This window comes from Caloenas nicobarica, chromosome 4 (assembly GCF_036013445.1).
Source record: "Caloenas nicobarica isolate bCalNic1 chromosome 4, bCalNic1.hap1, whole genome shotgun sequence".
NCBI lineage: Eukaryota > Metazoa > Chordata > Aves > Columbiformes > Columbidae > Caloenas > Caloenas nicobarica.
In genome coordinates, this window is record NC_088248.1 from 21,440,377 (window position 1) to 21,502,310 (window position 61,934).

The 61,934-nt window shown below is 38.7% G+C and overlaps 1 protein-coding gene across 5 annotated transcripts; it reads right to left on the reverse strand.

The window, feature by feature from the left end:
- Positions 1–888: 888 nt before the first annotated feature.
- On the reverse strand, positions 889–32,864 carry OTUD4 (OTU deubiquitinase 4). Of its 5 annotated transcripts, XM_065634725.1 has the most exons (23): positions 32,662–32,864; positions 29,612–30,157; positions 28,025–28,108; positions 24,936–24,986; positions 22,981–23,027; positions 21,396–21,468; positions 20,826–20,907; positions 19,912–20,056; positions 17,890–17,947; positions 17,392–17,509; positions 17,093–17,157; positions 15,032–15,132; positions 13,573–13,697; positions 13,278–13,458; positions 11,899–12,064; positions 10,650–10,770; positions 8,650–8,705; positions 8,007–8,090; positions 7,224–7,362; positions 6,083–6,162; positions 5,893–6,007; positions 5,103–5,143; positions 890–3,704 (listed from the first exon to the last, which is right to left on the reverse strand). In XM_065634725.1, exons 2-23 carry the CDS (start codon positions 29,774–29,776, stop codon positions 2,457–2,459), a joined length of 3,345 nt encoding a protein of 1,114 aa, XP_065490797.1. In that variant the 5' UTR covers positions 29,777–30,157; positions 32,662–32,864; the 3' UTR covers positions 890–2,456. The 5 variants fall into 5 exon arrangements, with proteins under 5 accessions (XP_065490794.1, XP_065490797.1, XP_065490796.1 ...); XM_065634722.1 differs by having other exon boundaries at positions 889–3,704; positions 5,893–6,162; positions 7,932–8,090; XM_065634724.1 differs by having other exon boundaries at positions 5,893–6,162; positions 8,007–8,087.
- Positions 32,865–61,934: the final 29,070 nt, after the last annotated feature.

A 61,934-nucleotide genomic window follows, 5' to 3' on the forward strand; every position in this document is an offset into this window, starting at 1 on the left:
ATAGACAAAAATAAATAAAAAATAGCTTGCTAAAAATCAATAGCCATATAAAGTAAGGTCCTTCAGGCACACAGAGGGAAGCATGCCTATATTTAGGGAGATTCCTACACAGGTAAGTTTTGCAGAAATGTAAAAATGACTTTCGGCTGTGTATCTTAAAAGGAAGGACATTGTCCTTGCAACAATTGCCTATCCTGCCTTCATTGGCATGTGAGAACTGTTACAACAGGTGAAAAAACACAGCTTTGTCCTTTATGTACATCTTTGCCACATAAGTTACCGGAGAAGACAGTGTTTTGGGGTTTTCTTAAGCCATTATGTGTGTTAGTAACTTGGATATTTCATAACCTTGGCAGTCTCAGATGTTCTATACTTTCCACCTGGCTACGTTTAAGTGACAACATAAACCCATCTATATTATACTGAAAATATTACATCTGCACAGCTGTCCTCAAGCAGCAAGGCAGGGCACCAGCCCAGCTTAAATACTTTAAATCACCTTTTACAAGTAAATTCTAAAAGCGCAGCCCTACCAGTCACTGCCATGCCTGTATTCTCCATTCTTTCTCAAGTTTCTGTAGGAAACGCAGTGCCGTTGTTCTTGCACCACAGCTCAGGATTAAATGCCCACTGCAGTACTGAATGATTATTTGAGTGACTGCTGGACAGACAGGGGCTACAACTGGAGTTATATTTTAGAACTTTCCAGGAAAGATGACAAGAAGCTCCTCTTCAGTCTTGTAAGCAGTAAACAGAGGACTGCAATGGTTTCAAATGTGAAATCCTTCAGTGCTTGCTTAGTTCTCAACCTGAAAAAAAAACCTGAAGATTGCCTCTTTTGAAATCCTGAATGGAAAATTATAAAACAAGAACCCCACAGCACAGTCCCTATTGCTACCATTTTGGACAAGAACTAGAAACGCAGTTTACGTACCTTTTTATTTTGCAGATTGCCTACATATTAACTTCTTGTTTGTAGTTCTGGTGCTGTCTACAAGTGGCTCTGTCAGAACCAAAACCATACATTTAATGCCATTGCAGCAGTTTCAGATATATAAATTAATTTAGAAAGAAAGTGAAAAGACAAACAGTTATTTTAATTACGGTTTTATACATGACATGCATCCGAAAAGAAATTCATCATGTAGCTATCACTCAAGTTTCCTGATCAAGGGTGTACAATCTCAAACATCAACAAAAAGGTACCATCACCTACACTAGTATTTACAGAGATATAAAAATATACACAACAGATAATTTTACAGAGCAACAGAGCTGAGTGAACACTGTGCACACTGCACTCTCTGAGTTCGGACAGCTGAACGTCCAAACTGCAAAGGCAACAGGAACGCTGCAGAGATCATTGCCAGGGTCAGAAGAAACACCATCAGAACTCTGACGCAGTGTAAAAATATAAGGCAGAAGCCACTTTCTTCTGAATTGTAGGGAAGAGCAGAGCATGTGGAGACTCTCCATCTTGCTTTTAAAAGTGGTTCCAGCAAGAAGCTGTACATGCAAAACATAAATTTGCATCAACAGTGCAACAACAAAAGGAATACTGAACAGTAGCTCAATCATACAAACTTAAAAAACCGTAACATGTACTTTATGCTTCTCTCCTCACAAAATAGCTAGGATTTGTCAGTGCATTAGTGTTAAAGTGGCATTAAAAAAATTTCTGCTATTATAACAGATGCAGAATTATTTTGGAAATGCATAGCATCTACATTTTTATTGTCTTTGTAATTATTCAGTTGGCATAGGCACCATTCTAGTCACACCAGCATGAAGAACTCTTGGTGGAAACAGCCATCCTTATCAATTCATACACAGCTGTTCTTGACTGCTTGTCTTGATTTTGATTTCAACAATTAAATGCTTTTTAAAATTCAAAAATATACCCTATGAATATTAAAAGAACTATATACAACATACCTAAGACACAGGGTTAGCTGGCTGCCATACGTGTAACACACTGAAGAGAAACATTCAAGTTTGACAGATTTTTTTTTTTTTTTTTTGAGATGAAAGGCCTTTGGGTTGGAAGCATATCAAAGACAACAGTGCAGTAGGCTGAGAATTCCTTTAGCTCAGTTCAGAACTAAGGCATTGTATGATAAAATATACATTTATATTTGGTGCAATGTTACCATCACATCAAATGCTATATTTGTCACTAGTAAATGTATATACCCATCTTCACAAACTCAAACCCTTGTGGGGAAAAAACCCAAATTATCAAACACTAAACCTATTTTTTTCTTCTAATTTGACATTGAGGAAAAAATGCTAAGCCAAAAAAACTATAATCCCCACAAAAACATGTGGTAGGAGTTCACATCCTCCTAGTCTTTACTCGCCAAAAGTTAAACATATCCTTGAACTTCACTAAAAAGACTTTAAACTGCTACTTCAAATTACGTTTTGCATTTTAAAATGTTCATTATCCAGTCATTCTATGTTTGATGCCCCCTCTGATTATCTCCCAGCGTTGCCCTTCTCCTGTCACTCCTGTACGGCCTCCCTCGGAAGTTCCGCTGACTCTGGTAGCCATCATCTCTGCCTCTGCTGGGTGGTCCTTTCCAGGCTTCCTCATTTCTCTGGAACTGGTATCCTCCCCTGCTAGAATAACCCCACTCCAGTCTGGGCCTTCTCCCTCCTCCGTAAGTCTGGTTATAAAACTGCTTGGACCTCCCGCTTCTTAGCATATCGGAAACTTCGCTCTCGTCTTCGGAGCTCTCTTCCCTCGCTCTCTGTGCCCGGCTTTCTGTCTGGAGATTACCAGTGCCCTTGGAATCTCTAACCTTATCAGGCTTCTCCCTACGACCGGGAATAGTATTTTTCAGTTCATTTTGTGGTGGTTCTGCCAACGGCGGGGGAGCGTTGGGCACCACCGTCTGCCTTTCAGTCCCCTGTATTTGCAGAGAACGATTTTGCTGCCCAGCTGTTTTTTGCTTAGCAGGAGAGGCCGAAGGACAAGTTTGCTCCAACTGAGGTGCCCTCGCTGAAGTTTCTTTTGGGACACAGCCGTCACAGCTTGCACCAGCCACGGGGAATGCCACGGCATTCGAGCCACTGCTGCTGGTGCTCTTCTGAAGCTGTTCCGCACAGTTTACAACAGGAACCGGAGGGCCGCATTCCTTAGCCACATACATGTTTGCAGATGTGCCAGCTGTTGCCTCCTTGTCCTCAGGTGACAGGACAATGTTAGGTCTTGCCACTGAATTTTCAATGAAACCCTGCACTGGGTAGCCATACCAAAAGTGAGGAAAGAAAGGAGGTGCTATTGGAACAGCTCCTAGGAAGTGATTGTGTCCAAAGGCTGGTTGTGGGAACATATTTTTCCCTCTCAGAGACTCCTCATAATTCGCATGAAGAGCTTGCACTGGATTCTCTGATTCCACACAGACCTGTCCTTGACTTTCTGACACCTGAGCTGTCGGTAGAATCAGAGGAGGCAGCGATGGCGACCGACTATCAACCTGTGGAATTTGACCATTGGGTCTGGCCTCGCTCGGAACAGGAAAGTGCCTGGTTGTTCGTGCAGTTTCATTTTCGTTCTGAGCTGGTGGAGCCTCCTGGAACCAGGGGTTGTGCGGATACACGGGGAGGGACACATTTGGGTACATTCTACAAGCAGCTAAATAAGCCTGGTGCAGGGGGTACAAGTAAGAATGGGGTGCCCACATGGGACAGCTGTATGCCTGCAAGACAGGGGAAAAAATAAAAAGGGCATTTGGTCTTTTGAATTTTCAGACATAGGAGCACACAGTTAATTTACCATTTTGAAACAGTAAATTACAGGAAGTTAAGGCAGTGTTATTTACAGTGACTGCCCTTAGAACCGAAACAATAAAAAGTCCTACCTATTTTCACTTTAAAAAAAAAGAAAAAGACTACTATTTACCAAGCATACATATTTCAGGCCATACAGAACAACCAAGGCAGTAGACAGGGTAATGCAGAAAGCAGTTCCCAGGTCTCCCACACTATTTGGTCACCAGCTGAGCAGCACAACCACCAGAACATGGGACTCTGACCAGCAGATGGTGCTGAAGCACCAAAATCACAGCCTACATCCTAAATAACAAAGTACTAGTAGGAAAGTCCCATACATACATAGGTTTATGCAAGAAATGCTGTTTAAATATATTGCAGCAGCACTTGCTAATGACTTCTGGATTTTCTATTAAGCAAAGAGTCTTTTATTGGGTAAACAGTTACCCAATCTAAATTTACTTTGTAAGTTGTGCTGAGCATTCCCTCTTTCCATGTACAAACACCAAAGGAAAGTCATTACTTATGGCCAAAGTTATGTGGAATAAGCCTGAAAGCTCTCAGCACCTTTTCCAAGGTAGTTTGCCGGACAAAAGGACTACTAGAAGGTAGGAACATTTTTATGTGCAAAAGGGAGAAACTAAGCAAACAACTAGTTCTACAGATTGGACTAGATGATCTTTTGAGGTCTCTTCCAATCCTTAACATTCTGTAATTCTGTGATTCTTACCAAGAAATGGAAAATTTTGCCTCTTTGGATAAGTCTCTTCCCCAACCACTTACACAGATTCGCATCACACAAACATCAACCGCTACTATAATTACTTAGAAGGTCAAAAGTAAAATACTGTTGTCCTTAACCTGAGCAGAAAGGACAGAGTCGCAGGTTACTTAAGGGAATGTCCAGAGAGAAAGACATGCTAGGTATTTATATTGCAACAGCCTTGCCAGTAACAGAGACATGATCAAAGCTGGGGGGCTTTTTCTCTGTTACTATAGACCACTTCTGAAAGAACGCGTCTCCAAACTCACAGTGATTTACCTGTGAATTTGTAAAGCACAATTTCTGTTCACTGCATATAGTCAGAGTTGGAAACCAACAGTTCTCACTATCACAGATGAAATTCATTTCTGTTGACTTGGACTGCAATGTGGACCAGTGTTGGGATCCCAGTTAATAGAAGACAAAATAAGTAAGTATTTCAAGTTTAAAGATGAAATTGAAGTGTACAGCTGCAGCAACCAAACTTCTGCGCGCTAAGTACTACCAAATACAAGCAAACTTTATAACAAACAGAAAAACGTAAGTAAGTTTGAAGAGTTACCTTCACACCAAGATTGAAGAAAAATCTGAGAATATTCTTATCTAGGAAAAAAAACACAGAAAAATATCTATGAAGACCTAAAATATTACACTGCGTCTGATCCAAAAGTTAGTCCCTGCAGTAGTTTCAGTAGAGAAACACAAGTTATTAAGCTGTTGCCTGCATATCTTCAATTCATTTGCTTGGAGTTGAGGGGGGGGCTGTGTTGTGTTGTTTGGGGGGTTTTTTGTGGGTGTTTTTTTGTTTTCAGAGTAAGATATCTAAAACACAACAGCAGTTTAAATTTCAGTTTTAACAGTTTGTGGAACTGAATTTCTAGTTTTTAACGAAAGAATTCAGCAAACCAACAATGTGCAGTTAGACATGACAGGTTCTTTATGAGCATATTCCACATTTGTAGTGTGCCAAGCTATATTTTCCCAGACCAGTACGGAAATATTCAACAACTTTCAAAGTTTTTTGACTGTAAGAGAAAACCTGTTACTGAAAGATGAAGCAGTTCTCCACAGCAAATCCTTTACAGCTGCAAAACCTCACATTGTGGTGGGTCACACTAAGAACCACAAAATGATTATATCAGATTTCCAGGCGTAACCATTTAAAATAATCACACTGTTAGCAACGCACACTAAAGCATTACGATTCTATTCAATATTCCTCCCTTACCTTAAATCATGGAAAGACAACAATTAGATCTTTTGCTGCGGACTAACAACAGGACCAAAGGAGAAGAAAAGAAAACCCACTAGGAAAAATGGTATAAAATCCAGACCTTCTTCTAGCTTCTCACCTTTAGGCAAGTCTTCCCCAGTATTGCACAGGGAGTAAGAGGGTGCAACAGCTCTTTCTCCCTTTTCACTGAAAGGGAATCCAGGGTATAGCGGATCCTGATAAGGATTCAGAGTCTGAGGCAAAGGCAGTAAGGGCTGGTTAACAGCTTGTATCGACACAGGAACTCCAGCAACTGAAGCAGATGTTACCTGAGCCTGTGATACAACAGAGTCAGGTCCTGTTGCTGGGGCTGGCATCAATGAAGAAGCAGGTATTTGGGCTGGAATACCTAAGGGGAAAAAAAACCCCACATATTATCGCTCAACTATATACAATCACAAAAGAAAATGACAGGGGGAAAGTAAGTTTCAAAAGAGAAGAAAAAAAATGTTACTCAGGAAGACATAGGAGGAAATTCTTGAGACTTGTGAAGTTACAAACAAAAGAAGATTTGGCTAAACGCAGGGAATAGTTTTCAGAAAGAGTGAAACAGTTAAACTTTCCAGGAATAGCTAAATCCTTTCCACATTTATTTTTAAAATTTTCAATACCAGAAAGCAATAGGAAGCAGGAAAAAAAAGGGGGAGGAGAGAACAAACTTAAGACAAATCTCTCCAGTTCTCATTCTAACTAGTCATTTACAGTCAACTTTCAATCTGAGCTCAGATTATCTGGGCTATGTATCTTCTGTCACAGATGCAGTCAAGTATGACAGGATTATTACCATAACTAAAGTATCATGTGAACATAGTACGCTGACTTGAAAGCTAGCTCTTGTACAAAAAAACCCCAAAACAGTGGGATAAAATACAGCACCTGATCTAATGAGCAATATGGAACATAAGTTAATACCATGTAACGGAAGACAGGTACAGTGCAGAAAAACCATTACACTGGTTTTGCAGCTCAGGTCCAAACGGATCTCAATAATTCCAGACATACCAGACCCAAGCTGAGTCTTTGGTGAATCAATGAGCTTATTACATGGGACACAGAGCACAAACACATATCAAGCTTCAATATGCTGGCAATGTGTTTTACCTTAAGCAGATATTCAGAAATAACCCCCTCAAAACTCAAAGCTCTCCCTCTCAGGAGAACAACAGAGAGTTGAGTACACACCCCTCTTCCACCTCCTGGCAGGGAGTAAAGAAAACTGAACGTATGAGCAAAGATCTTCTAGAACTCTCACTAGCTTTCAGCAGTGAGAAACTACATTCCTATAAATTACTGCCTTAGGAATGTGAAGTTACATGAAACTGTGTCTCCTGGAGGCATCTTCAGTTTGGCAAGACTGTTAAAGTATTTTGCAGGGTTACTAGTTTGATTTGCATTAATATTTCTTCAAACCTGCTGGTCCATAGGTTGTTGGCTCGCTTGGCCAAGCTGGCACAATGGCTGGTACAGAAGGCACTGTTGGAGATAAATGCACCTCAGAAAAGACTGGTGAAGGTGTTGGAGTTATGCTTGGTAAGCATTCTGTCAGGTTCTGTAAAAACAAAGAGATCACGTAAAATTATTCTACATCACCACTGTCAGTGACCCCTAACATGTTTGATTTCTGCCAAAGTGGGCCTGAATGACTCAGTACTGTCCAGACTACCATCGCAGCAAAATAGCAACTAGTAAGACATCAGGCTGTGTACGTAAGTGAAGTCTGAGATATATCACATCACTGGGTGAAGAACTCTGCACTGAGCTCTACCCAGAATGTGCCTGTACCCCAAACAGCCATCAGTGTTACAACCACCTCCACAAGCATCAAATTTAGTTTCTCCCACCCAAAAGAAAAGCCACCCTCACAAATGACTACAAATAACCTCAGAGAAGCCTGAAAAAGCAAAGGTAAAGAATTTAAAGTTAAAAGCATGGTTACCTTAGAAGTAAGATATGAAATAACACCTCCCTCAAAAGAGAAAACATATACATTTCTATCAAGGGTTGTCCTTTTACATTCTTTATTTTGGACATAACAGATTCTTAACTATAAGTACGAAATTCTACCATTATCACCATTGAAATGACTATATAATTTAAAGCCAGTACTATAATACATACGTGGCTGTGAAGAAGCTCCCCTTTGTCTGAAATCTCCTGACTGGAAAGCTTTGAAATCAAACAAACATTTCTTACTTGCTCAGCAAGAACTGGAGAATCTGTTTTCACTTGTTCCAAAGGAGATGAAGCTTTTGGATAACTCTCATCTTGACTATTCTTCTAAAGCAAAGTCAGAAACAACAGACACAGCTAGGCTAGTAGTGTGATTTACTTTTCAAAGAGGCATTCACAGATAGTAAACCGCACTACATACAAAGTGGGCTAAGCACCCAACCACTGTTAGACTAGTGTAACATTTTGCTCATTGAAAGAACAGCAATCGTTAAGAGGCAATGAGAGGCCACAAATCTTCACTGAACTTCAGAGATCACTGTCTGTTAGCACAGTCACTATTAGCAAACAGCAAATCTGTGGTCCCATTATAATTAAAGTACAGACTGTACTAAGCAATTACAAATTCAGATTCGTAAGTGCTCTTGACAGCTCAGATTTGAGAACTCAGGTTGCAGAGAAAGACTATAAAAGTATGGGTTACAGGAGCTCAGGAAAGCTGACAGCAATACAAGCCTCCAATCTTAGAAGTATTCCACTAAAAGCTGTAAAGCAGCAGTAGCAATAATCACAGCTCTAAAAGCAGCTATTGCTCTGCTAACCATGTATCAGAGAAGCAATAACATTTAAAAAAAAAAAATAAAATTGGTCTTTTCTTTAAAATTACCTCAGATGAATTTGGCTCAAGCTTCTGACTTGAGTGGATCTGCCTGGAATTTGACTCTGTAACACCAAGACATAACATAGTAAATGAACTCTTATACCATTTATAGCTATCGCAATTTAAGCCAGTTAAATCTTCAAAACAAAACCTACCTCAGCACATACTACTACACAAAACTTTTTTTTTTTAATCAAAGATCAAAGCATCCTAAAATAAGCAGTTGTTAGGGCAGTAACAGAGCAGCTACTTCAACCTGGGTTTTCAAAGCTCTACAAGAGTTCTTCACTCATGTTTGTTAACAGTTCTGGGAATGCTTGAGGGAAGCAGGAAAGAAATGTAGTTGTCTCTTTAAACACATAAATCCCCCCCTAGTGAAAAAGAAATAAGCTTGTACTTTGATTAAAGTGAAAATGTTTTGATCTGCATTTCCACATACAAGTGTTAAGATAACAGAAGCGTAAGTCTCATTTACTTTTGACTGAGTAAAAGACGGATCAGTTTAGGAGGTTTCGATGGTTCGAAAGATCTGGAAAGTTTTCAGACTGATGCAGAAAGTTTAACTTCTCAAGCACCAGCAAACACTTGGCAAGGAAAGAGGGTATTGAAAAAACAGTCACGACATAAACTTCATAGGATAAGATCCATGTAAGTTCTTCACATTCAATTTATGTTTGAATCTGGTTATCACTGCTTATCAAATTCATGCACATAAGTTTAACAGTAGCCACTAAATACACATGTACTTTTAAAAAGCTTAGGATATGCACCATCACAACTAGACAGTAATGTAAATTGAAACTATTGATTATAAGAATTACTGCCAATTCCTCAAGCACCAATAGGAATCTCAAAATACTCAGAAGGAAGCACGGCTATTCTCAGAGGATTTTTAACCTAGTTTCAGAAGTGGCAACACAATCCAGAGCGTCACCAAAACATAGAGGAAGCTGTATGTGCCATGCACTTGAGCAAAATCTATCATGACACTGTACTAAAGAGCTTTCTCTTCATGAATATTCCTTTTGCCATTGCTGATGAAACAAGTTTTCAAATGAAACAAGTTTTCAGATGTTTGGGGAACGAAAAATAGGTAACATCAGTCCTTCTGAGACCATTCAAGAAGGCATTACATGTTGTAAGAGGGACCAAGGAGGACAAATACCACAAAGACACAACAGCAATGCCTCTGATGTTGCCAGAGATAAGGGAACAAAAAAAAAAAAAATTTAAAAAAAAAAATCAAGAGAGGAAACAGCTTTCCAAGAGGAGGCTAAAGAGTCTGAATTTTCTTTAGTCAAAAAAAAAAAAAAGCCAGAAACTAAGACCGGACAGGACAAAAAATAATAATAAAAAGAAAATACTATCAGTTGTATGTCATGAAGATTTCCTAACTACCTCCTGACAGCCACAGCTTTCACTTATTACTGCCATACTCCACTTACTCACAAAAGAGGAAAAGCTTAGAGTCAATGAAGAGAAGCTAAAGAGTGTTATAACAGATTAGGAGGAGGGAAGAAAAAAAAATTTGACCACGTGACAGCTCTTTGTACTGTAAACAGGGAGAGTTTGTCAGCTCTTCTGTACACCATCTTCTCCCCTCTTTATGTACATTGTGTGCTAATTCTGAACCATGCCACACTGAATACTCTTAACTGATTCCAGTAAGCACTTTTAATACTCCTCCCACTGGCACCTTCAGCCACACTCCCTGGAATTTCAACAGGATCTAAATAAGGGTGGCTCTGACAGTCTTTTAATTCCTCTCATTCCTATTTATGACAAAAATCCCAGCAAGAAGCCTGCTCTCTCAGCCACGTTCACAAAGCAGGAAAACATGTACTTTCTTCCCCCACCTTTGCTACCTTGAGTTTAGCACTATTACTTATGATAATTTTCCCCTTGTTGCCTAAACAGATGCCCCATCTTGAACAAATTCTGAGGCTGGTAATAAACACAAGCAAACCAAAACAAACCCGCTGTGATCTAAAAGCATTTATTTTTACCTTTATCCTTCTGCTCTTCCAGCTCTGCTGTCCACTTGCTGTTTCTTCTCTCAGTATTTGAGAACTTTTTATGGTTTAAATTATCCACAGTCTGTGTAGCCGCCTGACAGACTGACTGATTCTAAAGAAGTTTAAAAGAAGCAGAAAAGTGAATATATATAAGAAGTCCGATGACACTTTGTCATCATCTGGTATGATACTATTATGCCTTCACGACATATAATGCTTATCCCCACGGCAAGCAGAAAGGCGGGGTGGGGGAAGCAGTCTTGATCAGTACCATTCAGATTCATCCACTCCTTCATTCACTGCTAAATTTTACAGTGTCCTTTAAAAGCATTCATTTAACTAGTTTGTATGACAAACCCCCCCCCCTGCTTCACTCAGACAGTATGTGCTTTAAAATCACATCCTCCTCCTGCAGGTGAGCAAATACAGCAACTGTTAACCACAGCTCAGAAGTGGAGCGAGCAACCTCTTTCCCTTCAGCTCCAGTCTTAGTCCGCTCTTTGCAGAGCAGAAGACCTGTACATTTCTTCTCGATTACACCAGTATAACTAATTACTGCTCAAGAACTGAAAGATACAGCACAAGAAGTCACTTCCATAAAGCAAGAGATTTAAGGCCCATCTTTCACCTACTCCCTCTTCCTAGCCTGGTTCTCGTTTCTGTTTGCCCTGTGATTTAAATCCAAAAAGCCCCAAGGGTCTCCAGAATAAACCTATGTAGATACCAGCTCTCTCCTCGCAGGATCTGCTCAGTCCCTGGATGTTCTGAGACCTCAATTCACTTTCTTTAAAAATTGTATCGATAGAATAATCTCTCAAAATCGAAAGGCTACATTGTTCCCTCAGACATAGACAAGTCCCCTCCTGTAAGTTTGATCCCACCATACGAGAAAAAGACAACATGCGAGTAACTGTAGGGGAGAGCAAGGCCTTCCAGAGATGGGGGAACATGAAGAAAGAAGCTCACTACTTTGGAAGCTCGTGTCCCTAGCATGTTTACATGCCTAAAGAATTGTGTATAATGGACATCAATTATTCCCAGGGGGAACTACTATGTATGTGCCTTATCTTGAACATACATAGCATTGCTGCTTCACATATTTCTACGTAGAAAGAGAGTGTGAACAAAAGATCCTTCGAGTTGTATTGTAACGCAAGGACAGCAAAGCAACAATTGCTAATTAATGGTTCACGAGCAAGTATGAAAAATGCACTACTGATTACAATGAATAAAAACACACATTGGAAAGAGCAGGAAAAGCTTGTTCATCCCTCTGCTGGATCTCATAAAGTGAACGAGACTCTTCTATAGCCTCTTTCTCCCTGCGTTCCTCAGGAGACAGGCCAAAGTAGTTACAATCTCTGCTGCCATAGTTCAGATCCTCAGTTCTCTCCCGGTCTGGCTTTCTGTAAAGGAAAAAATGAAATAGGATCGCTTTGATAAAGAAATTCAATCATCACCAGTATCAAATCTAATACAAACTCATGGTTCAGAAGGAAGAAAGATTATAAGCATATAGCACTGCTTATGTCATTCCACACATACCAGATCCCTTTCTGCCTATGGCAAGTTACCTATACACATAAAATTTAAGAAGGTGAAATAATGGATTTTGTCCATGATTTATTCAGTTCGACACGACTTTGAAAGACTTTATAATAAATGGTAATTTTAAAATCATAGTTTAAAAAACCAAATTCCTACATCAAATGATCTAATCCATTTGTGTGCCAACTGAGAACTGACCACCGTCCTATCTATGAAGATGCAAGAGAAAGTTGAGGATTTCTCTAAATACAACAACAAAAAGGAAAACATATTATAATTTCCTATTTCTGAAGCATCACTACACAAAATTAACATCACTGTTTGAGCTTTATGAATTACTTAACTAAACTTTTCAGGATACTCATGTATTTAGGTTAAAGGGGAAAGAAAAAGGCCCTTAAAATGTTGCATTTAGCAGTCTCCAAAGACACTCTGGCCCAATTTATTCCACGAGGAGTTACAATAGAGAAGATTGACAGAATAGACCATGAAGAGTTTGGGTCTGTATCCAAGTACAGAATAGTCTTTTAGATAGAACAGAAGAAGAGTGGCAATGGTGAAAACAGAAACTCTGCTGCAGCAGCACAATGAATCAAGAAATCACTAACAAATAATTCAGGCAAAATGCTGTTCTCATACTCCAAGTGATCAGCCATAACGTGAAGCAGCCCTCTAAGACAGGCTTTGCAGAAACTGAGGGAAGATCTTAGCCACGCCCAAGAAGCACTACTGGAAATACTACTTCAGCCCCAACCAGAAAAAAAAAAAAAAATACAACGCCTGCTTTCTAAGCAGAAACTGCAGTTTGTGCAGAGTGCTTCCAGGGAAGGTGCTGCCATGCAAGAAAAAAAGTGGGAGCTCATGATGGCAGCAACTTTGAAAAAGGTTTTAAAACAAACTTACTTATTTTTTTTCCTGTGCTTGTGTGTATTTTTACAGACTTGGAACCCTTCTTAAGAATCCAATGGCAACACATTTCAAAAGAGCATGCTGGAAGCATCTGAAGCAGGCATGCGGGCTCCAAGAAGCTCAGCTAGAGTTCAAGATAAGGAAGATGTTTTACCACTTTACCTTACAGTCTGGGAAGGATTCCTGCCTGGAGCTTTTTGCTCAGTTGAGGTCTGATGAGGTTGGGGTCCAGAACATAAGAGCTGATGCTGCCTGGTTCCCACAGTATGCTGAAGTCGAGGAGGTAGTGCTGACTGGGGTTTTATTGATTTGCTCTGATTCTTTGGCCCTCTGCAATCAGCATCTGTGATAAAGACGCGAAAACAGATTTTTTTTTTTTAAATTATTTTCTAAGCTCTTTGGGACAAAACATCTGACAATAAAAGATTCTGCCGCACAAAGACAGGTACAATCCTACCAGGCTGAGCATTCTGCCCCCATGTTGGGAAATACTTTTTTATCTTCTTTCCTGGCACAGTGTTCCAGCCCTCCATAGGAGAGGCCTGTGGAAGAGGTTTAAGGCTCTTCAGTGAGACAGCATGCCTACAAAACAAGGAATGACGGAGGGAAAAATATCTTAAAAACCAGACTGGGGCTTGCATTAAGTAATACCACATTACTAAGACTGATGCATCTTTCCATTTTTGAGAACATTGCATTCAAAGACCTTTGTTCTTTATGATTACACTCAAGCAGTGCGTAGAAGAACAAACCTTTTTTTTACAACAAAACAAAACTCTCTGTGATAAATCGATGCAAATTCAGCCAGTTAAAAATGATCAGCCATTTCTGAAGCATTATAATGTCTTCAGGGCAGAGATAAAAGGAGAGTGATCACAAAAAGCAATATACTCAACAGGTAAGTTTATGACAAACACTACAATAGATGTCAAGATGGAAAAACACTATATCCCAGAAGAATTACTGCATCTTAATTGAGGATGCTGTAGGATGTTCAAGCACCTGTTCACATTATTTGAAAGACAACATTAAAATCTAAAATAAACAGTTCAAATCAGGTTAAATCTCAGTTTTCAAAGGGAACAAGCTGCAGGGCAATATTGAGATCTTGCCTTCCCCACCACCACCACCACCCCGCCAGAAGAAGGCTGCATTACATTAATGGGCATCTTTCTTCTTCCTTCATTTACCTTGACTGGAAGTGTTTCCTTTTCCCAAACTGCACTCAACTGTGGGATTTTTTTACCCCAGAAGAGTTACAGAACTTACAGCAGAGCTGAAGATGATGTCTCAAAAAAACCCAACTCAAAACAAAACCCACACAGAAAAAAACCACACACACACCACCACTACCCACACATACAAGAAGTATCCATCCCCCCAAAAACAAACAACAGCCAACCAACAACACTCCGAAAAACCTGCAACCCCCAACGATAATTTTAAACAGCTAGTTTTTTTTAAACAGCGTGCACAGAGACAGAGCAAAGATGACACTGATCTAAACAGCAACTTCGCGCTCTGAGTCTAATCAGCAGAGCTACTCAACCAGAGAAGCCAGGTGCTTTGATGGGCCTTTTAGTATGAAAATCTTGTCACAAATCTAGCGTCTAATTATTAAGCACAAGAAGCGACACTTATTTGGGATGGTGTCAATTTGTTTAGGATTGAATCTTGTGCAGAAAAAAAAAATTTCTGATACCAATGTACTGCTATACTCTGCAATTAATATCCATATTATAATATATAGCGCAAGAAAAAAAAGTCTGAAGTGACAATTAATGCAGAACCCCTTTTTCCTTTTTATTATGTTGGTTTTATAACAATTTTCTAGAAATTATCTCTGAATTCAAGTAATGCTGCCACTACCAAGGTTCAGGTTGGCACTCTTTTCCAAAAGAGGCTGAAACACTTACTTTGCTCCAAGCTCTTCTACAAATACAACAACTGGCCCATTCTCTGAACAAACTTCTTGAATATGGGCATTATAAAATTTTCCATTATGGTCTAAGCGCACCTAAGGGGAAAAAAAAAAAAAAAAAAGAAGAAGAAAAAAGGTGCATTAGCTTCAAAGTAGACAATGAGAGGACGTAACTCTTTAAAATTATCAGCAATGTTAAAAATAGAACTTTTAATCTAGGCAACAGAAGACCTGAGAAATCAACACCACGTAATTCAGTAAATGTATCAAAAGCAAACTTTCAATCCATATTGCTTCTTCAGAAAGAAATAACAAAATTATTTAAAAAACACCAAATAAAAACCAAACTACAGAAAGCTTGCCAGGTCACACTACTTAATGAAACACGGCTTTCAAAACTACATGAGAAAGTTAGAAGTAATCAGTGTATCACGGCTTTTCAGCTTTACTGAAAACACCTTCTTTTAGAATAAAGCCCAAAGCTTTTCCGTGTTAAAAATCCATGTAAAGAGAAAAATTCATCACCAACTTCAGTGAAATTTCTTTTCATTAAGAACATAAAGAACACCAATTATTTGTCAAGTTATTCTTCTGAAAGTTTTTTTAAAACAACCAAAACAAGTTGTTCAGACATGATAATAGCTTTACTTGTCTGACTGACATTCTATATTCTTAAAATTCTTCTGTTAAATATAAAATAAATTTCATAACCTTCTGCTACGTTTCACTTACCAGTTGTATTAATTTGGTCAACTCCACTTTTCACTATTTATTTCATTTTCCCTTCCCATGGTTTTACCTCATATATTTACTGTCTTGCCATGTACATATAAAATTTGACCAAGAGAGTACGGTAATTACAGGAGCTTTTTCTACTAATAATACTCATACCCTGTAGTAAATAATACACAAGACAGCCTTAGGGTCTTACAAATATAAAAATTTAAGCCTGTACTATCAAGCAATAAATAAACAACTCCAAATTAGGGGGGTTTTATTTGTTGGGGGGGGCATTGGGGGGGGCGGGGCTTGGGAGGGTAGGTTTGTTTGTTGTGGGTTTTGTTGTTTGTTTTTAAAGTTTAGAGAGCAGGTTTTCCTGCAATTTATTCAATATGCTTCATTCTATTACACAACTAAAAAAGTACTAACTGAAAGAGCCCCTATGCTGCATCATAAACCTAACTGAATATTTTCACATGAACATCAATAATTAACAAATGGTCAAACGTCTTCGAAAGGTCCATATTTAGCTAAGTACCAGGAGATTAATCTAAACTTTGAGTACTATGGAATTTAATGGCAAATCTTACTTCTTCTTAAGCAGCAATACATAACCACAAATTTTAACAGAATTTAGAGAGCAACTGTGTAAACCACTTTGAATGCTTCAATAGGAAGAATCACACAAAACTTCCAGAGCTTCATGATCTGCAGTAACTAAAGTGAGCTGTATTCAATTACTTGAAAGTAACGAGATTAAAACAAAGCCAATTTACAAACAGTAATCATTGACTCCAGAGTTAAACATAAATACATGGAACTATGATGTTGGTTTTGGTCCCTCCAGAGAAAAACCTATATAACAGAAAACACTAACATTTCATTCTTCACCAACCAACGGAACCAAGTAAACTGCCCTAACTGCACCTACTTCTTACACAGAGGCGAGCGCTCTACACCAGCGAGCAAGGACTCACCAGGGAGGCAAGCCTGCACAAACTTATTTGCACACTTAAGGCCCACAGTCATCTTATTAAATATACTCTTGAAATTAACCTTGTGACTTTTCAATGCAGTATAATTGAACTGAACGTATGTTCTATTACGTGCCTCTGACCCTCCATGTACGCTGTATGTCATGAACACTGCCAGCAATTACATAACAAGCATATGCACAGTTGAAGACACAAGCAAACAATATTTAGAATAATTATACTCATATTTATTATTACTATATATTAATATTTATGATTATATATCAAAATAGCGAACAAAGAGGGAAAATTGGCATCTTGAGCAAAATGTTAACTTCCCAATAAACTATACTACTACTTACTTTACATTTATCTCCAACAGAGTATTGCATGCCGGCAGCAATAGAAAAATCTTGTTTTTGCTGATCTGTAAATACATTAACAGTAACATACTGTTAGTTTAAATACACCAGAAGAGTTACTTTCTTGATGCAGTAAAAATGCAAACCAGCAGTTCAGGCCTTAAATTTGCAGACTGACCCATACAAAGATGAGCACTGCCTAAACCCAAACTGCCATTTGCATCATGGTTTTTTTAAGAGGGCTCCACTTTCCTCATCAGCTTGCAGAAGTTGGAACTTCGCAGTATTCAGTTACTTACCCCATTTGGATTGCAGCCAAACATCATATTCAACATTTCTATATACTGATGGATTGAGTGATTTAAGAACTTTTTTAGGCAAGGCCAACAAGGTAGGATTCCCATTGCTCTTAAGGTGCTGTGTGAAACAGAAAAAAGTGCTAAATGGTCAACTACACAAAGATTTAAGATTTACAGTTTTCCATTTTTCAATCACAGTGCTCAAGATTTAAACTGAAAAATAAAGAAGCTGAAAATACATAAAGAGCTTTGACAAAATAATTATGTTATTTTAACTACACCAGAACAAAATTAATAACTAAGCAGCATTAAAAAGGACATTATCCATCTTTTGGCACATCAGAAGCAAATATTACTTTTCAAAGAAATAAGTAGTTTTTAAGATACTACATGTTAAGAAAACTAGAGACTCAAGATTCTCTTGTGAACATTAAACACTCTAAAAATATAGCAGAGTTCAAGTTATTAGGAAGAAAATAATTCTTAACATGTAAATACCTTGTTGCCAGAAAGGGACTTCAATCCATTCATATCACTAACTGTTGTAGCTTTACTTCTGCAAAAGGACAGAAGGAGCTGTGTTAATATAGTATTAAGGAGGCCTGGGAATCAGGTATGAAACATCTTTGAAGTGGATAAAAATACTGAAACTACCAGCTCGTCATATTTTTCCACATTAAGCATACCACAGAACATCATCACTTAAATGAAAAAGGTAAGTCTAAAACAACAACTACATTTCTATACCATATAAAGCTAAAAATAATATTTTTGTTTCTGAGTGCAAGTTTTAGGAAGCCTAACTTACGTGTACTGACTTAGCCATCACTTAAGAAAAAAAAAAAAAAAAACACACAGGCACAGGGGCAGGAAAATGAAAGAAAAAATTTCTCTAAAATTTGTGTGACTGCACAAGAAAAACATAGCAGAAGCAGACATTAAAAAAATCAAAACAAAACCCACTCTATTAGTTAACTGGCATCAGGCACTCTAACGTGCTCTTATTTTCTACACCTGAAATTGCTGGAAAACTACTTTCCACAGAGAAAAAACAAGTATTTTTCCCTACAGCTGTTGTAGGGAATTGTCAGCATTAACTTCTCCCAAAACAAAACAAAAATAAGCTATTAGATTTTTTAAAAAATAACTGAAAAGTTCATATTTACAAAATGAAAAAGATATTCTGGAAAATTAGGTAATGAAACAAGCTGAACTCAACTTTAAGACAAGCAAAAAATTTAAGACTTCATAAACACAGCAAAGTGCTTGTAATTTGTTTTAACTAGGTCAAGAGTCACACACACTAGCTCTTGCATCATAAGACATATGGTTTAAATCAAAACATTGAGTTTGATACTCTCAAGCAAGTAGATGACCTTCGTTTACAAAGGTGTTAGGGAGGTTAGCAGTATATTTTCTTATGACTCCCAAAGATACAGGGTAATGCTACTGCGTACGAAAACCAGGAAAGCTCCAAGAACAGAAAGGAAGAGAGGTTTCCGCTCTCTGATATTTGACTACAATAATTGTTCCCCGAGGAAGAAATACTTCTTTGTATTTTAACTGGAAAAGTTTGGAAAAAAAAATACTAGGGAACAAGAAAGGAAGCTAATCCCTTTCCCAGAACTTGGTTTTCTTTCTGTGGCAATTTTCATCTTCTTCATTTCTGTTGTTTTCAGCTTGAGGAAAAACTCAGCTCCCGACATCTCCGTGAATTTCTTCTGCTACATGCCACACAGACTACAGCAGAGCCCCCAGAAAGGACTTGGGTGACGTTCAGCAGGAAGAAGGGGCATGCTGCACTAATACAGCCTGATCTCCATGGCTTCAATGGAATTTCACAGAAGGCAGGGTTTTAAGAACAGTATTAAACAGAAGAAATTTACCAGTATGTAAATGCAAAAAACAGCACTGACCAAGACTTACTGTGCAAAAGGAATCAGTAGGCCAAAATCCCGAAGCTAGCTAGAGCATCCAGGTCCAGCAAAAGGCATGTAAGCCCACAAATATAATCCCTTCGTTAACATCAAGGAACAAAATGGAGCAAGCTGCATCTGTATTTCTCCATCAGCTACCTCTCAAGTAGGCATTTCAGCCCTTAGATGTGAAAGCAACACAAATCAGATTAGACGCCTGTAACTTGGTTGCAGGAGCAAGCCAAGTAATTAATTCTCATGGAGTCTCCCATGCCAGACTGGCACACTGCCAATCATCCCAGGGGGATTCTGCTCGTTTAAACGGGAAGAGGGACATGTTTCAATGGCAATGTTCCATTATGTCAAAAGACCCAAAGCTACACTGCAGGAAAAAAAGAGGAACCAGGACCCTGTCCTTAGGTACACCAAAGATTACATATTTCATTCTTTCATCATAGTTCTAACCTTGCCTCTTTGTGTTGCTCAGTAATTTGTAAAGCTTTTCCACTCTTAACTGTTAGATTCTACTACCCATCAGAAATTCAGAAAACTCATTTAACATGTACTGCTCACAGGCATCTTACAACTTTTAAATCCCTATTACCTGTAGTTTTCATCTTCTGAATCTGAAGCAGATACTTCACTGCTACCATTACTTTCCTCTGTCATACCAGCAGCACTAAGTTCTGCTATGATTTTCTTTACGTCTGTATCAAATACTTTCTCATACAGCAATTCATACAGCAGAGCTGAGGAAGGAGAGGAGAAAGTAGAAGGGCAAAATCAATTACAAGGTACATGAGATTTTACAACACCATTACAGATGCATTTCAAATTATTTACACCAAACCAAGCAAGCATTTTGATGTGTTAACCGAACCAGCGAAGGCATTAGAAGCAAAACCAGTTGCAGCTACAATGGCTTAATGGATATGCATGAAACTACTAGAAATCAGGTCTCTTGGTAGGTGAATTTGGCCTTAGCCTTGTTAACTTTGCAATAGGCAAAGCTTCATAAAGAATCAGGATTCTGGTAGGGACACCTCACACCTGATTAGGACCTTTGGGCATTTCTGCATTCTAGTAAAGAACACAATAATCCATGGAGACAGTTATTTTTTGCATATGCAACCCCCATGATTTCTGTGACAAGTTACACATGCAAGGATAATTTTGACATAAACAATTAGTTTGCTAACAAGGTCTGAAATACAAAATTAAAACCAGAATGCTGACCAAAGATAATGCAACAGATTATAAATTAGCACACTAACATTTTCTCTTTATATCAGACCATCCAGAGTCAAAGAGGCAGATAAGTCCTCTCCCCTTGGTATATATCATCTGCTTTGTCAAGAATCAGGACACAGGTGCTCTCATAAAATCATACAGTCATTGACAATTCAAATGGAAAACGAAGCTGCAAAGAAGCTAAAGAACCTTCTTCTGAAACCTGATGCTGATAATTAAGATTTTTGGTAAAAATATACGCTTTTGACTAAGCAACATAGTACTTACACTGGCACAGAGCAGCCTTTTCTGAATACTCTATGGGATAAACAATATCATAGTGGTTTCCATTTGAGAAGCACAGCAATACCTATCAAAAAAACCACACAGATATTTTAGGGTTTGTATTTCACTTGATTTTTCATATAAGCACTACCTTTTAAATTCAATTTAAGGTACCAATGCACTTCATTATCTCTCAAGATTTAAAAAGTCAATAAAACAATCAAAATGTTTAGTGGATGCCTTTTGAATCAAAAAGTATTTGACCAAAAGTAAAACAGAATTTAAGACAGAGATAGCTATGTAAGTTGGCACCACTTGCAAATTGATTTTTACAAAATTTTAGATTACTAGGAAGATGTATCACACTCCAAATATGGACCACTTATTTAAAAAGAAGTGCTACATATATTAACAGAACAACTTCCTTAAATATGTACAAAAGAAATTGTTAAAATTGAATTCTCAGAATATTTCATTGTGTTCAATAATAAAACTCACATCAAACTATTTGCTGTTTAGAAAGTACTCTTAATTTGGCCTTTCACAATAGTCATAAAACTTTTGGGTTTTTACCTTATCAGAAAAGCCATTTTCAGTTACATGTGAAGGAGAAGCATTTGGTTCCCGGTATATTATGAAATCTTTCCTGAGAAAAAAGTAATAATTGAGAATTCATTGAAAAATTAACATAAATAAAAATTGGAACATTCAAGTCAAGTTCAAGGAACAGACATAACCACAGAAAACACCTAGCAGAAGAGAATACTGAAGAAGATGAGTGCAACGATCACTGGTCAAAAAAAGGCTTCCTTTTATGAAAGAATATACTAGAAAAAAATGCACTGGCACAACATGCACAGAGCCAATGACAAGTAAAACAATTTCCAGACACTGCTTTCTGGAGCCGAGTCTAGAAAGATGATGGCTCCTCGGTCCTGGAGAAATTCATTAGACTTTGTCATTTGGAAATCCACCAGAACATAAAGGAGGTCGGTTTTATGAAGAGAGACAGGAAATAGAGATAAGTTTCCGGAAGGCAACGGCTTAGGCTAAATCTGTACTAAGAGCCTGATTACATGAGTGCAGGTACCCTTCTGGGCACAGAGGCCAGCTAACAGAACAGCCCATGGCTGACCTCAGAAACTCCTCTTGTCCCCTAAACCAAAGCCTCATGCTCAGAAGGGTCCAAGACAACATTTCTGCTCTCCAGCGGTGGCCCAGCTGCCACCACATGCTGAGGAGCACGCTGAAAGCCCAACAGACCATCCGCCAGCATTGCCTGAGGATCGGATATTCTGACCAAGCCTCCAGCACCCCTGAAAATAATGCCCTCCAGATGTCTCAGTTTTTACATGTGTGGTGATCCTGCATTTTAAAATAGATGACACACTGAAAAAAAAAAAAACAACACCAACAACAAACAAAAACACCAAAAAAACCCAAAAACCACCACACAAAACATGCAGAAGGCAGAGGGTCTGGTTTCCTTTTCTCTCTGGACAAAGACTCCAGCAAGAGTGGAGTTGAACGCCGTGTTGTGTTTGCTAGACTCAAATTGCTGGATTTAAAGCGGCAAAGAAATCTGTTGCCTCTTCCACTCAAAGAACGGAAACAAACTTTTTGGGAAGCTTGGACTGAACCAGTAGATAGTTTGCTGTTGCAGTGCTGGCAGATAGTCATCATCAAGGGGATAGATTCAGCACAGTTTTTCAAGCAGGTTTTGAAAATTTTTCTAGCACGCAGCCTGCAATGCTCGTACCACTAAGCTACATCACAGCATTTGCACAGGGGTAATAGAAAAATGGGTAGAGACCACAGCTTAGCAATAGGGTTAATAGTAAAGCCTTGGTGAGAAATAGGAAGAGAAGTCATTTTAACAGAAAAATTAAGATATGAAAATTAACAAACTACAAACTGTATGACTCCACCCACAACCAGTTGGGCAAACCCAGTTTCAAATCCCAGATTAGATGTCACTTTCAAAGCTCACTTCTCTGTTTTTTTTCCCCATACCTTGACATCTGCAATTTTCAAAGCATATTTGGAATTTTTTGGAGAACTACAGTACAACATTCAATTCCATCTTTGCTATTCCAACTGGTTAACTAAAAAAGCAACTGAACTGATCTCAATAAAACATATTTAAATGTTTTCTTACTTGTACATAAGAGAAAGGGCACTTATTTCTACTTGTCCAACCCATTCCTGTATTAAAAAAAAAAAAGAAAAAAAAGAAAATTAAGTTCAATCAAACACACAATTATTATACTTCCTCATGCGTGTAGATCAAGAGAAGCAAGAAGTAAGTGTCAAAAATAAATACATCACCACTGAGTCTGGAATTCATGAGAGACATTTTGTACTTGAAGGTTTTTTTAACTAGTAAGGTCAAGGGGTACAAACTAGTGGGATTTTTGCCCAAAGCAGAAACAGATCTGTATGAAAACTGAGAGAACTAAGCACAATCAAATAAATGCAGATCTATCATTAAAGAATATGATTTTGAAAGGTGATACTGCTTTTCTTTTTTCTTCTGTTAAACAACAAGTAGTCTAGCTTCTCAAAATTGATTTTTGAAAAAAGTGAGCATCGCATTTATCAAGTACTTTTAAAAAATGTTACTCTCTACCTTCAAATCTGTCTGGTTTTAGGGGCCTTTAGCTATAGATGAACCGGAAAAAGAACCTTGAGGCTCAATGCTCCTGCCTAAAATACAGATAACTTCCATACAAATATCTTGACATCATCTTGTGAAGCACTCCAACACAAAGTAGACAGACCACTTCCAAACAGCCAAAATAAACTTCCGATATTTAGTTGCATTTCTCATGCAAGCAGCTGTATGTCAATACCTGAAGAAAGACCACTGTCTGCCCTGTAAAGCTGTTAAACAGTGACATATCAGTAACACCATAAACCAGATTCAAATCATGGAAAAGTAAAAGTTGTTGCTTCCTTTACCAGCCCAGCCGCTGTACCGTGCTCCAGTTTGATGTGACTAGATCCCACTCTTGTTCTGTTTGTTTGTTTGGGGGTTTTCTTTGTTACTTCTTGGATTGGGTTTGTTTGGTTTAGGGTTTTTTGGTTTTGTTTTTAATACTTACTAAATTAAAACCAACTGAAATTAAATTTGGGGCAAGAATTTGTAACAGGCTGGGATTTTTTATATATTTTTTTTAAATTGTCATGACAATTTTAAAAGCTAGAACAACAATATTAATTTTTCTGAGCATGTAAAAGAGCTCCTGTTTTTCAGAAATATTTTTTTAAACATTAGCAGATGTACAAAAAAGACATTTTCTATACACACAGCGCAGTGTTGTAAGCCATTTATTTTGCTGTAGTTCAGAGCAGAGTAAGTTCTACTAGAAAATGGCAGGATTTACTATTTAGCACAGCATATAACCTCAAGATTTGACTCACAAAGCTTTGTGATTAAAAATCCTGGAATAAACAAAGCAAGACAGAAGCAGAATAGGCTAACATCCACTTTTTTCCACCATTAATTCTGGAAACTGAAATGAAGAATCATCTGGTTAGCCATTCTAACTAAGGATGCTGTACACATGGTGGGAGCCGAGGGGACGTGGAAAAATAGATTATGCTTTCTAGGAAGGGAAAATTTAACAAAGTTATGTACAAATAAACACTTAAAAGAATTAACAGATTTTTCAATGTTGGACTAGATTGTCCTCTTTTCCTGATTCCACTCAGTTTACACAAATTGGGGGAGATAATTATGTTTCAAATCGATGTCTTCACAAAAACCTGTGGCTACTGTCTATAATATTCCTGACATCAGTAACTGCCTTTTAATCGCCTAAACTCTTAGACCTTTATTCAAGGCTGTCTTCAAGAAAAAGCTAGCCATGGTATATCTGTCGGTGTTTGCAAAGGCTAGAAACATTTGGATAGAGTTTTGAGGAACAACATGTAAATCAAAACATGCAAAAAAATCCCCAAATAATTTTACAACATAGAGTACACACATAAAAATATTCACATAATTCAAAGACCTCTTAAGCTAAGTCAAAAACATTTGTGAGAATAACGCAATTACCCATCAACTCCAACAAAAGTACTGCTTTCTATTATAAATCAAGTTTAACATACCTGTGGATTTTCCAAACATTTTAAATACTCTTCAAATGGCCCCTCTATGAACTGTATTGAAAAAAAAAAAAAAAGTAGTAGTTATTTTTATTAGCATAGTGTATGGAATCCCCAATCTATGACCCACTGCACCAATGGGAATGTACCACTGGAAATTTAAGACTATCCTGCCCTCAAAGAGCTAACAATCCAAGCATAAAGTGATGTAGAGATGAGGGAATAAATGGCCAAATACATTGGTCTGCATTCCAGAAAATAACCACATAAACAGCTTTTGGAATCATCACAAAATCCAAACCAAACAAACAAAAGCCCAAAAAGAAATCCAGGAGCCAAACGGGGAATCTAAAGAAAGCAAAGCTGCTGGCAAGTAGATATTTATGGGCAATTCATCCCAGGCGTGCACAGCATCACTGGGGAGAGCATGTGTGGGCTTACTCAAGTATCCTGTTAAAATAGGCAGCAACGGACAATCAGAAATGGGAGTCACATTTCTGTAGTACCCAAGTAGCAATAAGATATAGCACAGGCGAATCATAAGGCACTTTCTCTTTCCTGCATCACTTCAAACTGCTTTTACTTTCAGTAAAAGGATGCAAACAATAGGGCTACACTGTAAGTGCCAGGCTAAGAAAGTGATTCTTCAGCTGCACTCCTTAACACGCAAGAAGAGACCGAAGTCACATTTGTCAACACCAGAGAAACAAGCTACAGTAATTGAGACATGTCAACTTCAAAGTGTTTCAGCCATGCCGGCCAACAGAGAATCTGTATTTTAAAAATGCTATTTAGACACCATTTGCTTCATTTAGTTAAAATAAACATCCATAGAGGTCCAAAGAAAGAAGTAGTTCCCATTATGAACTTGAGCTACAAGCAGGATGGCCTCTTTACTCATAATAATTAAGAAACACGGTAATAAGGAAAACTGTGAGGAGCAGAGAGATTAGCAGTTCTGCTTTAGCCATTTTGAACCTGGCTGGACAGTGTTGTTCACAACAAGAATCAAAACGCTGGGCCAAAATTTTCCACTTAGACAGACTCAGATAGGAAGTTAAAAGGTGGATCAGTTAAACATGATCATGGACAGCAGTTGTTTTGCATGTTAAAATTAAATGACCTAAAGATAATGCATAGAGGAAGAAAGAAAGGGCACTAGAAAGTTCTCATAGAAAATGGAAGAGCTAAAAAAGAGAATGAAGAGAGTAGCAACCAAACATAACACTTCAAGAAAGGATGAGGATGAAAATTAAGACAGTGGTCACGCAGAGTCACTTGAAACTTTGATTGCAGCAGTATCAATGGAATGAAAGAGACAGAAATCCAAGCTGAAATGGCCAGAGTACACAGAGAGAAGAGGAACTTCAATGAGTACCACCAGTAACTACTAAGACAGATGAGTAAATATTTGATCTAAGAGACTAGAGAAAGAGGCATTTGTTGTTTGGTTGTGGTTTTGTGTGGTTTTTTGTTTGTTTGGAGTTTTTTGGTTGTTATTTTGGTGGGTTTCATTAGGTTTTGTTGTTGTGGGGTTTTTTGGTTTGGTTTTTTCTTTATTTAAGAGAGATAAGTTAGCAATGCTATATTCCAGGTGCAAAATACAAAGTTAAGAGATATGGAGAGCGCAGGAGATCAGCAGAGATGAAGCAATGTACTGGAGGAAGTAGGAACACTATGAAATGAGAACAGGTATGAAACACCTCAAACTTGTAAATAAAAAACCCATTTTGAAAAATGACAAGAAACTTAAAAAAGAGAGACTTTTCAGAAGGACAGCAAAGATGGATAGAGGAGAGGTCACATCACTTAGGTCAAGTCTGATTAAAAAAAGAACAGCGAGACTGAGGAGTTTGGAGGAGAGACCAAGACAGTAAAACCAGTTGGAGTTGACAAAGCAGTTGCTCAGCTGAGAAGGTGCCAGAACTAGGCAGGGCAAACACACATTTAGAGCCAAGAAGGGCCATGGTATTTCCAAAAGCTACACAACACAACAAGAAAACAGAAGCAGAGAAGCAGATATTGGAGTGAGTGGGGTAATTCTGGAAAGAAAGGGACTTTTAAAGTCAGCAGTCAAAAAATAAAAAAGAAAGGAGAGAGAGAGATATCTAAGAGTTGGTAAGTTCTCAGATGGACTGGAAACAAATAAAGAGTCCTTGCAAATTGAAATAGTAAAGTCAGAGCTGCATTCTCCCTGAGAGATTCACTGTATTTCATGTCATTCATTCTTGACAACTTCCACATTAACAGTAGTCAGGGCACTTTGTCAGAAATTGTAGCAAATACACACACGCTTATTTCTGCTTTCCTTCTCTTCCCTATGCCAATATGCATCTAAAACAGCCTTTTTATTTTAAGTCCTGGTAAATTTAGAACAGAAAAAGAGCGCTGAGTAATAATCCTCTAATAACAAATGCTTACACATTTGTTTAGCTATCCTGAAAATCAGTTAGGTGGTATATACACTCGAACACACACAAACACGAGCAGCAACACCATTATTTATTACAGTTCTTTTAAAAGGAAGAAAAAAAGGATTTATTATGTTAACACTGATGACATTGGCCAAATATAGATGAACATAAAAATATTTTATGTCTATGGTTGACAAAGCAGAACTTCACTACAGCTGTTTAGAAAAAAACTACAGTGGCAATACATAATCAATTGTAGACCCTGAAATAAATTTCACTAATTTCAGTCAAATCTCTCATATATTGCAAAAGCAACTAAATAGCACAATAAGAACATTTTATGGCCTTCATTAAATAGGCATTATAATAAAATAAAATCCAGATTTTGGTAGCTCCACTAGAGACTATTAAAGAAAGTTTGCTTTGTTTTTTAATGAGCATTAAAAACTCTTCCCATTCTTTCCACCCCGCCAGTCCAAGCAGTGTACAGGTCCTTCTTCAGGCTTATGAAAATGAGTCACTACCAACATGTGCCAACTAATTTAAAGAGCACACACTTTGAAAAGTATCAACTAGTATATGCTAATACTCTCAGAAACAGCAGAATATACCTTAGAAAAGCGGAAGGAATAAAGTCACATTTCTTAAAATGCCCACAAAGAAAACAAAAATACTTACTGCTTCAAATTTCTCCCTATTTTTACGAAGATAGTCTACACAAGCCATCCTAACATCAATATGCCGAGACTGAGAATGTAACACCTACAAATGGAGAAAAAGAAGTGACACTGGTTCTTAAAATTTTTTATGACAGTTCATAAATAAAGACTGTTGTCTAAATACAGGCTTGGAAATACTCTAGGTTTATTTTAAGAATATTTAACAACATCTTTATGCAGGTGAAACCTCAATTACTTAATCAAAAATTAAGTAAAACTGCAGAAATCACAAACTTACTAAATTCAAATCTTCAATTTTATGAGGATTTACTAAGCAAAAGGAGAAGCATTTGTTGTCATTCTTTAACACACTCCTTTGTAAAGGATTTCAATTAATTGAAGAAGTTACTACAGGAGTGGATGAGGAAATCAAATAGCAACATGCACTTGTTCAAATGAAATCCAACCAAATATGAGAGAGTGCAGGGTTACTGTCTCTTGACTTTAAGAGGTGTAGGTCTGTTGCCCAAATACTGATTTGGAAGCCAGGAATTCAGATCCCCATCTGACACCTGCATTCTACCTCCTATTCATATCTCTACTGGGAAAACACTACTTTCATCACAGTTTCAGAGTTACCTCTAATGTGTCTTTTTCTGCACCCTCACCACAATGTAGGGAAGTTCCAGTCAACTTAAATAGCAGCCTCTCTTGCAATCCTTACACACTACCCTCAATTTAAAACACTTTCTAATTCAGATCAATTCAGATTTTCTTCATGAAGCGTACAGAGATTAGGCCAAATTTGTGGATAAACATCTATTAACTCTGAATTAAAGACCTTCCCTTTAATAAAGTAAGAATAGGATGTTAACATCTTAATTGAAAGTTGGAAAAAAGTTCTATATATACTGGAGTGTGGAAGACACCTTCTATAAATATTAATGAACAACATTAGAATATCAACGTATATTCATTGATTATTCTCTTGAAATAAACACTCACTTCAGAACAATTGTTTTTGCTTGCCTGAAGTTATAAATTCAGTGGGGAAAGTAATTAAAAATAAAAGTTAACTGTATATAATAGCACAGGAATCTGGGCTCCCAGAATCAGAAGCAGCAGAGCTCCCACTGCTGCATGTTTGCGTTTAAGACGAGATGACGCTGTCACTTTTTTCCTTTAACAGTAACACTGAAATGGGGGAGGGGAACTCAACAGGAAGAACTGAAAATAAATTACTCACTTTCTCTAACTTTATAGTAAACTAACTAAGAAAACTAAGAACAAGGCTTTTCAGCCCTTTCCACTAAATTCAGTTTCCTAGATAGTCTCATACAAAGCATTTGTGCTCGAATGTTGAAATCTTACACTGAAAAAAGCTCTGAGGCTGCAGCGGAAGGTCAAAACAGGTAACAATTTCTTGATGGCTGTACAGGGAGAACTTATCTGCCCTCCCGTGAAATTTTTTTTTTTTTTTCCCTCCCTGGCACGTGACTGCGTAACCTTAACCCACACTTGTCTGCATTTTAAACACCAATTATCGCCCGCTAATGAGATCCACTTCCCATGCTTTCACGCGAAGTTTATGTAAGCAGTTAGTTACCTGCTCGGCCACAGCCCTGAAAAGACAAGATCCATCCTTGGCAACTCTCTTCCTGTACAAGCCCTGAGATCGCAGGTAGCAGTCCATGGAATCCTCCCCGGGGGCTGCCGTGCCGCTGCCTTGATGACTCTGCTCCCCGCCGTCGGCTTTGCACGTCGACTCCATGTTTATCGCTTCAGGCCGTGGAGAATCGCTGCACCTCTCCTAGCCCCACATGGCAAAGCAAACCCAGCGAGCAGCTCCAGGGCCGGGTAAAGGAAACAGCAGCAGGTTGGGGGAGGAGAGCGCCGTGTCCTCCCCCCAACACTCGAGGTAGCAGCAGCAATAGGAAAAGCAGCCGGTCTCACGTTAGCAACTTGCATGGGGGGAGTCGCGGAGAGCAAGTGCAAAGTTTTACTCCGCGCTCTGGACTCGCAGCTCCATAAACAACGTCGCTTCTACGCTCCTCTGGCAGGGCGGGCGGCAGCTCCCGGGAACGGGAACGGCTCCGGCGGGGTCCCGGTCCCGCTGCTCCTCCGGGGCGGCGAGCCCCGGCGCGCTGCCGGCCTGCCGGGCGGAAAACAAAAGAGAAAGGACATGTGCTACCGCCGCCGGGGCACAGAGGAGGAACAACAACAACAAAAAAGCGTCACCTGGCCTCTATTTTCACTGTCAGCCCGGGCGCTGCTGGGAACGGTAGTCCCGGCGGGGGAGGAAGCGGGAGCCGGGCGGGGAGCGCAGCCCGCCAGAGCCAAGGGAGGTTTAGTTAAATTAAGAAATAAAAATTTGAAAAAACAAAAGCCATAGACGTTCAATACTTCTAATATACCACTTTTGTGTATACTGCTCTCAGTGGTAAGAAGCAAAAGGTACTTTTGTTACAACTGCATGACTAAATTGCGCTTGGCATTATAAAACAGGATTTAGAAGATTTTGGTGCACAAAAAAATAAAACTTTCCAAACCTGTAAGGCTTTTTTGCCCTTTTTTTTTTTTACTGTGGTTGTTTGACTTACCTAGGAGGGAAAGCTACAAAGCTCTCTCAGTAGGTGAAGACAGAAGGAACAAAAACCCTGATTTTTTTTACTTTCGGCCAGCAATAATAAGACCAGAGAGGGCTGTGACCTGAGCTGAGATACGTATATAATAATAATTGACTGAATAAGTGGAAGTTACAAGCCAGGCTGAGTCAGGAGAAAGTGCTCCAGCAGCTCTGTATAAGCAGTATCAAACCTTTTCCTAACAGAAGCCCAGGTTTGCCCGAAAGGATGTTGGTCTGCTGGAAACAAAAGCAAATTCCCCGGGATCTCTGTAAAGAAGGAGAATAGAAACTGAGCAAAATGAAAGTAAAGCCCTAATGGCTTGGGAAACTCCAAGATACAGAGAGCTGGGTCAGGCAGCATGGGGATGGTTGAGGCAAGGATTGCGAGGTAAAAATGCTAGCAAAGGGCTGGACAGAAAGTTCAAACTTCTCACCAGAAGACGGGAAAGGTCATCTAACAAGACTGAACTACAAACACCCGAGGCCACTGACTCAGCTACCATATTAAGAAACTAAAACCAGCAGAGTCCTGCAGGTGAGAGGTGCTTTTTCTGTAAATAAAAGTGATTTGGCAGGATGCTGTTGAGATCAACAAACTACTGTCCGGTTAGATAGTTTCTTAGGAATATCCCATTTTTCCTTACCATATTTGTCACAGTTAGAGACAGAACTATCCTCTAACATGTGCACAAATGTGTCTTCTCCCATATTTGAGTGTTTTGTCATTGTGATTCTGAAGGCCAGCTAGGGGAAAGGCAAATGCCTTTCATCACATCTGCTAGATGCAAACACACACATCATCCAGTATGTGGCAGAATGTAAGTGTAGTTCTGATAAGTGAACACAATGAGAAGATTAAAGAATTAAAGTCATGTAGTTGTCAGTTTCCTAAAAGCGCACTCTTTTTGCAACCGACTCCTGAAGTTGATCAGGCAACAGTGGCTCATCACATCTGCTAGATGCAAAAACACACATCATCCAGTATGTGGCAGAATGTAAGTGTAGTTCTGATAAGTGAACACAATGAGAAAATAAAAGAATTAAAGTCATGCAGTTGTCAGTTTCCTAAAAGCGCACTCTTTTTGCAACCGACTCCTGAAGTCGATCAGGCAACAGTGGCCCACAGATTCTTTTTTCCAAGTACCACTATACAAGAAGCAATCTATTTCCAAAAAGGTGAAGTTCTCACTGAAGAAATCTAGCCAGTACATACATAGTTTCTTAGGCACAAGGAAAAATGCATCCACTGAAAGAGACCTGAAATACCTCAACTTTAAAATAAATGCTCCACCAAGATAAGGACGGCCAAATTATAACTCGCGAGTTACTCCAGATGTTTTAATTAGTGAGTGGTTTTATTAACACTTTCAACCATCACTTCTACCACAAGCAACAGCTCCAGCCACTAGTTCCTCCTCTGCACCAGCCTCCCAATCTCTATTGCCCACACAAGCGCTTCTGCTAACCACGCACTGAAACAGATCAGGAAGCTGACTCAATCTTAAAAAAAAAAAAAAAAAAAAAAAAAAGAAATAAAAATAAAGAAATAAATGAAATTAAAACTTTATTTTTAAGCCAAGATTAGTTCTCCGACTCCGTTTTGAATTCACAGCCTGCCTGTGCCAACACCTGGGCCAGCAAAGCGGAGGGGGGCAGCCCTGCGGGGGGGGGGGGGGGGGCGGTCTGCCTTCACTCATCAAACCGCAACCTTCAAGAGAGGAGACCGGTTTTAACCCGGGCTCAAGCCCGCCCTTTCCCGCTTCACTAGGAGCCTCCTCCCAGTCCGCAAGTCCGGCCTGGGCTCCTCGGCACAGACCGGGGACGGGCACCCAGGCAGGGGCGGCCCCTCGGCCTGCAGCCCCACGGCCTCCCGGAGCAGGAGCAGCCCCAGGAGGGCGCTGCCTCCTCAGCGGCCCTGCCGGCCCGGCCACCCGAGCCGCCGCCCAGGCGGTGGGGCCGCACACCCCGCCCGGACGAGCCGCGGCGCGGCGGGGCCCGCTCCCTTCCCCCACCCGCTGACTGGCACTTACCGGCGGAGGGGCGGGCGGGCGCGTGGGCCCTTCTTCCTCTTCCTTCTCCTCCCCCCGGGCAACGGCTGCAGTGGCTGCAGTGGCGGCAGCGGCCCCAGCGGCGGCGCAGACAGTTCAATCTCCCGCGGCGGCCGCGCTGCTCGCGTCGCTCGCCGATGATGCGGCTGCTGCCAGCCCCGTCCCGGTCTCGCCCTCCCGCCTCACCGCCTCTCATCACTCTTCGCCGCACACGCGAGCGCGCGCCCGCACCGCTTCCCCCCCCCCCGCGCCCGCAGTTGGTTTGTCCCACCGGCCACACCTGTGTCGGCTGCTGCGGCTCGTACCATTTGCCGTACAGGGGCCGAAAGAGGCGGCCGACGAGAATGCCGAGGCGCCGGAGGAAGGAACGGCTTTTCGCGCGGGACTGTTCTTCTGGGCCCCGTCCCTGAGCGGCTTTAGGGAGCCGGATGGTGCCGAGGTGAGCGGCAGCCGCCTCATGTCCCCACCCGCAGGGGGCACGCAGTGGTACAGCCCGGGGAACGTCTCTCTTCCCCCTCCCCAGCGCTCGGCCCTGCCGCCGCCAAGGGCAGGTGGACAATTTGGGGACCATCCTCACACCCCGGGAGCCGCGGGGCCGGGCGGGCTCTCGCTGCCTCATGGCACCGCGTCCTCGCGTGGTTTAGCCGAATTGTGAGGTGCAACGGGAAGCGTTCTTAAGGGTTTTTCTGACAAGTGATTCTTGTGACGAGTTGCCAGCCCGCTGTGGGGCGGGAGCCGGCGATCCCATGGGCCTCGCTGCCAAAGGGAAGAATTGTTAGAACTGTGCCCTCAGGGTGCGTCGTGCGCTCACAATAGCGTGTGTTCTCGTCTTGCATCGCTCTTTGCCAGAGATGCTGTAACTGGCATGAAGAAATGTGTAAAATTTCTGTAGCTCAGTAGTGGGACGGTTGTGAGAAGAGTAAGCAAGTGGGTGACAAATTCAAACTTGATTTTTTTTTTTTTTCTTCCCAAATAAAATTCTTATTCAGGCTAGATCAAGCCAAAGTGTTTAGGGGGAATTAAGAAAGTAAATAAGTAAACAAATACTTAAAGCTAGCTAGCATACGTATTAATTGTGGTGAAAAAGCCTGATGCATAAAGACAGTAAAAAAATGTGGTCTGGTTAGAAAAAAGTCTTTCTAGGTTACCTATTTGCTTAGTAGTCCACTAGGAGACTTTTGTCTTTGAGATAACTATTTTTAGTTGAAATAGAATATGAGGTGATATAAACAACTAGGCTTGCCTGGTAATGTGTAGTTCAGTCAGCCTTTCTGAGCGTGTTAAATAGAGGTCTGCACGTGAGCAGTACAGTTGAAGATAACAGGTTAAAAAACAATGCAGTGTAAGTCACTTATCCTTCTCTGGTCTTCGGTTTCTGAAGCTGCAGAGCAGCACACGCGTGAGCTGGTAGTGGCTCCGTGTGCCTGTGTTGGTGCTGGCACAGAGGTACACAGCTGGACAGTGAAACACATGGAGAAAACTGACCTGGCTGACAGCCAAGCGTTCCTCTACAGTGTTTTTCGGTGAGACCGGGTCTACAGACCATTTTGTTGTGCACTCGCTACACAAACGCCAACACAAGAGAGGGAGAATGTGGGAAAGAGAAAATAGATGAAGAGGAGATGACAGAGTTTGGTTCTGGTGTAGTGCCAGGCGAGATCCTTGTCAGACTTCAGCCTGAGAGACCAAGAGCATTAGAGCTGTCCAAAACCCCTTGTAGCAAATCCAAAAAGTCTATTCGAAGTTTTTGTTTAATCCTTCCATGGTAAGCTTGGTTCCCCATAAAAAGTGTGCATTCTGGCAAGTCATGATTACTTGGTTTTGGAGTCTTTTCTGAATATTTACAATTTCTTATCCAGGTTGTGTTCCTACTAACAGCAACAAAACAGTTATGCCCCTTATGCAGAAGCTTTAAAAATATTTACAAAATAATTAAACAGTAAATAAGAGATACTATTACGTGTTGAAATGAAAAAATACACGTTTCCTGACATCACAGCATAAACAACTCAATCCAACATTTAACTGAGTCGGTAGGAAGATTTCTATTGCCATTAGTGGGTGATGGATCAGACTTAAATAGAGAGGGATAAGAGTGTCTTCAACATAAACCATTTTATTTATGGATCTCTGTGTGCAGATGAACTTGGGTTTGATGCTGCTGATGAAGAATAGGCCTGGATTTCATGTCTGTCTTGCAGAATGGCAGTGCAATCAGAGCAGAATATAGTAATGGTTGCATTACTCCCGCATGCTGTTTATAGCTGACTGCATGTTTGTGCTCTGTGCGTGAGTCAAACATCATATGCTCCCAGTATTATACACCTTCATTACATCTCAAGGAACTGCAGAAATGCAGTCTACTTGAGTTTTAAATTATCACCTTTCAAAAATGTAGTAATCATGTAACATTTTGCCTTCCAATTGCTTTTAATCTTGACTTACTGTTGTATTTTTTCTTAAAGACTGATTTTTCACTGACTGGTAACCATTAAAACATGCTGATTATAGTCTTTATGCATAATTTAGCATTTCTTTTTGCTAACGAAGAGGGCATGCTTTATCTACATATGAGACATTTCAGATTTAAACATAACATTTATATGGATTCTTAATTTTTACATACACTTTACTGTTTTAGAAAATGAGGATTGTTTAATTTCTTTTTTTACTAGATAATTATTATGCTTTTACTTGTGATTCATATCAAGCTCCTTGTGGATAAATATGAGAATTGAAAGAAAATAATGAGAAAAAAACTCTTATCGTTGCTTTTAGGTAATTGAGATTACTATAAATATATATTTGAATCTTCTTCTTAAGATATTCTAAGTATGCTTTGCTTTGAAAAAGGTTTTATTAAAAAATGGAAGTATACTTATAGGAAGAGAATTTAATTGCTTTAATCACTCAGTCTTTCAAGAGTGTAGAAGTAGTAGAGATCATCCTGTTCTTTCCATCTGTTTCCAGTTTATGGATGGAAATAATGGAAAAAAAGTCAGCTAGTATAATTCATTTAACTAAGCTAATTGAATAAGCAGAAATGAAGAAAACACTGCCACCTTGCCTGCAGAAAAAGATGCTTGTCAAAAACTGGTTTAACACTTCAGCAAACAACGATGAATCATTCAGCAGCTTGACTTTCCTTATAGCTTGAACAGAAAGTCCATACTGCTTAATAATACTTCTTTTGTAGTATTTGTTTTGTAAAGCAAACGTATTTAAAATTAAATTTTAAATTAACCAATCTGATAGATTTTGTTATTATTTTATTTTAGAGACGCGGAGCAGTTACCAGGGAGGAACCTTTTTTAGCCTTACACTTAAATTGAGCACAATGTCAGGAACTTCTAGAAACCAGGTACTTTCCTTTATGTTTAAGAAGGCTGCACGTGATTGGAGGAGACTGTCTTTTAGCAAAGCTTAGAAAAATATCATTCAAATATATAAATCTCTAATGTCGCTGCAGAATATTTGTTCTTTGACTTCTGATGTGTTTTGAAATAAGCAGCAGTACATACTACTAACAACTTTGCTTAAAGTAAGTGCAAGTGTAATGAAATAATATTTGTAAATAAAATCAGGATAAATCGTAATACTAATAAAGCTCTGGTGATAAGTAAATTTTTAAAAAATTATATACGAAGAGATGGACTTTGAATGACACAATCTTGCTGAGTGATTAGAACAACTCTTTTTTCCCCCATTCCAGCTAAAGCCTGGCAGTGCCTATACTATTCTAAGTAACAGAATAAGTGAAAATCTGTAGCATTTAGATGCAGTGGTTTTCCTTATGGTCATAAAGCTAGTGGCAGTATATTGTAGTTGAGCTTATTAGCCTTTAGATGGCATTAGCTCCCTGAACATTTTAGGGATTTTTAACATGTTCAAGTGTGAGCTGAGGGAACAAGGCAATAACTTCTGAACTGCTATTTTGTCAAGGGAACACAGTCAGTACACTGAATGCATGCTGCCCCCCACCCAAAACCCAAACAAAACACACAAAAAAACCCAATAAAACAAACAACAACCAAGCAAAAAAACCTCACCGGCATACAAAGGTACTTTTGACCGAAAACATGAAGGATGCAGCCCAGCTCCAGAGCACAGGGCTGAGAAATGTCCAGTTCTGAGCTCAGTCTCTCCCCAGGCATTGTGCTACAACTCCGAGATGTAAATAAAGCAGCAGGGGATTGTCAGGTTGTTTTTTGTCATCTATTCTGCCTCTGCCAGCTGTGTATGGGCACAAATACACTGTTTTGTTAGATTGATGCCATGAGAGGCTCTTTGTATGCTGAAGTGATACATGAGTGGATCCTTGTGCTGTGGTTAGGTCTAGTTCTATTGCTAGTGTGTGAAGTGACAGTATTGCAGTATGTAGCTGTGATTATGAAAAAAAAGTGTAAGTGATAGCACGCTGCTTTGCTGAAAATACCATTGTGTTCCCAGGTTTTGTGAACTACTGCAAGTAACGTTTGAAACTATAGACTTTCCATGTACTGTGTTGCATTTCAGTAGGATACTGGGCTTCTGCATGGTTTTAAGTACAAAATGCACGTGCATTCTGTGTGAAAGACAGCATTAATTCAGCTGATGATGACACAGGGGCATTTAAACTGTGTATGCCTCTACTGCAGAATGTTTTCAATGATATGCCAAGTTAACTGAAGGATGCATTAATTGAAAAGGAAAAGGATTGAGTTAGGCTGCCATAGTTAGCAAAGTGCAGTTCCTCCTTAACTTCAGACCTTTTAAGCCTTTTTTCATCTCAGTCTCAAAGTACAGAACTTCTTTAACAAGTGCTGCTCGATCCATTGTGTAGATGAGGAAAGTGGAACATCAAAATTTGACAACATGCACATGATCATCCAGGAAGCATCTGACATATCTGAAAATGGAACCTGGGTGGGTTCCTGGTCTCTGTTCTTGTGCCGTAAATGCCAGATTAATTTTCCATTTGCTGTACATCTTTATATGGTAATAGTGTTGCTGTTTTCCACAAGATGGTCTGAGCTAGTGTCCAGATTAGAACAATGGCTATGACAACTGTTTTCTCTTTGATAGAGCACTGTAAAAATGCACAGGGCTTTAAAGTAAGCACGTGTCAACAAAGAATGCAAAGTACTAATGCTGCCGATGCCTATTTCCTTGAGTTAGAAGTGTCTGTTTTGTGCGCATGATATTTAGACACCACTTCATAGGATACTACTCCATGGATTTCTGCTGTTTTTTCTGAAGTCAGTGAGATTGAAGCTATATAACTGAAATCTGAATTTTGCCTTGTGGTTTCAAAGTGAACGTTTAACAACCAAGTAGACATCAGAGAGTGCTGGCTTTTAGCTCAAGGATATACAGCATTGCACGTCCATTGCATCTGCATCTCTGTTCGGCTTAGTAAGGTTGCTAAAGGAATGTCTTGTTTTCATGCCATATTTGCCTTGCTCTTTTTTGTAATTTATTTACTTTGGAGAACTGAACTAGACTTAAGCATCTGTTTCTCAATGAGGGTTCGGGAGGGGTGGTGTTTTGACCCAGTATTACAGATGATTGCACTGAAGAACATAACAGTTAAGTGATTAGCCCAAGGTAATTCAGTGAATTTCAGCCTTCCTGAAAATGTTAAACTCTTCTGGCTCCTTGTCTTTTAAACTAGTCTAGCCACTAAATCACATTGGCTCCCAAATGAAATGAAACGTTGAGAACTGGAAGTCACTTTTCATACCGTCTAATTGCCCATCTTATGTGGGAAAATGCCTGTAAAAGTCCTGCCTGGGAACCCTACCAAAGTTTTTTTAATAATGTGAAACAAAGCTTTTTGCATCAAATAGTTTATGATCTGTTGACGTTAATTCACAGGGAGTACACATACGTAAAGTTGAGTACATGTTTTACTGGAACAAAGCAAGAGTGCGCAGCACTTGTGAGGTGAAGTCGTATGTGATCTGCCCAGGTGAAAACAGATGCTGTTCAAGAAAAAGAAGACAGTTTCTGCTATAGCCAATATAAAAACAATGGAAAAAAATTATCCCAGAAAAGCATCTTTTCTCATATAGTGATTTTTAGAAGACAAGTATTTCTAGTTACTCAATTTTTTTTGTTCCAAGTATTATTGCAAGAGTTTATTCTTGGTACCCTTTTTCCTTTCCCAATATTTTTGTTCTAGCCTGGATAGTGTTAATACGACCATGACAATATGAGGCAGTAAACAAGGAAAGGTTTGTGAGGAGAATGTGTTATTATACTGATATAGTGGTAAAAAATGGCCATAATTTAAGGCACAGGTGTGATCTGAGGAAAGGTTTGTTTGTCCAGTACCTAATCTGTATTTGTTACTGTGTCATCTGGTTTAATAATAAGAAAAAAGCCTTGGCTTTTTTTTTCCATTTGCCTGTCCAATTTCCCTCTTTTGATTGTGAAAACAATTTGTGAAAACAAAGGGAGTCAAAATATGGCAAAACTTGAAGAGAAAAGGAATGCTAAAAGGGTTTTTTTACTTATTCAAATGGTGGTTTTGTTGCTTTTTGGAGAGGGAGAGGACTTCTAATGGTAAAACATCTATTGAAAAAATCAGTATATACTACTGTATGAATAAGTTGTGCATATAAGTTGATGTAAGACAAAAATTGTTAACTGAAGATATACACCTTATTGTTTTAAAGTTTAACTTGCATCTTTGTATCTTTTTAAAATTACAATGTTATTTTGCATATCAACTTTATGAACAAAATATGTGCGTCTTTCAGTTCTGTGGCTTACAATGTAATAGGACCAACCGATGTAAAGGTATTTTATTTAAATCCTGATTTTGTATTTCTTTTAACATTCTTAAACTACGAACTATCTTATATAAATAGCCCTCTAACTAAAAATCCTTTCTGATTTGCTAATAAGATGAAGCTGAAGATATATATGCCTAGCTAAAGAGTAACCTGAACCAAATTCTAAAAGCTATAAATACTCCTGATCTGGGACAAATCAATATTTGAATACTAAGGTTTTACACAGCTTTATAAGTGGATTGGCAAAGCTGTTTCATCATCAACTACTCCAGGACAGCAGCTTTTGTTTGGATAGGCTCTTCCAGAACAAAAAATCGGTTTATTCCAAAATAATCAATCTTTTTACAAAGTAGCATTACTCTTCAATGACTGGATTATTGTTTGCTGAAATAAAATACTCACCTGAGAAGAGTTGGTTCAAGGAAATAGCCATTTTGTAACAACTATTTTGGTAAGTTTCTCTGGGATATCTAAGGCAAAATGTTGGCATCCTGAGGTTTTCAAACAAAGGGAAATTAACTAAGTTTTGATTGAAACAAGTACCTAGATACTTGTATCACTCCTAACTCATCGAGACATATAGTATGAAATTTAGGAAGAACAATATTTGGCACATCATCCTCTAAAACAAAATGTTGTGTTGCAGGTGGAGATTGTTTGTTTTCTTGTTGTTTGAGTAACATTCACATTGAGTTCTCTTCAGCATTGACACACTTACTCTGGCAACCAACGCAGCTGATGTGTTTGGTTGACACTTTCTGGCTCTGCTCTTAGTTTGGTCCACTGGAATTCTTCACATTTCCAAAGGGGTTTCCATCAGTTGCTACGGATTCAGGGCTCTTCCAGCTGTGATAGCAGACTGTCGGCTCATCCAGATATTAGTCCAATTATCAAGCAGCAGAGTGGTGAGTGAGACAGATAGCGTCTTCTCACATAATCATCTGTCAAATTATTCAACTTTCCTCCATCGGCACTGGAACTGAGACTGTCTCTATTCTTGCCAAAGAGTATTCCCCTATCTTTGGCTATATATTAAGCTTTTCCAACTTGTGCAGGCTATCTCTGCCTATTATTTTTCTGACATCATACATTTTGCTGTCAGTAATCCAGCGACACACAAATAATTTGGGTTTTATGTCCATAATTTATGCTCCAGAGTTGAGTAAATTGCTGCACTTCAGACCCAATCCAAAATCTAATGAAGTCATTGGAAACTTTCCAGTTGACTTCACTAGGCTTTACATCAGGCCTGTAAGTAGTACTTGCCTGCCACTGAGTCAGAACCTGTAAAAGCCAAACAAAGCAGAACATTTTTACCATTCTTAGGCAGGAAAACGAAAAATAGTAAGCAAGAATCAGAATACAGCTTAAGTTATACCTGTATCAGCTGCTAGTATCAAATAGTGCTTCATTCAAAGACACAGTTTGACAATAAAGAGACTACTCAAGCATCACTGCCTTAAAGGATTTGAGAAGAAGTTTCTTTCATGTATTTCTGATTTTTTTTTCTTATATCTTAATTGGCTGTTTAGTGGAATCTGCATCATGCTAATATAAGTAAAGCTCTTGGAAGAGCCGTATGAATGCTAAATGTTACTTTTATTTTCCAAGCCTCCATTTTACATGGTACAGGGAGCAGAGTTCTGCGGCTACCAAATGTGTGAATTGCTTCACAAAAAATAAAAAATAAAAAGGGAAGGAAAATAAACAGTATTTGTTTTCTCTTCTATGGAATGCAGGTAGAATCACCTGTGAGAAAAGGGGAGTTCCAAATGTATGGTAAAAGTTGCATAAACTGTTAAACTTTTGTTGAAGGTACTGAACGTGAAATGTTTAAAAGACAAAAACTATCACACCATGACTTTTCCTCAGAGGTGCATCAGCCGTTGTAAAGTAAACAAGATGCAGCACTATGCTATGGGTGCAGGTGGCTAATTAGTGCTCATCACAATCTTTAAACTCAGGGGAAGGGAGGAAATCTTTTAAATCTCTCTATCAAAAATGGAGGTAGCCACGCTGCAAAGGAAGCCATGACAAGCTGTCTGTATGAACAGTTAATTCAATTATATCTTTAATGCAAACATAGTTGGTGTACTGTTGCATTTGCATGTCCCTTAGCTAGGGCGTAAGTCAACTTTTTTAGTACTTCTCTTGATATTTGTGAAATTTGTGAAATCCATAGAACTTCAGCATCTAGAGGACGGCAGATTAAAGGGCTACTCATTTACCAAACGAAAAAGAAGATTAAAGGAGTGTTAGGATGCCAGAGAAGAATCTGATGGAATCTGAAGAACCTGGAGGAATTTGAAGAATCTTGCAGAATCTGCAGATTCGGATTCTTACAATTCTAACCAGGTCGTATAAGATGAGGTACATGGATTTATTTAGGTATCTAATTTCTTTCTGTTTGTAATGTTATTAAGGGTCTGGTCCCTAGTTTTGCAGATCTTGGTTCTATGGATGTTTCTCTCAACAACATGTCCTCAAAAACAGAAAAAAAGGGGAGAGGAGGAGGAGTCCTTTTAAAGTTGGATCAGCTCTCTGATCCGGTTTATTATTCAGCTCTACAATCACATTGGAACAAACAGGGCGTCAGTGCAGGCGTGGAAATGATCAGTGGTGAGGAAAGGAGGCTGGAAGCACTTAGCTGGCTTTGTCAGCGTGACAAGTGTCCTGGGAACCAGAGAGCTTCATTTCCTCTGGCCTCATCTACATGACAAAATTTTCTAAGAAGAGCAGTTCCGTGTTCCCACACAGGTTTGTAAGCTGGCAAAAAACACATCCCTTCCTTTGAAAGAAACTGTCTTCTCAAACCACACCAGCCCTCAGCCACCCCTGCCACTAATGACATAACAGCACTGGCACCTAAAGTTATGCCCCCACTCATAACAAACTTTCTTTTTAATCGTTAAAATTTCATATAGGGATAGGCACCCTGCCTTGGCAGTGGCACCCTGGTGAGCATGTGCTCTGGTGACGCAGCACGGTCGGCACAAGTGCCAGCTGCGAGGTCTGCTGCTCCAGAAGAAGAATGTCTTTGCTTCCCACACCTGTGGAGTGGTGGGACTGGTACTTGTGTATCTCACAGGGGTCTTTTGAGAGGTGATGGTAAAGCATTTCGGTATCGGGCTCCGTATGAGCACTTTGATTAGATGGATAATACCTACTCTGAAAAGTACCCTTAATCAGTTTCTTGAAGACTGGTATATTACAGGCTTCATCTTGAAATCTGTTGATTAAAGTAGCGCCATTACTAGGAAGAATGATTGAATTAAAAATTTATAAAACATGTAGTTTCATCCACATCGCAAAAAGTATTGTTTTGTTTTAAAATTGTTAGGCATAGTTTTACAGCTGTGAGATCTTGTAATGCTTGGTATTTTTCTTATAGGCCCGCCTATAATCAGGAGATTATTTAAAAATACCACTACTCCAAAGATAAAAATTATTTCCAGGTCTTGGGTGTGTGGGGGAGAAAATCTTGCAGGTATGAACCCCCCAAAATTTGAACAACAACAGACAAGAAACCTGAAAGTTAACCAAAAAAATCATGGAAACGCCAATTAAAGCGGAAAAGCAATAAAGTTTTAGTAAAATAGATCTCAGTTTTTTAATTAGAGCAGGAGGCAAAGAGGGAAAAGTCATTTTATGAGTCTCAGTAACAGTGACATAATTTCGTACTCCCTGTTGTAAGGAAATGAAACAAAATGAAACAAAACCCACAACAAATAAACAACACCCCCCCCCCTCCTCCCAACACACACACAGAAACAAAAAAACCAAACCAAACCAAAACAAAACACAAAAATGACAAGTAATGTTAAAGATGTTGGCTTGCGGTGAACTAGGTTTTCTTTATTGCACTGCTTACGAAATTGGCTTGGTTCCTGCAAATGATTTCCTGAGACCACTGGTCTGCAAGTCCATCTACGTTCATAAAATGTAGACTCTCAGGGCATTAGAATGCCTTAGACCAGAAAAATCTTACATTTAAAGGCAACTTACTGATCATAGCTCTTGCACATGGTTCTACAGAGATATCTGCATTTAAAAAAGAGAAAACTTTTTCTATTCACATCTGGGAATGATAGGAATGAGGGGAAAATGGAATTTTGTATCTACAAACCGGCTTCCAGAATTTCATTTAATTGTATCTTGGAGACTTGTCTATTGATGTAGCATTTACGTGCTTGGTGACTGTTCAGACAGGAAAAACAATATAGTACAGAAGTAGAAACACATGTACAACAGGTTGGTGCACACAACAGCAGGAAATCCTTGTGAATGCAACAAGTACATGAGGTAGATACCATAGCAAAGAAGACAAAACCAGGATAAATATTTTGTGATTATTTCCTTACACGAAATACTTAGATTGGTTGCATTCTCCTGTGGTTAAGCCAACAACATCTTTTTTTCCTATCAATGCTGACAGTGCCAAGTGGTTACGCAAAGAGGTGTAAGCCAGCGAAAGCAGCAGAACTGAATCAAAAGTCTGTTCTGTTCCCCACCCCACCTCAATATTCAATCAAATACACTAAGTAGAGCAAATGGGTTTATTTTAAAAAAGTAATTGTCTGAAGAATGTCTGCAATACAAATAGGACTACTGATGACATTTTGAAATGGGTATTTTTGCTAAATTAATTCAGTTCTAAAAATGCTGTACAAGATATTCACATAAGCATTCCAAATCCTCACAACATCCTCATTTAGTGGAAACTTGAAGAACTAGGCCATGATACACGAATGTTTATGTCTGTACTAATGTAGTCTAGGCTGAAGCTTATACAAACTGTTCATAATATTTCTCATTCTGATGGCAGGTGCTGAGAACGTGTGGAAGAGCCGTCTGATTTCATTGGAACAGGCTGCCCAGGGAAGTGGCTGAGTCGCCATCCCTGGAGGGGTTTAAAAGACGCATAGATGAGGTTCTTTGGGACATGGTTTAGAGGTGGACTTGGCAGTGTTAGGTTAACAGTTGGATTCTGTGATCTTAAAGGCCTTTTCCAACCAAAATGATTCTATGATTAGGAAAAATAAGATCAAAATATGCATAATTTCAAAAATGTGAATGCCATAGTCTCAAAATTAGGAAGGCTTCTGCTGTTGGTTTACATTATGCCCTCCTTTATACAGTAGCTTCCATAAACACACTGTTTATCTTGATAAATTCCATCCTAATCATAATGAATGTGGTTTTCTCCTCATCCTTGAATAGAGGGGTATAAACCATTATTACCAAAAGCACATAAAGAGCCAAGAAATCTTTCCATATTTCCTCATTGACTCCATCATTATTGAAACATTATTGCTGTAATCTCAACACAAATTTCTCCGAGTTTGTAACTTCTGCCAATTTTTTTTTTTAGTTTAATATTAAAACTTCTTTTACACTAATCAGATTTATCCTATCTTTCAGCTAAAAGCCTTCATTCTGTGATTAAATAGACTCAAAACATCTTTTCTTCAAAACATTTACCTAAAATTAAAATAGCTAGTGTCAACAGATGTGGAATGTAATATTATGGAATAGCTATTTTATATGAAAAAAAACAGATAGAGATACTGGACAAGTAATTCAACGCTGCAGCATTAGCCCTTCTTTGTTATCAAATGAAACTTTAAAAGTACATATACTTTCAAAGACCACTTTTATCTAGACTCTGCAAAATTTGAAAATAATGTAACTTAAAACTGAGAAATGTTTTCCTTGTCAGCTGTAGTGAGAATAATGTACAGGAAAAGGTGATGTAATGATCATATCACTTACATTATTCTCTCCCTAATGAATAATCTTCCACACTAAGGATGAGCTCACTTACTATTAATGGAGTCACATCTGTAGGCCACAGCACACTGCTGAATATACCAGAGTTTTGATGCTGTATGATCTGCCTGTAGCAAACACTTTTCATATGGAATAAATTTTCCTTATGAGGAATCCAACACACACACACACACAAAGAAACAAAGCTTTTATTTGCAGCAGCTATACTTGGTATTCACACCCTTCCTAAGCACGGCTATATCTTTCTTTGAAAACCAGTCCCAGACTATTATTAGTTTGGAACATCTAAAACATGTGATTAATCTTTTCTATTCTTATTTCAGCCAGAGCTCACATGATTGTTACTATAGTCTAAGTTTAATTTCAAACTAAGGATAGAAAATCATCTCTATTTCTGTTCCTATTTGTAGCTTCAGTGCAGATAGCCAGTGTGCTCAGTTGTGAAACTGTGTAACTTATGTAATGTACTTTCTGTAAATGATGAATCATATTCTTATTTAAACCTGGTAAGATGAGTAAGGCTGGGAGTCAATTTGGAATTCAAGAAATAACATAATTAGAGCCACTGACTAATGTAATGCAGTATTATAACTGTCTTGAATACACAAGCTTTTATTAATATTAATGAAGCAAGATTGGACAGAAAATAATTTAGGGTGTGTAGAAAGTTTAAAAGAAGAATCTCTCCCTTAGAATAGGCACATTCCCTTACGCTGTTCATGTTCCATGCATCTAATCCAATAATTGCACTGGACTGGAAAGAATACTAGAAACATTTTAGGCTCCAATTCAGGAAAGGGTTAAGAATATGCTTAAAGTTACTTGTGTTTCTACCATGTGTTTTGCTGAGTACAATAGTAGGAGATGAACATAGCAGACCAGGTACCCTTTTTGTGGTGGTAGTGTGTATTTGTGGCAGCAGTGGTTCTATAGCTAACTATAAGCTTCTCATTTAAGTAGGAATAAAGTTTTCTCACTTCAGTGATTTGTCTCCATATTCATAAAACTGCTTTGACAAACCAGTTTTCATTAAAATTTTTGAACTAAAAGGATATTGAGGTTTGCAAATGAAATTTTAAAATTATTCCTCTTCCAAATATGATCCTAACACCATAATGTTCCCCCTTAGGTAAACAACCTCTCATCACAAATCCCAAACTAGTAATGTATAGATACCCCCGTGTACAGGGACATACCCTTAAATAAGCAGTAGTTACACAGTTCCAGATTCAAGAACTTTTCATATTTTACAGATCATTAGGAAGAAAATTAGTTCCCTCTCATTCATCAGTCTTCATGCATGTTAAGAGAAGCCCTGTGATTTCTGTTCTCTTAACACTTTTCCCACCTTTTTTTCCCTTCTGTTTCTGCTTCTTGTGATGGCCACAGATGTTAAACTTGGGCGGGACAGGCTGGGAAGCCGGGAACTCTTCTGCCCAGGCCTTACACATGTCAGCCACCCACTCCACCTCTGCTTCATCTCAGCTGTGCTTTACATTTCTTTAGCTAGCCAGTGAGTTAACCTGCAGGCATTTCCTGCAGAATTCTTGCCCTTGAATTTAGGGGGGTTTTTTTCTGATTAGTAGACAGTTAATTTTCGCTTTCTCCTGTGAAGCTACTTTTTTTCCTTGTTCAGAATACCGTGATTTTTAAAATAAAAGACCAAGAAATTTATTTTAAAATAAAACCAAGAAAAAGCAAACAGGTTAGCATATGAGTGGTGCAGACCAAACTTTTGAATACATTAGGTAAAATCTCTGTCCATCCTGCCTGCCGGAATAAGAATGCTCAGTTGTACACATGGGATAATTAATGGGTAAGGTTACTTCCCCAGGTGGTATTAACCCGCTCAGGCTCCTACACACTGACACTCTGAGGTCACTGTTCCTCTAATAATTGAGCTGGCTCCTCGTCCCTCTTTGACTCTTCACAGCATTCTGGCTCTCAGTGTCCCATGGCAGAATTAGTCAATGATGTCTGTATGTACGAAGATGAAGTGGGTGAGTTGCTGGGGTGATTTGTGGTCCAGATATGCCGCTCTGTGGAAAGTTCTTTTCAGGTGAGCCTCGCTGTAAGCTGGAGTAGCTTGTAAAATTTGTGCTGAGGTCTGCACCAGCCTCAGGACTCGCTCGACTGGGCTGTGCTAACAGAAAAGTCCCCAGGTTTGATACAGCATAAGAGGAACTATGCCTCCTTGAAGACGGCGTATCATCTATCCCTATGGTCATTTGCAGAAATTGGTAACAGCGACAGCTGCCATTAGTTGAAGCTCATCACGTGTGGAGGTTTTCATTGCTTATTAAAATCTGAAATGGATTCATTACAGTGCATTTTGTCTTCCTCTCTTACGTTTAACTGTACATCTTTCTTCAATCACTGTAAGAAAACATCTTAAACTTTACTTTTGGCATATGGATGTTTCTTCTAGATTTACAAAATGGGGCCTACAGCGCTTGCCTTGATACATTTCATGAACTTTTTTAATGTTCTCTTTCTATCAGCTCTTTCTCCTTGTTGTGTTTATAAAATTTCTGTCAGTTAATATTTTTAGTGGATAAACATCAGCCAGCAAAATAAACATTTCCATTCCATAGTATGAGATAGAACATAGGAAAATATGTTTGATTCCTCATATTAATTTTAGTTGACCAAGTATTACTTCTCAGTGTTTGTGTCTAGTCTTTGGCTGTGAAGCCATATTTCTGTATATCCTAGAACGGATCGGTTTTGTGCTGTGCTGTGCAACACCAAGTGAAAGCATCAGCCCCTAAACTGACAAGCCAGTGAGTAACTTTCCTTATCTCAGCTGCAGAATATTCAGGACTATACATACATATATGTGTATTTTTTAACTACGAAATATTTCTTGAGGGAATGTGAAAGTTCTGTAATCGCAGCAATGGGAACAAGGTGCAATAAAACACGAGTACAGATGATTACAGTTTGCACAAAGTGAATGGAAGTTTGTTTCCCCATAGTGCAGCAGGTAAGGAAAACACATAAAACCTCTTTGTCAAAAAGAAATGATGTTTCTGCATAAATGCACAGCTTCTACTTTTACAAAAAGCACTTGTTTGGTTGATTTTCTTACTTAGCTTCACCTAAAACAATCAGGCACAAGAGTGAATTGAATGGAAAATAGAAATAAAACTTTTTTCTGTGGACAAAACAGCGAAGGAGAAGAAACCTTTCAGAGACACTGACCAGGCTGCCCTTTTACTCTTCACTCATGCTTCAGCATTTACTACCCTGCTCCATTTCATGTCTCAAAGCTGAACTGTGGTCAACTGCAATCCTTGAAAGGGATTTTTTTCTCCTCCTTGATTTGAACATTTTTGAGTCAATGCTTCATAAAGTGGTGAATACCTTGCAAGAACCACGTGATGAGAACACGCCTCCTTGACAGGAGTATCTGACATCAAAGTATCTGACATACAACTTGGAGTAGTTTCTCTGTTTAGAAGATTGTTTACTGCTGGTGTTCCTCTTATGGTATATAATAAAGGACAGTCCAAATAGCAAGTGAAATCAGTGGAAGTCTGGTATTGCTGAAAAAGGAGATAAGTGTTTTAAAGCATAAAGATTATGGGTTCAGTTTTTTTCCAGTAAGGATCCAGAAGATGTAATTAGTTTCTGTAAATCTAAACTATTTAGTTTGAAAATTAGATTGAAAACCTCAACCTCTTGTGTGATTTAAGCGCTTTGTTTTTTCGTTTGGGTTTGACATACCACAAGAGTCAGACACTTTTGTGCTCATGTTTCAGTGCAGACACTACTCAGGAAAAATCAGTACAAATACATGAATTGTCTTAATAGTTAATATTAAAAGGTAGATACTTCTGGGTTTAATCGTGGTGACTGGTTATCAATGCAGAGCAAAACGATGGGACAATTACAAGAGAAGTGAGATTCAGCTCAATGGAATACAGTTTTCCCAATCAGTATTTCTCTGTTCATCTTTCGTTTAATCGTATATACTGGACTTTAGTTTTATATCTTGTTCAAGCAACGACACTTCTAGGAGCACAAAACTTGTGAGTTCGTGATTTGTTCAGCAAAAAGAATGCTCCCACTCACTACATAACCAACCACATGACAGCTTCATTTTTAGACCTCTTATTCTTGCCACCATGTCCTCATATCAAAATTAAAGTTTTCATTTAACAGGTTAGTTGCTTCCTAACGGTTGCTAATACATGCATGAAAACATGACCCAGATGTTCGTCCTCCCATGGTGTCTGCTTTCAGGATAAACCCAAGCTGCTACAAGATAAACCTAGCATCAGTATTCTGGGAGTCACGTCTCTTAAGTAACTCAGCAATACTTTTTGCATAAGGAGAGAGAATTTTACAAGCAGCTCAGCCTGCAAGGTATGTAGATATTAACACATACTTCAACATTTTGACTAAATAGCAAAAAATTATGAAGGATTAACTAGTGTTGTTCCCTCTTGCATTCCAAAAGGTCTGTGGTGTCCTATCTCTGCCACTCAAAACGAGAGTAATTCCACATGGGCAAGCAAAACCATAAAGCCTGAGGTACTCAAGACTTTTGACAGGTCCAGTCGAACTGTGCAGCCATCATTACACAGTGCTACAAGATGTCTCCTTTCCTAGTGTGGGACCAATTGTATCCTGCTTACATACATGAAATCCACTGGACCAGAACACACGGGATATAGCGTCAAGCTCAATCATGCAATGATATTAACCATAAGAAAATTAAAACTCATCAGTGAGAGAGACACAATTTTCTCAACAATCTCTCTAAGGCACCTAAGAATTACTGCAAATCATACCATCTTCTTTTCTCTGTACAAGACAGACTTCTTGACCTGACTTCACTAATATGAATATACAAAAAGATACATATTAAGAAGCAAACCAGCAAATAGCTAATGAGATATCTAACAAAAACAAAACAACCCACAGCATACAGTTATACAAGCTAAAAATTATCACATATTGCATTTCAAAATGTTTTTTAAAATGTGCAATAATACACAAGTAGATTTAATTTCTAAATGAAGTAGCTTATTAGAAGAGCTGGTTTCACACACAAAACCTGTGAGTGAAGAAGTTCTACTATTTTCAAATCTACTATTTTTACGTCGTCTCTGATAGGTGACTAATATATGACTTGAAGAGACTAAGCTTTTTATATTTTACTTAGCCTAATGTATAAATTTTTGTCTGATTTTTAAGTTCACTACAAGTCAACATCCACTTGCCAACTCTGAGAACAAATGTTTCAAGTATCAGAAAATCAGCTATAGTTTTAGCTGTGTGATACACAGCTAAACCTGATACATCAAAAATAAAAATATTATAACTACTGTTAGAATTGCCTGTATTACAGATAAGTAATGTGGTGTGCTTTTGTATTTATATTATATATTCTGATTAATGGAAACATAAACATTTAGATTTCAGTCATCTTTTTCCTTTCATGTTCCCTTGTTGTAACTCCTGACCTCTGACTGAGAAAGGATTTTTGAAGCCTTCTCCAGCTTTGGCTGGTAGGACAGCACTAAAATCCATGCAGCTACTGAAAATGTCCTTCTATCCCTAGCTGCAGAAGCTTGCTGCCTAATACCAGAGAATTAATAAATCACATAAACCAGACAGTTAAGCAACTCCTGGACATTTTAGGAAACACTGTTGGCCTTTCCCTCTGCCCATGGGTTCCCTACTGATGTCTATTCCAGCGGCCTACCTCAAGATTCTCACCAGATGTGATCAGCTGGGTTTCACACACGGGGCAGGGGTGACACAGAGAGCCCATTCATCCCGCTGCAGAGTGCGTGGACAACTCTAAGCCCCCGGGAGGAATCTCCAGGCAGCTCAGAGCCCCAGCTGGTAGCCATTCGGATGATGTGAACCCAACTAGTATTTGAAACAACTTCATTGTTCTTTGACTATGGCCCATTGTTGTGATGAGACATCATGACTGATGTGAAGCCCAAAGCTTATTTCACGTAATAGCATTAGCAGCAAATGGTTTTATGAACTTCTTCCGGCCTTCTCAGAGCTTGAAGGATGCTTGAGTGTGGAAGCTGTCAGTTTTCATCAAAAGTTTAGATAAATGCATAGACAGACAGGTTTAAGCATCTGTAAGGTCATTTGTCTCAAAAACATCTAGGAAAGTAACTGGCTGATTATTTACCACTTTGATTACCATCACTGAATGTTGCTAGCAATGGAAGGCATCCAAATTATAGTTCTATCCTGGTGTTTGATGAATAATACCAGAATATATTTCCATCACTGGGTAGTAGTATCTTTCAGCTTTGATTTTACGAGTCGAGACGGCATTATTGAACGCAATAAATGGGAGGAACACAGATTTTCTTGATACTTCTCGTACTGTCACTTCCTGTAAGGTATGTTACATTATGTAGTATTTAAGCTTACTCATGTAATGTCACGTTCTCCCAACTTCTAAACAATTTGTAAATCAGATTGCTGTAGAAATATGTCTGAAAAAAAGGAAAAAGTATGATATAATCAGAAGAGAAATGTGTCATATTTGCTGCCCTAAGGTCTAGACTGACCTAATGCATGCCATTGTACACTCAAGGATCTTAATTTGCGGATCAGTTGTAAAATACACCTCTTAGTACATCTGAAGTCTTCCAGCTGTGTGCACAAAAGTATTAGTATAGCCTATATTAGTTGTGAAACCCAAGGGTAAGATTTTTAACTAAGGAGTAACTGGAGTGACTTTGATAAAAATGAGACTTTGTAAATCCAGGGAAAATTACAGTAGTCCTATGTAAGGCCTGAGAAACAAATGCCTTCTTTAAAAAGGTGAAGCAAGGACCAGAAATTATAGTTTGCCAATTCAGAATTTATCTACTTGACATCTTGCATATAAATACAGGAAAATCTTCAGAGCTATAGGTCCATTATGGGACCCATAGGTAAAAGTAGTCTCCCTACAGACAAAGAAAGCCTTAGTCTACCAGCATGAATGCCAAGAAAAAAGTCCTGAAATGTGTAACTTGAAATCAGAGCTGTCACCACCGCGTTTCTTCAGGAAAACACCTGACTTGAATTCATTCCCTGAGTACAAGCTTCACAAGTATGCTTTTCACCAGGAGGCAGATCTTGAGTTAGAAGTAGCCTGTTACCAGATGCAGTTCAGGTATATTTCAATGCAGTAGAAATCCAGTGAAGTATGTACAGGGCTTACATCAAAATTAATGTAAAACTCTTAGGATGAGATTCCAATATCGTCAACTCCTACCTTGATTTTTATGTCAAATTTCATTAATTCAACCCTATCCTAATCCTAAACTGTATACACCTTCCCATGGTGCCTCAGTAGAGTATATATCATATGTGAAACTTTCTTGCATATTTAAAGGCATAAGAGCCAGGAATTAGAACTGGTTGGCTCTTATGCCTTAAATATGCCAGAGTGTTTTAGGGCACAATGCTGAACTGCTGCAAAACTTAAGTACAACTAAACCCCATTATTCTTCACGACTGCTGGTGCACTTAATAACAGGCCACCAGAATCCCCAAGTGTGGTGGCAGGATCATTTACACTAAGCAGAGCTCAGGGGCAGTGCCAGAAGTGGAGATCCTGCTCTGCCCCAAGGTGTGCGTTTCCACAGCCTCCCTCAGGCTTGATGCTGGCGTTGAAGCTGCTGGCAAACGTGCCAGATGAAAAACCTGATCTGGCTAAAAAATGCTTCATCAGAAAAACATAATTCACCTCAGAAAAGCAGAGTGGGGTAGAACCCTTTCTTTAAAAATTTAGGTCATTTTAGTACAGCAATGATCCTCTAGGCTGGACCTTCTGTACTTAATGGATAATCATCTCCTGCCTGCATTTTAAGCAGAAGATCTGCATATTGACCAAATGTGCTGTCTGATTATTGAGGAATGGAAGGGCAACTACAGTGCAGAACATACTGTACAACAACTATTTTTAAGCTAGTCTTGTGCTGTAAATTTGCATGAGGAAGAGGATTCTCATGTGAAAGAGGATTTAAGATTTTAATTTGGATGGTCAAAGCTAATGAATTTTTTGCTCTGGCCACTGAAGTCTCCTAACTGTGTGGAACAATAAGAATGTGAGCAGGTTCTGATTTTGAGAATGTTGTTGCGACATAAATTTGTTTTATGTAAAAGGTACTGCCTAGAGAGCTTTATAACTGCAAATAAAATAGCATTACACAGGGGCCTATAAAAAGCATAATTCGCAGGACAAATATTTCATGTGAACTAATGCAAAAAACTATTTGTTATATTAGGTCATAAATGAAAATGAATATATAGAATCTTCTGTCTCCGACTATTCCCACCACCAGAGTATGAGATACTTTGGCAGAGGCCCATGCAAAGAATAATCTTTCTTCAAAAAAGCTCAAGGTAGTGATAGTGGGAATCATACAAGCCAACAGTGGGAATGGACTCATCAGTCTTTGTGTGGGCACGCACGAAGTCTGTCTGTGCTAAGCTGGGCTGAAGCCACTGCTATGAGTCACTCACACATTTAAACAAAAACTGCTGTGGGAGATTAAACAGAGACTGAATAAGGAGTTCACAGCCTTCACCATGTATATTTAAGATCCTGTTCATTTTACTACAGATTCACAAAGTGAACAAAACAAGGGAGCATTTAACAAGCACTGAAGACAAGTGTCTCCTGTGTTCCAGGTTTTTCCTCATTCTCCCTTCTACTCCATGCAGCAATGTGAAGGCATCTAAAATAATTTGTTTAAAATGTACTTTAAATAAGTGTTTTCTCATCAAAAAGTCTGTTCACGTTTCAGTGCAGCCAGCTGAGTTATGCTGGTGTAGTAGAGATCAAAATTTAAGATGAGTAATTTTGAACACTTGTTGACAAATATTTTGAAAATGTAAGTCTCTTGTCATATGCTTTTTTGACTGAGGAAAGCAAAGAATTTTGAGGAGGGTTCTTTTCAGATTTGCAGATGGAAAGACAATGTAAAGTGGGGCATTTCTGTCAGATTCATATAAAACAAACAGGTAGAAAGTGATAACAAGTGATACAACAACTGTGTTATTCTGTTATTCTACCAGTAAGTACTGGTAGTTTCTGAAGGGTGCAGAAACAAAGGGATTGATTCTTCACCATACCTAGTCTGGTTTTATAGATCTCTGATATTCAAGGCCTGAATAATCATTTTTCAGGAACAGAGGTTTTCTAGATATCTTTAAAAAATAAACATAGTTTAAGATACTATGAAAAGGATCTTATCTTCTTTGCCTTTTAGGTGATTATCTGGTTAAGTTTGTATGTACACTGTGGATATGTTTATCAGCTGCCCCTCTGGAAGAAACGAATGCAGGAGATTTTTCCATTATCTTGTAAATTAAATTACATACTAGTTAGCTGAGATTGACACCGCCAGTGTACTGCAGCACATAATTCAATCCAATTTCATTTTTCTCATCTTTGTGTGCCACTTGTAAAATCCAGATGTGTTGCCAAACTCTTCAAACACATTTCCAGCAGCAACATGAGCTGAACAAGAGCCTCTCGTTCCTTGACAGGCTCCTCAGGCAGCTGCGTGGGTGGCTTTGGAGTTTCTTTGTGGTCTTTCATGTGGTTGAATTGCTGATGGGCTGTTTTGTCTGCTTTGCCCTCCTGGGTATCAATTCCCTTTGATTTTGAGGAATTTACACATCTTTATCCATCTGAGCATACAGTTCTGTGTAAAACTCTTCTGAATTATGCAAAGTGTACTTCTTCATAAGAAAAAAATGTATCTTCTAAATCCATGACCTGGATTACAGTTATACTGCATAAAACCTCAAAATGTGACATTGAACGTTTGATTTTAACTCATTTTTTTAATAATAAAATATGTCCTTAAAAAGCACAACCTGATTATGGAATATCAATTGAGAAACAAAAAATAGAAATTAAATGTTTTTGTGCAAAATTTCTCAAGCTAAATTTTGTGAGTGCTGCATAAACAATCAATCACATGTAGAAGATACAGTTGTGTAGAAGCAATGGCACCAAATTGTTGGGGTTTTTTTTTAAATATACTCCCAAATATTTCAAAAACTGGCAAAATTTTAAGACTCTTCTTGTTCTTCCTTCTCTGATCAGCTGCAACTCCTGTCTGTGCTCCCAAGAGGCTAGAGGCATTGTTTATTTCTACCTGATTGCAAAATAGTACCATATATAATCACATTGGCTCTTACATTTGCTTGAAAAAAATTGTATGTTATTTCCTTACATGATAGATACCATGGAGTTAAATTGCATAGCTAATACGCTAATGAAGATTTAAAAAATAGTTAATATTAGTCCTAGGCTCCTGAAAATCTTTACTTTGAACTGCTAGCATATGACAAACTCTTAGATGTACAATCTTTGAGTGTTTGTTACCACCTGATAGCCTGTTACCACTTGTTACAGAGCTGCGGACACTTTTTTTCCCTTAGGGTGAATGTTTTTAAAGAGGAGATTCATCACAGTAGGGTTCCTGACATAACAATGTTTACCATACAGCAATAACAAATAAGTGCTCATGGCATCTGCAGATAAACACAGAGAATGTGAACAGTGATGACAGGAGAATATGATACTTATGATAGCTCAGCTAATTAGTATGATTAAATTAGAGACAGATGTGATAAACTGCAGCATACAGGCTAGCAATTTTTTTGACTCTGAGTTATTTTAGTTCAAATGATCTTCTAAGAGAAATGGAAGAACCCTCCAGAGTGAATAAAGCACATGGCTCTACCAAGTAGGATGACTTGATAAATCTTTCTACCACTGTCTAACTCCTAGGCTACATTGTTTTAAGTTTTTGTGATCTAGGGATACAGGGAGCTCCCTAACAATACAAATGATAGCCTTGAGCTTAAGAATATGGTTATTTCTCCCTGATCGACTTGCTCTTCTCTACCAGCAAAACTCTATTTTGGAGGTCTTCTGAAATTATGATTCCATAAAGTGGTTTATATTCCAAGTATAATTTTTTCACATACTGTTTTAAAAAAGACAAACTCACAGTGAATTGAAAAATCCTAAAAAAATTAATTTGTAAAGGTGCATTTAGCACACCTCCATTATAATAATGACAGTCTCAAGAGCTCTAGTTCTGTCCATCCCTTGATTGCATAAACTGGAATTTGTCGAATGGGTTGCAGCAAAAAGGTGGGTTGCTGCTTTGATTTGCCAGTGAAACCAAGGCTTATCCCTCTCCATCTCACACCACTGAAAGGTTGGTCTGGTTCGGGTGAGTACAGGTGAGACCTCGCTAGAGATACAATAAATCTGAGGTAATGCTGGTCTGCTGGAAGCAAGGAGAGGTAAGGCGAGAATTGTATCCATTTCTCTCATGGATGGTATGTAGCCACCATTTGTGTTCTCCATCTGGATAGTTTGAGATCCTCAATGGCAGTAAAGCAATGGCACTCATTTCCAAAAAGGTTTATGTTTTGTCTGTATCTAGTCAGAAAATAGGAATTGCTGTGGGCCTGTATATCTTTAACGTTATCTGCTCATGGATAGATTATTGGAATACACAATAAAGGCGCTTATCCCATATATCAACACAGTAATGAAGAACTGGTGCAGAAATTGCTTGCGCTGTGTTTGGTTAGGCTACCGAAGCCTTTAACTTGGGTCTGAATTAAAGCCGTGACAATCATTGAGAGCTATTTCTCCTCTGGCTGTCAGCAAGCAGACAAGCAGAGAGGGGAAATAAAATTAATGCTAGTTCTGCCTTCTGACCCAATCTATCAGTAAGGACTGTTGAGCTGAGCATGGTTATTACAATTTGCTGCTTGGTCGGCATCATCTCTTTTCCTTTCGTGGAGCAATGGAGAGAACAGGGAGGGAAACCAGGGTCCAGAACTTGTATCTCTGAGTGAAAGTGCTTCCTCTGATAAATAAATCAGTTTCTGCTCTGCTCACCCACCTTGTCAAAGGGAGGTGCTTTGAGCCACTTCCCAGGCCTACAATTGGCAAAGCATGGATGAGAGAAACAGATGCATCAGCTGCTCTGTCAGAAAATGAAAAGGAATTAGTAGCAATTTTGTACTATAGTACTTCTGTCTATATTGATGATCACTTTAGCATCTAACAGACCCTAAGAACACTTTTTCAGTAATGGCATATGTGCAATTGGATTTGGATCTGTTAAGTTATGGCTGTATGAGATGTTCAGACACACCATCTGAGTCTGCATTTTTCAATTGGTTTTTGTGTTTTTTCAGGCAGCTGTTGTAAATTAGCCATAAAAATATTAAAGGCAGGCAAAAATCCCTTCTGGTAGTTTCAAGTGTGATGTGGAATTCACACAGACTTGCTCGCACAGACACTGAAACTGATATGACTCAGCACAGATGAGTGAAGCAACTCAAAATGATTTTCTGGTGCAATTTGCCCACTTCTTGGCATGCAGCATCAGCCGTGCATCTGATTAGCTTCCCAGAAATCTGTGAAGTGTTGATGCTTTCCCTCAGCCACAAAGAGACATGAGTACTTTAATCATTAGTCTCCTCTAGCACAGCCAAATATATACAGTTTAGGGAATGTAACAGGAAACTCATCAATACAGAGTTGCAGTACCATGGCAGTTACAGTTTAGAAGTAAGACTCCTGTGATGCTTATAAAGTAACTTAAAGTTAGCCAAAATTTTGCTCCCTCTTTTAAATAAACTTGACTAATTTACCTGATAATTCACCAGTGAGTTATCGAGTGTTGCTTATTGAATACATGAAAGATTGTCTCCAGTTATGGTAAAACGTGCATACTATTTTAATCAATATTTTAAGGAGTTATCGAGAGCATTTCAACTGTATCTGCTGACAGATAAATGTACATGAATAATGTACAGAGATATGCTTTTACTGCTCTGTCAAATTTCTCTAAGCATAGATACAGGTGATTCCAAGTAGCTGTACAGTAAGAAGGATTTTGCTCCTATTATCCTGAATTGCTTGTATTTACAAGCCTAATAAGCATAGACCAAATCATGGTCTTCTATTCAGCAGCTGCATCAATGTGGCCACATCACAAAGCAATTGAGTTTGAGCTCTGTGATAAAGTAACACAAATTTGTTCCTGGCCTTATACCTTACAGCGCATGAAGTGTGTGATATCTGGTGATAATCTGGTACTGACAGCCAAGTTCCCCTCCCCTCTGTCTTCACAGTACGTTGCTGACAGGCTTTCCTGATAGCATCTTAAAAGCAGAAGAGATGCAAGTATTTAAAAAATACCTATTCTTAAGGGAAAATAGAGTCTGAAAAACAAGGACTCCATGAGCATAAAGCTATTATTTGAGAGCACTTTGACTTGCCATCTGTGTCAGTCCCCGAAGCGTCAGAAGAGGCGGACTGCTGTGCGTAAGCAGTTTACCTCACCAGAAACCAAATGCTAATGGCTATTTATTTGCCTCACTTTCAGAGGAGTGATCAGGACACAAGTCACTTCTTATGATTGTGGGTGGAACGACAGAGCTGCTGCTGTAAGTGAAACCCAGTGAGTATCTCTGAAATTATCTCTTATCTTTAGTTAGTGTCTCTTGAAGCTTAAATTGAAAGAAAGTCAAGACTTTTACATATGAATACAAGGCAGGTTGTTGGGGGGTTTTTTTTCTAGCATCAGAGGACAGACTATTTTAGGATAGAGTTGTGACTGTAGCCTAGGAGAGTGCTAAGTGCTTTCATCTTTATCATTGAGGCCTGCTGGTTAGGAGAAAGGAAATAGTGTTAGTGATACCTAATAAATGTGGTACCCTCAAAGACATCAGTCAAATATTTTTCTTCAAATTTTGTTTGTTTGCTACTGTATTTGTGATATTCCATCCATTTCTCCTTAAGGAAATGTACAATTTCCTCGCTTCCCCATTCTTCAAGTGTGATAACTATTGAGATTTGAACACAGCTGGAAGTGAAGTTTATTCATGTGCTTGGAACAGATTACCCTTTGAGAAAATAACAGTATTTGAGCTAACTGGCATGTATATTGTTGCTTGTAACATAGCTGGTTACTGGACAAACTGTAAACTATACAGGTGTGGGCTACTACATTCCTCATCATATACTGCTGCTCTTATAAATGACTGTAAAAATATGTCTTTAAGGAATTCCTTAATAAAAGTAACTATCTTGCAAGAAGTCAACCTTGCCTAACAGGAGGAAATCAAAAGCTTACCTTAGTGACTGAGACAAATAACGGGAATTCATAACAAGGAGCACTTCTATTAAGTCGGCATTTGCCATACATACACTCAGAAGAGATGCATACATGAACTTCATAACAGTGTTTAATTCATATCAAACCTTCTGTTATATCCTAAGGGTTTCCTACTTAGCCACGAAGGCCTAGCTTAGCATTTACAAGACCTAGAAAGGAGGGTGGGAGCCCACCAAAATGGCTCAGAAGACCTGTGTTAGGTACCCAGGTCCCCGGCAGTGCCAGTGGAGAGTAAGAGCTATTCCTGGACCTAAACAGGTTTATTTGGTGACAGTATGAGCATAACCTCTGCTTTGGTTATGGGATGGGGAGCATTTGCTCAGCCCCCTGATTAACAGCATTGTTGCTGGATCAAGTCCTAAAAAGACCACAAACCCTACACATTTAGGTTAGCAATACTATATTTTCCATATGAAATTCCACATTTAACTATATAGGGCCACTGCCATGGCCATTACAGGCTGAAAATATTTGACTAGGATCATACATTCTCCTCCTGTAAATTCTTGCTAAACCCCCAATAAAGGCTGTGTTTGTTAAACATCTAATTTAACATCTTAAAGTCTGCTGCTATCATATAATCCCATGATCAAAATGCACTCTTTTTTTACTGTACATTTTTTCTGTTTTGTTTTATTTTGTTTTGTTTGTTTGGTACTTAGTCTGTATCTCTCAGACACTGATTATCTCCACTGACCTTCTTTATCTTGCAAACCTAATGCCAGCAATTGCAATGACTTTTCAGGTGTATCATAGACATGTATGTTATGTGTGGCTGTAAAACTTACTTTGTCAGGCTAGGTACCTCAATGTTTTGGGGTGTTCTTTCTTCTGAATAGAGTAGTATGTCTTTCTTCAGCTTATCTGCTGTATATATGCCATGTACATAAGTTCTCAGTTTTCTTCAAAGGGACTACCTTTTCCAGTGCTCTGCGTGTCAAGAGATATAGCAAGAAGTGGAGATGGATGAGTTATACAAGATGCAATAACATTTCTTTCTAGCTCCTCTTTTAGTGGTTTCCAACTCTATCCATATAATCTGTGGATAGAACTTGTAAAATACTAACATTGGTGGTGTCATTTCTGAAACTTAGAGCCAATACTCAGCCTGGGATGACTTGAGGCAGTAGTACACACCGTTTCTTAGTCACTCTTCCCAGCTATCAGTATCCTTTATTAATGTTAATTTTTACATAATTGCTTAACAGCAACAATATGCCTGACATAAAATAAAGATCTGAAGTGTTTATTAAATAAAAACACCCCCACACTGGGGATATAGCTACATCGGCAAATCTGGAAACAGCCAACAATACAGAGGACTGTTTCATATTATGGTGATTTTCTTTATAACCAAAATAGCTAGGAATTTTCTTAAAACAGTGTCTAAATTCTGTGCAGACTGAAATACAACAAGCTGTCGTCACGAAGGATTTTAGTACAATGTATTATTAGCAATGGTTATTATATTTCTGTGGTTGAATGAGACTGGAAACAAGTCCGGTGGCTTTTTTAATTGTTTGGAAATAGAAGTGCCAAAGTATTAACAGGACTGTCACTTCTTATCCCACAAACAGGCAGTTTCAAAGAATGTTTATCAATCTGAAAAAGGCTATCTATGAACATATATACGAGTTCTGCATGACAGAGCTAAATGACTTGACAGCTATTTCTGTCTCAAGGTGTGTGTTTCTGATACTACAGCTCACTTTCAATTAATGTACAAATAAGTTTTCGATTATTCTGCAATTTATTCAGTTCAGTGAAAGCTAAGCTGCAGACAAGATTTGCATCCATGAAGATTGTATGAACTGTTTATTTCTCTCCTTTTTTAAACAAACTCCCTTGTTACTAAAGATGCCAGTTCAGAAAACGATGTGAATCCAAGTATAAAGTTAAGCATTTTAAATCTCATTAGCTCCAGTAAATCTCATTGTTAAATGCTTTGCTGAATCAGAGGCAGTTCTTAGCTGCATAAGGATTAATGCGTTTTTCACTCTTAGCCTTTCTAAGCGGTTAATCCTGTGCAAAATCCACCTTCACTCTTCTCATAGAGCTCTTTCTTTTTTTTAGTTTTTTCTTTTTTAAAAAGCTTGTTTATAGGAGTTTGTTGACATTTTTAAAAATTCAATTGTGCGTGTAAAAATACTGGGATATGTGCTTGGCTGTCACAGGTTTAACCTTACTGCTGAGGTTTGGTTATATGGCATGGAAAATGGAAAATATATCACAATTCTAGAGAGTTTTCAAGTTGAGGCTTAGTGCCTTTGAATATGTACCCAACTAGAGAGGAGTATATACTTATTGCATTCACATCTACTACTACTTTTTCGGTTTATCTCAGTTTTTCAAAACCAGTTAAGACAAATATATGTACGCATTTATGGAAAAGATGAAACTTGTTAGTTAGTCACAGAAATTCTAGTGTAAATACAGCTGTGACCTCTGTGAAGAATATAAATATAGAACAACATGACCA

What these genes read in the sequence shown, in the direction of transcription:
- OTUD4 (XM_065634722.1), bottom strand. Translation starts at nt 29,776, where the DNA reads ATGGAGTCGACGTGCAAAGCCGACGGCGGGGAGCAGAGTCATCAAGGC. An exon ending in CTTTTCCTGCTCTTTCCAAT is followed by an intron (nt 10,771 to 11,898) that starts GTGTGTTTTTAT and finishes AAACTTCTTTAG; the next exon opens with AATCAGTCAGTCTGTCAGGC. An exon ending in TTGAGCCAAATTCATCTGAG is followed by an intron (nt 8,091 to 8,649) that starts GTAATTTTAAAG and finishes ACTTTGCTTTAG; the next exon opens with AAGAATAGTCAAGATGAGAG.